The sequence below is a fragment of the Suncus etruscus genome, chromosome 6 (genome assembly GCF_024139225.1).
Source record: "Suncus etruscus isolate mSunEtr1 chromosome 6, mSunEtr1.pri.cur, whole genome shotgun sequence".
NCBI lineage: Eukaryota > Metazoa > Chordata > Mammalia > Eulipotyphla > Soricidae > Suncus > Suncus etruscus.
The window spans coordinates 88,680,351-88,752,439 of NC_064853.1; the positions used below are offsets into that span (position 1 = coordinate 88,680,351).

Below are 72,089 nucleotides of genomic sequence, written 5' to 3' on the forward strand. Positions count from 1 at the left end.
AGGAGCAATTTCTAAGTACATAGTCAGGAGTAACCCGAGTGCCACTGGATGTGACCCAAAAAAAAAGGTAAAAAAAATTTTCCTCAGGAAACAAACCAAGCCAGGGAGTAGAACAATGTAAGCAGGGACCACACAAGTTAAGGTTTTGAGGGAGTAGGCTGGACTAACACAGAGCCTAGTAACAGAGAAAGTCAGGACAGACAACATTGGCAGTGACATTGAACTGAGGGCAACAGAATCTAAAAGTCTAGGAGGACAGTAGTCTGAGGTGTGGATACTAGCTCACCACAGAGAGCCTAAAATTACCTAATAATTACCTTGAAATTACCTGGAATTCCAGGAATTATCTGGATTACTCCAGAGTACTGAAAGCCTCCAGGACCACACATAGTGATGCTCAGGATACTAGGTGGTGCTGGGGGTCAAATCATTGTATTAATCTCATTCCCCCCAGTTTTGATTTTTTGAGCCATCTCTATGCTATTTTCTTTTTCTTTTTTCTTTCTTTTTCTTTCACACTATGCACAAAGGTCAAGTCAAAATGAATTAAAGACCTTGATATCAGACCCAAAACCATTAGGTATATAGAACAACATGTAAATAAGACACTCCATGACATTGAGTCTAAAAAAGGCATCTTCACAAAGAACAAAAAGTACTGGCAGGATGCGGAGAGAATGGAACTCTCATACACTGCTGGTGGGAATGCTGTCTAGTCCAGCCTTTATGAAAAATAATATGGAGATTCTTCAAAAAACTGGAAATTGAGCTCCCATATGATCCAGTTATACCACTTTTAGAGATATATCCTAGGAACACAAAAACACAATACAAAAAATGCCTTCTGCACACCATATTCATTGCAGCACTATTTAGAATAGCCAGAATCTGGTAACAATCCAAGGTGCCCTTCAACAAATGAATGACTAAAGACACTGTGGTACATAAACACAATGAAATATTATGCAGCTGTCAAGAGAGATGAAGTCATGAAATTTTTTTATACATGGATGGACATAGAAACTATTATGCTGAGTAAAATAAGTCAGAGGGAGAGAGACACAGAATATTTTAACTCATCTACGGGTTTTAAGAAAAATAAATGACATTATTGTAATAATGCCCAGAGACAATAAAGATGAGGCTAGAAGGTCTGGCTCATGATGTGAAGCTCACCACAAAGAGTGGTGAGTTCAGTTAGAGTAATAACTATATTAACAACTATCATGACAATGTTAATAAGTGAGAGTAGTAGAAAGTCTGTCTCAAATACAGGCAGGGGGTGGAAGAGGGGAGAGATGGGGGCATTGGTGGTGGGAATGTTGCACTGGTGAAGGGGGTGTTCTTTTTTGGGGGGATCACCCCCGGCAGGGGTTACTCCTGGATCTATGCTCAGAAATCGCTCCTGGCAGGCTCGAGATACCATATGGGATGCCGGGATTCGAATCACAGTCCTTCTGCTTGCAAGGCAAATGCCCTACCTCCATGCTATCTCTCTGGCTCCAGGGTTTTTTTTAATGACTGAAACGTAATTACAAACATGCTTGTAATTATGGTGCTTAAATAAAAATAAATTCTCTCGGGCAGGAGAGATAGCATGGAGGTAAGGCCTTTGCCTTTCATGCAGGAGGTCATCGGTTCGAATCTCAGCGTCCCATATGGTCCCCCGTGCCTGCCAGGAGCAATTTCTAAGCCTGGATCCAGGAATAACCCCTGAGCACTGCTGGGTGTGATCCCAAAACCACTATATATATATATCCTCTCTCTTTTTCGATTTTAATTTTTTTCTTTTCTGCCACATTGGGTGGTATTCAGGGCTTACTCATTTATGACTCTGCACTCAGGTTTCATTTGTGGTGGGTTCAGAAGACCACATGTGGTGCTGGTATTAAATCCAGGAGCAAGGCAAACACACTACCAACTACATTATTACTCTGACCCCTCCATACCGTTTTCTATAAAAGCTGCACCTCTTTACTTTTTTTTTACTTTTACACTCCCAACCACAGTAAACCTGCATCTTCTTTTCTTCAAATTGTCAGCACAGATTTTTTCCAATCTTTTGCTTCTCACCTATGAGAAAGTTTCTCATTGTGTATTTTTAATTTGCCTTTTTCCCAATAATAATAGTGAGCATTTGTTATGTGTCTATATGCCATCTGTATATCTTCTTTGGAAAAGTGTCTATTCTGATCCTTTACTTATTTTATTTTTTGAGTGGGTTGTTTGCTTTTGTGTTGTTGAATTTTGTGGGTTCTTTACATATTTGGATATTAATATGCCCTTGTCAGATGAGATGCAATGTTATACAAATATTTTCTCTTACTTGCTAGATCACCATTTTGTTGTTTGGGATTTTTATTTGTTTGTTTTAATTTGATTTTTCCCCCATAACTGGCCACACTCAGGGGTCACTCCTGGCTCTGCACTCAAGAATCATTCCAGTCAGGCTCAGAGAACCATATTGGATGTAAGCCCAGTCAGGTGGGTGCATAACAAATACCCTACCAGCTGAACCAGCCCTACTTCTGCCATCCTTTTTGGTTTTGTGGTAGTTCTCTTAGCTGTGTAAAAGTTTTTGATTTCATGTAGTTCCAGTTACTTATTCTTGCTTTTGTTTCCTTTGTCTTTGGAGTAGAGTCTCCTAGTACATCTTAGATATGTCTATACTATTGAGCTTCTGAAATGTATCATATAGGCTTTCATCTATGGTGTGTTGTTTTGTTTTGTTTTGGGGATCACAGTGATGATGTTAAGGGTCTATTTATGACTCTATTATCTGGTGTGCTACCTAAACAGTGCTTGAGGGACCATATGTGGTACCAGGGATTCACAACATTGGAAGGGTACAAGGCAAGAGTCCTATCCCCTGTAGTATCTCTCTGGTCCCTTTTCTATGTATTTTACAGTTTCAAATCTTAACAGTCAAGTCTTCCAAGATGTGGAGTTTCCTGTTGTGTATGTATGTGTTAAAGTGATCTAGCTTCAGCTTGATGGAGATGGTTGTGTGCTCTCTGTCCTCAATCAAGGCTGTAGCATTTACTACATCCATTACCTGAGCTGGAAGACTGAATCAGCTCATCTTCCTGACCACCTCCTCCGCTTTCTCCCACAGTCTGTGAGTCACTCCAGTCTGTTGCTATCTCCTGAACTATCTCTCAAATCTATGGCTTACTCCTATTCACACAAGAATTACTTTCACTGAACCTCTTTTTTTTTTTTTCTTCACACAGTCAGAAGTGCAGTGTGTAAGAATTGTAGAGCCTGGAGCTGGAGAGGTAGTACAATGAGCTGAACACCAGTTTTGCATGCAGGATGCTTGGGTTCTAGCCCCATCATGGCAACAGTCCCCCAAGTACCACCAGAGGAGTACCCGAGCACCTCAGGGTATGACTACAAAACAAAAAGAGAAAAGAAGTAAATAAACTATCAAGATTCAGAGTGATAGTAACACAAGCAAAGGCATTTTCCTTGCTCATTACCAACTCAGCTTTCATCCCCAACACCCCAAATGGTCCTTGAGCCCTGCCTGGAGTGACTCCTGAGCACAGAGCCAGGTAAGACTTGAATACTCTCAAGTGTGACCAAAAAAAAATGTTGCAGGGCCAAAAGGATAGCACAACAATAAGGTGTTTGCCTTGCACATGGCAGACCCACAACAGACCCGGGTTTGACTCCCAGAACCCTGTATGTCCCCCTCCCCACAAGCCTGCCAGGAGTTCTGAGTGCAGAGCCAGGAATAACTCCTGAGAGCAGCCAGTTGTGGCCCCAAAACAAAAACAAGTGTCAAGACTTGGTTGAGCTGGGTTGAGCTCTGGCTCCCTCAGTCACAAGCTATGCAATATAAAGCTAGTTATTAGACGTCCCTGGGTCTTATGTTCTTGTGAAAATAAGTAACAACCTACATGGAGCTGTCAAAAGAACTTTCAGAAGAGTTGTAGAGTACATTGTCAATTATTTTTGGGGTACAACTTGTGATGTCTACTTTCTGCTCTTTTTTTTCCTTTTGTTTTCTTTTTTGTTTTGGAGCCACACCCAGTGATGCTCAAGGCTTACTCCTGATTGCACTCAGGGATCATTGTTGGTAGGGAACCATATAGAGTGCTGGGGATTGAACACAGGGTGTCCGAGTGCAAGGCAAGCACCCTACTTACAGTACTATCAGTCCAACCCCATCTCATTTTCCTAAATAAAACTTTTTTACTTCATCCTTCCTACTCCCCTCAAAAAAAAGGGGGCTCAAAAGGGAACCTGAAAAAAGAGCAACTTCCAACTGTGATCTCAAAGTTTAATCTCACTTGAATACAGAGTCTGTTCCCACAATAAAGCTGCACAATCTCTAGCACTCCACAGTGCGTGTGAACACTTCAACAAAAACCTGAGTTCAATCCCCAGCATCCCATATGGTCCCCTAAGCCTTTGAGGAGTGATTCTTAGTGCATAGCCAGGAGTAATCCTTAAGCATGGCTGAGTGTGACCCCAAAACAAACAAACAAACAAAAAAGAAAAGAAAAGAAAGAAACCTATTTGGCGTAAGGTAGAGTCAAAAACAGAAATTCAAAGGTCAAAAGATAGTACAGGTAAGGCCTGGGAGCAGCTTGAGTCCAATCCTCAGAACCACATATGGTTCCTTGAGTCCTGCCAAGAGTGATCCTTATGTACAGAGCCAGGAGTGAGCCCTGAGGACAGTCAGGTGTGGCCTGACCCTCTCCTAAATATTACCAAAACCAAATTCAGTTCTAATGCTTGAAAACCTAGATCAAACTGTACCTGGTTGAAATTAATCAAAATATATGAAACTACTGTAGTGGTAAAAGCCATAAATTCTTGTATGCTCAGTGCTTGCATTTTCTGTTACTTATAACAAGTGAGTTTTGATTCACTTGCACTATTTGCAGAGTTACACTTCTTTTTATATCCAATTTTTTTATGGTTTTTGGGCCACACCCAGTGACGCTCAGGGGTTACTCCTGGCTATGTGCTCAGAAGTCGCTCCTGGCTTGGGGGACCATATGGGATGCAGGGGGATCGAACCGCGGTCTGTCCTAGGCTAGCGCTGGCAGGCAAACACCTTACCTCTAGTGCCACCACGCCGGCCCCTATATACAATTTTATATACCATCACTGCTACTCCCAATTCCTTTCTACTCTCTTTCACAAGCCCCACCCCCCAAAAAAAACCAATATCTCTGAATGTCCTCTGAATCTCTACTCCCCAGTTGGTCCCCTGTACTATATAACTCACTAGAAATGCCTCACTTTTTCCAACTCTCCACTTATCAGTTCTACTGATCAACACAAGGGTACTGGGCTTAGCATTGCAAACATGAAATTTTCCTTAGATAGCATGAAAGATGCAAGACTGGGAACATGGGAGTGTTAATACTTTTTATCTCAGCTGCATGTTGTTTTGGCATATTCCACCTGAAATTAAGTTGTCTGGGCATTAGTAAAGTGTAGGATACATACAAAGAGTGACCCAGGTATCAGGTCTCCAAAGTTATTCACTCCTTTAGTAGGAAGTCAACAATCTATGATCCTCCAGAGTGTTTAGAAACTAAAGATTCAAATAAGATATGGCCTTCCTGTAGAAGGTAAAACACAATTAAAAAAATTGGGGGGGATTAAGAAGTTTTTATTTTTTTTACTTCTAAGATTTTTTAAATTCAAACACTGTAGTTAAAAGGTTGCTCATAATACAATTGTAAAGTTTTTTCCACAGAAAAAGATTTTCATGATTGAGTTAGTCATACAACGTATAACAATCTTCACCAGTGTACATTTCCTACCACCGATGTCCCCAGTTGTTCTCTCACCATCCCCAAATCCCTCTCCCCTTCAATTCTTTGGGGCATACATTTTTCTTTTCTCTCTCTCTCCTCTCCTCTCTCCTCTCTCTTCTCTCTCTCTTCTTCTTTCTCTCTCTCCCCCCTCCCCCTCTCCCCCCTCCTCTCCCTCTCCCCTCCCCCTCTTCTCCCTCTCCCCCCTACCCCTCTCCTCCCTCCTCTCCCTCTCCCCCCCTCCCCCCTCTTCTCCCTCTCCCCCTACCCCTCTCCCCCCTCCTCTCCCTCTCCCCCCTCCCCTCTCTTCTCCCTCTCCCCCCTACCCCTCTCCCCCCTCTTCTCCCTCTCCCCCCACCCCCTCTCCCCCACCCCCTCTTCCCCCTCCTCTCCCTCTCCCCCTCCTCTCCCCCTCTACTCCTTCTCCCCCTCTTTCCCTCCCCCTTCTTCTCCCTCTCCCCCTACCCTCTCCCCCTACCCTCTCCCCCCTCTTCTCCCTCTCCCCCCTCCCCCTCTCCCCCCTCTTCTCCCTCTCCCCCTCCTCTCCCCCTCCCCCTCCTCTCCCTCCTCTCTCTCTCTCTCTCTCTCTCTCTCTCTCTCTCTCTCTCTCTCTCTCTCTCTCTCTCTCTCCCCCCCCCCCCAGGCCCTGAAGTGTGCAAAACATTTCATAGTAGAGCTTCAGGCTTCAGGCACAGAGTGTTCCAACTCCTTAAGCACCACCAGTATCTGCCGGAACATCCACCAAGTCCCCGTATTTCCTCCCAACCCCGAGTCTTAGCTACATGGTTATGATCAGCTGCATCAAATCATTTTCAAATACTCATTGTTTTCATGAATGCAAAACAATACCATGCAGCACACAGTTAATGTTTTTTGATTAGTGATATGGTTCATGTGTGTCAGAACGCAATCAAGAAAGGAGAAAATCGAGAGTAATTCCTTAAAGCCAAAGAAACAGAAGAAAAGGCAAGGGATAGCAGAAAGAAGAGAGTTCTTTGTGAGACCATCTGTGATGATGCAGTAACTGCAGTGTTTCTCCACCTGTTTCATCCCCTCATTTTGATTCCTTTAGAGAACTCCCTCTGCCTATAGATTTCTTGGCACCTTGTTGAGTGCAGTGTCCACCCTTTCCACTGTGGGGAGGAGGAGCAGGCCCTGTCTGGTTTCTGAGTACAGTAACCAGTAACAGTAATCAGTTCAAAGATAGTCACATACCCCAAGCAGAACAAGTGAATTTTCTCTGAGAGTAACATTGGATAATAGAAGAGAAACCTGCCATATACATGTAGTCTTGCTAAGATGGAGATTAGGGTGTAGGGAGGTTCTCACCCAGCTTGTCTTGCCCTGGAAAGGAACCTACCTATAGAGCAGACAAGAAGGTGCAAAAGTGAGGGAGAGTGGGGCTGGAGGGTTAGTACCGTGAGTAGGACACTTGCTTTGCATGCAGCCAACCTGGGTTCAATCTTTGAAAACCTATATAGTCCCTCAAGCCCACTATGAGTAATTTGTGAGTTTAGAGCTAGGAAGAAGCCCTGAGCACCACCAGGTATAGTCTCAAAATCAAATTTTAAAAAAATTGAGTAAATGGGCTGGAGAGATAGCACAGCAGTAGGGTGATTGCCTTGCATGCGACAGACCCAGGATGGACCAAGGTTTGATTCCTGGCATCCCACACGATCCCCCAAGCCAGGAGCGATTTCTGAGCACAGAGCCAGAAGTAACCCCTGAGCACTGTTGGTTGTGGCCCAAAAACAAAATAAAAAAAGGAGGGGGGTAGAGAGGTAAATTGCCTGGATAAACACATTTAAGGTCCCTTGAATCCAGCTAATCCATTCCTGGCCTATGCTCTTCTGTTATATGAATCAATAAATTCACTTCTTGGTTAAAGCTATATGGAACTAAGTTTTTGTTGCTTATCTCTGAGTCAATTACTAAGCCTCTTTAGATCAAAGGAAGCTGCACCAAAATATTTGCGTGAAGGTTTCTATTTTCTGCTCTCCTGTCTGAAAAAGAAGTGGCCCAGGCCCATACTTGTAAAGATGATCAGGGGAGTTGTGCCATCAACTCAACTATCAATCATCTCACAGGATGACATCTGTGTTTTAGATACACTCAGCAAGTTTAGTGACTAAACTTTAAATTCCTAAGCTTTCCCTGCCCAGCCTACCCCAATTTACTTATTTGAAATCATTTTTAAGGAAAACATGGCATAAAAATTAAGTTTGCTCTCTTTCTGTCAATTGTCAACCATAAATTAAAGCCAATAATATCCACTAATACTGCCAAAGACAAATTATTGGATGTCTATTAATTTTCTGGCAGCAAAAAAACTTGTCTCCTTCTAAGAATATATTATACGATGATCATATCAGAACACTCAATTAAGGCAGACAATTAGTAACTTCATGGATTACTTCATCCGGTTTATACCTGAAATATCTGTTTTATTTTTCTGCCAAGTTTTATTTTCCTGCCAGTTCAGTGTTTGTTTTTTAGAAAGCTTCAAAGGAAACCCCACAAGTCATATTCCTGGAATGCACCTAATCACCAATGCAAAAACCTCTTTACCTTTTTCAAAATTGCATGTTACAGTGGGTTATATCCATTCTTAGTAATTCTGTATTAATAGGCTAATTTTTTTTACATTTTCTGCTCAGGAAAATATGGATGTTTGATTTCACAAATCTTATATGTGTGATGCCTAGCTTCCATTTAGGATAAGGGAACTGAGTCAGATGGGAAAGGAGTCAAGTATAAGAAAATAGCATACATTGCCTGAAAAAAACCCATATTCTCTAGTCACAGAGCTAAATGAGCTGACAGTGTACTTTACATTCAGTAGCCTGGGAATGATTCCCAGTACTGCATGGCTCCCTAAGCAATACCAGGAGTAACTTCTGAGCATAAAGCCGGAAATTGTCCTTGAGGACTGCCAGGGGTAGTTCAATAACCAACTTGAGGGGGAATAAAACATGGAAGCCTTGCATGGAGCTGATTTTGGCTTAATTCCTAGATCCACATATGGTCTCCCAAGGACCTGTTCTGGGAAGGAGGGAAGGAAGGAAGGAAGGAAGGAAGGAAGGAAGGAAGGAAGGAAGGAAGGAAGGAAGGAAGGAAGGAAGGAAGGAAGGAAGGAAGGAAGGAAGGAAGGAAGGAAGGAGGGAGGGAGGGAGGAAGGGAGGGAGGGAGGGAAGAAAGGAAGGAAGAAAGGAGGGAGGGAAGGAAGGAGGGAGGGAAGAAGGGAAGGAAGGACGGAAGGAAGGAGGGAGGGAAGGAAGGAGGGAAGGAAGGAGGGAGGGAAGGAAGGAGGGAAGGAAGGAGGGAGGGAAGGAAGGAGGGAGGGAAGGAAGGAGGGAAGGAAGGAGGGAAGGAGGGAGGGAAGGAAGGAGGGAAGGAAGGAGGGAAGGAAGGAGGGAGGGAAGGAAGGAAGGAAGGAAGGAGGGAAGGAAGGAGGGAGGAAAGGAAGGAAGGAGGGAAGGAGGGAGGGAAGGAAGGAGGGAGGGAAGGAAGGAAGGAGGGAAGGAAGGAGGGAAGGAGTGAGGGAGGGAGGAGGGAAGGAAGGAGGGAGGGAAGAAAGGAAGGAGGAAGGGAGGAAGGGAGGGAGGGAGGAGGGAGAGGGAGGGAAGGAAAGATCGTGGATCATATTTTCTCATATCCTAACATTTGAGCTAGTCTCTTTCCATTTTTCCATGAAATCTTTTCTGTTCTGAGAAAAAACCTAAGACGTCATGGACTCTTGACTTGACATGAGTTGTAATATAACAATACAGAGGCAGTTTTAGAAATATATTAATGAATTTCCATCCTTTGAACCTTCACATGCACACTCTTCTCTGTAATCAGAGATACACAGCTCCCTGGGGATTCCTGCAGAGAGAAGGATGAAGATTTTTACTACAGGAATCTTAAGAGAAAAAACAAACAAACTCAATAGTCAGACTCTAACTTTAACTATATTATTTGAGGGGGCCACAACAGCACAATAGCTTTTCTTTCATGAAAATAGTATTTCCTTGGTTTATACTTTAACTGATAAATCAACCAACTAAACTGATACTATTACAATAAAACAAAATATAAGACACCTTTCTAAAAATATAGAGTAATTAATAAATTAGGGGTTATAATAAAACAGCAAAAAAAGCAAAGGTAATTTTATTTTATTCTTATTTTATTTTTGGTTTTGGGCCATATCCAGCTGCGCTCAGGACTTACTCCTGGCTCTGCACTTAGGGATCACTCCTAGATTACTTAGGACACTACATGAGGTAGCAGGGATAGAACCCATTTCAGCCCGTGTTCAAGGCGATCATCTTACCAACTGTATTATCTCTATAGCCCCCAAAAGATAATTTTAAAAGTGTATTACAGTTTTTTTAACCCTTGTCCTTAACATTTGAACTTTTTGTTTGTGTTATTTGGGTGGGGAAAAGACCATACCCTGCTGTGTTCAGGGGACCATATGTTACAGGGGACTGATCTAGGGTCGGCGACATTCAAGTCAAATATATTAATTCCTGTTAATATCTCCTGCTGAACCACAGATTTTTTTGTTTTGTTTTGTTTGGAACCACACTCAGTGCTGCTCGTGGGTTACTCCTAGCGCTGCCCTGGTTGTCTCAGGGGACTGTATGGGATTCAGGGGATCAAGCCCAGGTGAGTCACTTGCAAAGCAAACACCAAACCTTCTGTACAATTTCTCCACATCCCCCCACTGAAAATTTTTAATAAACATTACAATTCTAGAAAATATAAACTGGTGGTGGAATTGGTGTAGTAGCATCATATGATTGAAACTATCATGAAAAACTTTGTAAAAATCACAATGCCTTGATAAAAAATCATAATAAACATGAAAAACATATATGATATTTCATTACACATATTTATTATTTTACTTTTTTTGTTGTTGTTGTTGTATCATGCAGTGCCAGGGATCAAACGTGAATGTCCTGAAAGCAAACATGAGTTCTAGATGTTGAGTTGTCTCTCAACAGTGGTCTATTTCCTATGTTTGAGGTTACATCACAGCTTCTGAAGATGTTCACACAGTCTATAGTAGAGAGGTTTTTTAATTGCATTGTCTAGAGGAGGCAAAGCTAGCTAGCTAGCAACACCTCTGATTAGACTCATATTCCACCTTTCTTCCAAAATTGATTCAATAAGAATGGTGAGACTGGGGCCGGCGAGTTGGCGCTAGAGGTAAGGTGTCTGCCTTGCAAGCGCTAGCCAAGAAAGGACCGCGGTTCGATCCCCCGGCATCCCATATGGTCCCCCCAAGCCAGGGGTGATTTCTGAGCGTTTAGCCAGGAGTAACCCCTGAGCATCAAACGGGTGTGGCCCCAAAACAAAACAAAGCAAAACAAAACAAAAGAATGGTGAGACTAGGAAAATCAAGTCAGAGATAAAAATTAAAAATCTCGAAAGTGCGGGCCTGGAGAGATAGCACAGCAGCGTTTGCCTTGCAAGCAGCCGATCCAGGACCAAAGGTGGTTGGTTCGAATCCGTGTCCCATATGGTCCCCCGTGCCTGCCAGGAGCTATTTCTGAGCAGACAGCCAGGAGTAACCCCTGAGCATTGCCGGGTGTGGCCCAAAAACCAAAAAAAAATCTCGAAAGTGGGGACCAGGTTGCTAGCACAGACAGCAGGGCACATTCATTGAAAACACTAAAGACTAATTAATCCCAAGCATCACATTTTCCACCCCAAGCACCACCAGCGTGGCCCAATGATTCCTAATATGAAAGGAACCAAGCAGCTCTACATGACTGGGTCCTAGCCTTCTGACCTTGTGGGCCAAGTTACCAAAAGTAGCCCTACAGCTCTCTGAGCACTACCTAAAAGTCCTTTCTCAAAAATAAAAGAACTCAGAAAAACAGAAAAATTACAGGAGTAGCTGGATCGTATGGGAGCTCAATTTCCAGCTTTTGGAGGAATCTCCATATTGCTTTCCATAAAGGTTGAACTAGACGGCATTCCCACCAGCAGTGGATAAGAGTTAATTTCTCTCTACATCCCCACCAGCACTGCTTATTGCCATTCTTTGTGATGATACATGAAGCTCACCACAAAGAGTGATGAGTGCCGTTAGAGAAATAACTACATTGAGAACTATCATAACAATGTGAATGAATGAGGGAAGTAGGAAGCCTGTCTAGAGTACAGGCAGGGGTGAGGAGGAGGAAGATTTGGGACATTGGTGATGGAAATGTTGCACTGGTGAAGGGGGGTGTTCTTTACATGACTGAAACCCAAATCAAGGTGTTTAAATATATATATATATAATAAAAAGAAGAAAAAATTACAGGATAACACAACTTGTGCCCTCACTGAGAGTGAATATTATTGTTCACTTCACACATCTCCATTATACCCATCTCCAGACATTTTAGACTATATAGCCACAGAATAGTTTGGAAATAAATTCAGGCTTTGCTACCCCTAAAATAATGAACGACCCGTTACACTGCCCAAAGAATTGTTTTGGTGCTGGGTCAGAGGTTACAGGGCTTCCTCTCCACAACTGTTGAGATGGTAGATCTAGGTTAGCTTGGTTTAGGCAAAAGCAAAGCCTGGTACACATTCCTGGAAGTTTCCCAGGGTTAGGTAAAACCCCAAAGTCACCAATCTAGCCTGGAAATCCCCTTCTCCTGCCTAAATAAGTTCACCTTACTAGAAACTTTGCTGGCTGTAACATAATTCTTTAAAACTAAGGTGCTTTTCTAGAAAAATGGGGGAAATCCTCCTAAAAATGAGGTCATTCATGGGCCAGAACAATAGTACAGAGGATAGGGCATTTGCTTTGCATTCTCCCAACCTGGGTTTGGATCTATGATGTCCCATATGGTTCCTCTGAGCCCAAGAAGAATGAATGCTGAGTTTGGAGCCAGGAATAAACGCTGAGCAGTGCCAGGTGTGGTCCAAAAACAGAGAGAAAGAGAGAGAGATGATTCAGCCATTGAAAGATCCAAGATTAAAACAATGGTCAAAACAAACTAAAATAAAAAATTAAACCAGTGTCATTAATTCAAAATGTGTTTTATTGAGCACTTAGCAAGTACCAAATATCAAGATAAAAGATCCTAATCATCCTTTCTCTGCTAGCTTAGGCAGAACTGCTGAACCAGAGGCTGCTGGCCTGAGCAAGCCACACCTCCAGAGGTGCCATCTAGTTGGTTACCACAGGAGTGGAGCCCCAGATGGCCATCGACAACATTGTGAGAAACATTTGCATTCCTGCTGGTGACTGAGGAATAACTGTGTGGAACAGGTGCAGGAAAAAGTCAGTGTGAAAGGTCATGGGTCCCCCTGGAGTCACCAAATGGACCCTCTACTGGACACCCACAGCTTCCCCTGAAGCTGTTGGCAGCTGTGGCCTTGCTGCTTAAGTGCCTGCATTTCTGGTAGTGCTGTAAGAAAGCAGTGAATACCAGATCCAAGGGGTTTTTCTAAGCTTCCAGATTTTCCCTCATGCACAGCTTCTGGATGCTCTGATGTATAGCACTAATCTCGGTGGAACTCGTAGCACCTGAAGGATATGAGAGTCTGAAGGCCACAAAGGCTGATAACTATTCCTTCCTAATAACCTGAAGCTGCTTGGCTAATGTTAAAGGGTGAAACTAAAAGTTGGACAAATGGGTTGTTTCTTTTTAAAACCCCTTTTAGATTTCACTCCCTTTTCTAGAAGGGTTACCTAGGCATCAAGTTCATCAATTTTCTGAGCATCTCTGTTTCTATCTATCTATCTATCTATCTATCTATCTATCTATCTATCTATCTATCTATCTATCTATCTATCTATCATCTATCTCTTGTGGAGGAAACTAACAGAATTGAGAAACTAGAAGTTTCTGGTTCTATGAATGAGGCCTTCTTCAATAAAGTCCTGTTTCACAGACAAAGACATTCTCTAGGTGTATAAGCTAAAGTTTTTGCTTTAAGCTTCAGGGTGAACAGCGAATATTTAGATAAAAGAAAAGCATAAAGCAGCCCTAAGAGAAATCAGTGAGGAGCTGCTACAAGACAAAAGCTAGCTATAATTGACTGTTAAATAATAGAATAATCAAGTCATTGTAAGTTCTAAAATCACAAGAATAACAATTTTAGTTTGTGGTGTCCTCACCCTGAGCATTTTCTCATTTACTTTTTCTCAGAACAATCCTTTGATTTTTTTTTCTACTTTTGTTTTTGTTTGTTTTTGGTTTTTGGTTTCTGGTTTTTGTTCATACCCGGCTTAGTCTAGCTCAGGGTTTACTCCTAGTTTGTGCTCAGGCACCATATGTGGTGCCCAAAAAACTGAACCCAGGTCAGTCTCATGCAAGGCAAAGACCCTCTTGGGACCCTCACCCTTCTGAAGATGAGGTCTCCATGTGGCTCCTGCTCAGCTCATCTTGATTCATTCTATAACCTCAGCCACTGAGCAGCCCAAAGCCACATCCAGCAGAGTTCTAAATAAAGTAAGGTGCTATGTGCTAGGGATGTGGTTCAGTGGTAAAGCATATGCTTTGCCTGCATATGATGTGGGTTCTTTCTGCAGGCCCTCGAAACCCAAACAGGCAAGAATGCTAGAAGTATAAATAAAGATTGAATATGGGAGGTCAGCAGTGGAGTGCTTGCAGTACAGGAACGGAAGGAAGGAAGGAAGGAAGGAAGGAAGGAAGGAAGGAAGGAAGGAAGGAAGGAAGGAAGGAAGGAAGGAAGGAAGGAAGGAAGGAAGGAAGGAAGGAAGGTTGGAAGGTTGGTTTGTTTTAAACCTAATGACAAACTTTATCATTTTTTTTTTTTTTTTTGCTCTTTTGGGCCACACCCTGTGACGCTCAGGGGTTACTCCTGGCTATGCGCTCAGAAGTTGCTCCTGGCTTCTTGGGGGACCATATGGGATGCCGGGGGATCGAACCGCAGTCCGTCCTAGGCTAGCGCAGGCAAGGCAGGCACCTTACCTCCAGCGCCACCGCCCGGCCCCAACTTTATCATTTTTATACTATCTATTTTCAGGTATTATTTAAAATAAATAAATGAAAATCAAGATTATTTAAGCATTTTTCTGTCCTTTAAAAGATAGGATATGGTCAATTTTTCTTGTCAATGTTATTATAGGTTTAAAAGATGAGATTCTAAGATGCTGGGCAATATCTCTAAGATTCTGTAAGGTTTAGAAGCAGACATAGATTGGAACACTCTATTTCTGTCTTGGATCATATTTCTAAGTCACATCACTTCTCTTAAATTACTTCTATTTTCCAGGCTTGAGTATTCAGAAAATGAACCCCAGACATACAATCAATTAATTTTTTGATAAATGGGCAAAACCCCACAAAATGGAGCAAGAAAAGTCTCTTCAAAAGTGGTGTTGAGGGGCCGGTGCAGTGGTACTAGAGGTAAGGTGTCTGCCTTGCCAGTGCTAGCCTAGGACAGACAGCGGTTTGATCCCTCGGCGTCCCATATGGTTCCCCAAGCCAGGAGCGATTTCTGAGCGCATAGGCAGAAGTAACCCCTGAGCATCACCGGATGCGGCCCAAAAACCAAAAAAAAAAAAAAAAAATGGTGTTGAGATAATTGGTCAGCCATATGCAAAAAAGTAAACTCAGACCTCTATCTAACAGCATGTACAAAAGTAAAATCAAAATGGATTAAAGATCTTACTATCTTACTATCAGACATGAAACTATAAGGTATATAGAAGAAAACATAAGCAAAACATTCCATGACATTGAAACTAAAGACATCTTCAAGGAGGAAACACCACTGTCCAAGCAAGTGGAAACAGAGATAAACTACATTAAATTGAGAAATTTCTGCACCTCAAGAAAACAGTGACTAAGCTACAAAGGTTGCCCATAGAATGGGAGAAACTACTCACCCAAAACCCCTTTGATAATTGACTAATATTCAAGATATATAAGGTACTAGCAGAATTTAACAAGAAAAAATAATCTAACTACATCAAAAAATGGGGAGAAGAAATAAACAGACATTTCCTTAAAGAAGAAATGCAGATGGCCAAAAAGCACATGAAAAAATGCTCCACATCATTAATCACCAGTGAGATGCAAATCTAGACAATAATGCAGCATCATCTCACACCACAAAGACTGGCGCACATCATAAAGAGCAAGAACAATCAGTGATGGCATGGATACAGGGAGAAAGGAACTCTCATTCAGTGCTGTGGGAATGCCAACTAGTCCAACCTTTCTGGAAAACAATAAGAAGATTCCTCAAAAAGCTGAAAATTGAGCTCTCGTATGATCCAGAAATACCCTAGGATATACTCTAGGAACACAAAAACACAGTACAAAAATGCTCTCTACACCTCTATGTTTATTGCAGCACTATGTACAATAGCCAGAATATGGAAACAACACAGGTGCCCAACAACAGATGAGTGGCTAAAGAAACTGTGGTACATCTATACAATGGAATACTATGCAGCTATTAGGAGAAATGAAGTCATAAAATTGGCCTATACATGAATTGACATGGAGACTATTATGCTGAGTGAAATGAACTCGAGGGAGAGGATAGACATACTATAGAATAGATAGAATAGCCTCACTCATCTGTGGGATATAAGAAATATAAAAGACAGAATGGCAATAATATTCAGAAACAGTAGGGCTGAGTACCGGGAGGAACAGCTCATGACATGAAGCTTGCTGCAATGTGCAATGAGTGAAGCTAGAGCACTAACCACAATGACAACTACCATGACAATGACATTGAGGGAGAGAGGCAGAATGCCTGTTTAAAAGACAGGCAGGGGATTGGGGTGGGAGAGGAAAATGGGGGCACATTGGTGGTGCTAAGAACATACTGATGAAGTGTGGTGTACATTCTATGACTAAAATCCCAGTGTGAAAATTTTTGTAAACACAGTGATTAAATAAAAAAATAAAAATAAATTACTTCTTTTTTTCAAATAGGCAATGAGGCCTGAAATTAAAGTAGAAATAATTGATGTGTGATAGTCTGATAATTACACTTTATACCCAAACAAAAAATCAAGGTTAAAACTAATGGTTTAAAGTCTAAGATATCACACATATTAATAACCAGATAATAAGCAGCTAACAAATAATAAGCAACAACAAACACAGTGTTGTCTGTCAAGACAAATTTGTCCTGTTAATTTGCGAGGTATCCTACCTAGCACGATGATATTCATCTGAGGAACTACTAGGGAAACATAGGTAATCCTGAAGTTGACTCATGTCTTAGAACATATCTTAGGTCTCAGGATTTTTTTTGTTGTGGTTTTTTGTTTGTTTTTGGGGGGCACACCTGTTTGATACTCCTGGCTATGCGCTCAGAAATCACCCCTGGTTTGGGGGGACGATATGGGATGCTGGGGGATCCTAGGCTAGCACTTGCAAGGCAGACGCCTTACCTCTAGCACCACCTCTCCAGCCCCAGGTCTCAGTTTTATAGATAGAAGTTGGGTTGTATATTACTCTTTCTTTTTTCCTTTTTTTCTTTTTCTTTTCTTTTTTTCTTTCTTTTTTTTTTTTTTTTTTGTATGTTACTCTTAACCAGTGGTAGCCACAAAATCCTAAACCTTAAAATATATCTGCAATGACCCAAATATAATCATCATTTCCCAGGAAGGAGGTATGCTGATAATGAAATGACTTATTTCTGCTGAATCAGGGAATTCATACAGTAACCTTAGAGAGAAAATAGGGAAATAAGAAGAAAGAAAAATAGGTGTCAGATAAAAATGCATTGAAATGGGCCAGGGAGATGCCTCAAAGAACAAGAGTGAATGCTTTGCATGCTTTGCTCTGAGTTCCAGCACCAGCACCTCATGGTTCCCCAGTTAGAGCACTGCCTAACATAGTACCCAAAGACTCTTACAGACCTTGTCAAGAGTAATTACCAAGCTCCACTGGGTGATCTAAAAACAAATAAAGCATTGGAAAAAAATTAAATCAGAAACAAAATTCAACTTTTTTTCTTTCAATGTAATTTGTTTGTTTATTAGTTTTTGGGTCACACCCGGCAGCACTCAGGGGTTACTCCTAACTCTACGCACAGAAATCGCCCCTGGAAGGCTCAGGGGATCATCTAGGATGCCAGGATTCAAACCACCATGCAAGGCAAACGCCCTACCTCTATGCTATCTCTCCGGCCCCTTTCAATGTATTTTGTCTTAAGATCAAGTTATTTTGGGGCCGGAGAGATAGCATGGAGGTAAGGCATTTACCTTGCATGCAGAAGGTCAGTGGTTCAAATCCTGGCATCCCATATGGTCCCCTGAGCCTGCCAGGAGTGATTTCTGAGCATAGAGCCAGGAGTAACCCCTGAGCGCTGCCAGGTGTGACCCAAAAAGCAAAAACAAAAAAACAAACAAACAAAAAGATCAAGTTATTTCTTTGCTGCTATGTAATAAATAGAAATGTATATATTGAAGCCATTATAGAAAATAATTTGAAGATTCCTTTAAAAAGTTAAACTATAGTAATAGAGAGATAGTACAGGGCATAAGGGCCTGTCCTTGCATCTTGCCTACCCATGACTGAGTTCCCCACACCTCATACAGTTCCATATGCATTATTGTCGGTTACTGCTGAGCACACAGCCAAAAATGTCCCTGGGTATTGCCAAATGTGACCCTAATACCCCATAAATAAAGGTTAAAGATAAAAATTAGACATGACCCAGTTATCTCACTTATTGGATATTTACCTGAAAAATACCCAAGAGCACTAATTCAAAGAAATACATTTACCCCTATGTTCTTTAATATTTACAATATCCAAGACCTGGAAACAAACTAAATGCCTGTCAATCTAAATAATTGGATGAAAAAGATTCAAAACTCAGACTCACATCAAAAATTATTGTCTCATTTATTGCTATAAAATACAAATTGAAACCACAAAGAAATATCAATTCACATCTATAAAAATGGCCTATTTTAAAAGAAAAGATTGGAGAGTTTGGAGATAGTTCAAAGGACAGTAGCACATGCTTTGCATATGAGATGCCCAAGTTCAATCTTCTGCACCAATTGGTCCCCTCAACACTGCTAGGAGCAACCACGAAGCACTGAGCCAAGAGTAGCCCCTAGCACCAAAACAAAACAAGTAAACAAAAATCTATCTGTAATTTCCAGGGCAATAGCAACACTGCAGCCAAGTTTATATGAGCACCACATATAAAAGCTGTATGAGACACCAGAGAGATAGTATGGCAGGTAGGGTTCTTGCTTTGCACACAGCCAACCCAGCTTGATCCCCAGCACCCCATATTTTTCCCATGAGCACTGCCAGGAGTGCTCCCTGAGTATTCCCAGTAAACATGCATAAGCACTGCAAACCTCAGAAAGCATCACAACTAAGTGTGTGAATATTGCAACCTGATGTGCCACTTTGGTGAGTGTCAACAGCTAAAAAATGTGCAAGCACCACAACCGAATGTGTGCAACCCACAGTCATCATAATATGAAAAGCATCACACAAATAACAACAAAGAGAAGTAAGGAGGAGATTTCAATAAATCAATGAAGGAAAAAAGAATGATCATTATAATGCAAAGTCATTCCAACTGCTCTATTGCAGTGATACTTGAAGACCTGTAGAAATAAATGCTCCTGGCATTTCAGAAGGAACTACAACTAGCTTTCTTTTTTCTCCTTTATCTTCCACATTATCTGTACTTTATTTAAAGAGAAGGAAAATACATTTCTCTATGGGATAGTTTCAGAGAATCCCTTCTCACCTGGCTCATGTCCAAGTAAACATTAGTTTCCAGATGAACTAATGGATCTAATGGGAATTTGAACATCTTCAAAGCTCTGACTAAATGGTATTCATCAGGTAAGAGATTAGCCAAACATACTCTGCTCTCTGCCACTAAGTAATAATGAACAGGAGGCCCTTTCTAAGCAAGAAACAGCCTTTGATGACACCTCCTCCACCCATTCAATGAACCCCTGATAACAGGACAGAGTAAAGCCTGAAGTGATCCCTGAAGGAAAAAAGGAAGGAAGGAAGGAAGGAAGGAAGGAAGGAAGGAAGGAAGGAAGGAAGGAAGGAAGGAAGGAAGGAAGGAAGGAAGGAAGGAAGGAAGGAAGGAAGGAAGGAAGGAAGGAAGGAAGGAAGGAAGGAAGGGATAATTTCTATGGAACAGTATACTGTCTAAGGATGTTGCACATATGTTATAGAATTATGGGCCCGGAGAGATAGCACAGTGGCGTTTGCCTTGCAAGCAGCCGATCCAGGACCAAAGGTGGTTGGTTCAAATCCCGGTGTCCCATATGGTCCCCCGTGCCTGCCAGGAGCTATTTCTGAGCAGATAGCCAGGAGTAACCCCTGAGCAATGCCAGATGTGGCCCAAAAAACAAAACAAAAAAATTATAAAGAAAAAAAGAAAGTGGTTAGCACAGAAAGATAATAGTAACCTTCTGGGAAAAGTGGGGTTTAGAATCAGAAATAATTGAAACATGGATTTGAATAAAACAATCAGAATATTTAATTCATTAACTTGAGTACCGGTAGCATTGGTATTTTCTCATAAATAAATACTTGCTAAGCTGTATATTTCTGGACACATTTACAATATTTTACAGCAAAAATATTTTTAGGAAGAGAGAAGGTTAGCTAAAAATATTCCCTGAGCATGTGTTTTGCACACAAAAAGTCAGGTTTGGTTTATTAGCACCACATGGTCCCTTGAGAACTATCAGGAATGACAACCTAGCACTGGGAACTTGGAGTAGCCCTTGAGCACCATTGAATGTGTTGCTTCCAAAATTTAAAGACAAGTTTTTGGCTTTGGGCCACACCAAAAAGTGCTCAGGGCTTGTTCCTGGTGGACTTAAGGTACTGGGGGTCAAATTCAGGTTGGCTGTGTGTTTTGCAAGGGCCCAACTCACTCCCAGCCTCAGAATAAATGTTTGTAAAGGTAGGTATTGACAAGCTAAGTAACAGCAATTGTTTTCTTCACAATCCCACCTGGATCATTTATTTTCCTTTTTTTTTTTTTTTTTGTTTTTTTTTTGTTTTTTCAGGCCACACCTGTTTGATGCTCACGGGTTACCCCTGGTTAAGCGCTCAGAAATCGCCCCTGGCTTGGGGGACCATATAGGACGTTGGGGGATCGAACCACAGTCCTTCCTTGGCTAGCGCTTGCAAGGCAGACACCTTACCTCTAGCGCCACCTCACCGGCCCCTGGATCATTTATTTCGATGTTTCATATTTGCTATATTATTTCTTATCTGGCAAGTGCTTTTTTTAAGAAGCAGTAAGAACTTTAAAGGTAATTTTTATCTACTATATTTGCTACATATGAAAAGATTCACTTTTCTACCCTGAAAAACAAAAGAAAAAGTAAAAGAAATATTTCTATTGCTCTGTAGCCTAAACATTCTAATGCTAATTTCAGTGCAAAACCTGTGACATCTAAATCTTTACATTTTGCGTCTCCTTCACTTGGCAGAAAGGGAATAGAAATTGCTTTTCTTCACCAAGATAAGGAAGAAACATTTACCATCAAGAGCATATAAAGCTTTACTCAAATCTTATATGAAAACAAGCGAAGTAACTTTAGGAAGAAAGGAACCATGTAGAAAAGAAAACTGCAAAATAAAATTCCACTGTTGGAAAATTTACATATTACTCATTTCTGTCAGGAACTCCAATAAACCATCATCCCCTCATTCATTCATTTCATATTTATTGAGCCTCTTCTACTGTAAGGAATTGTATGAACTGAGTAAGACTTGGTGCTGTCTTGAAAGGACTGATCCTTGAGCAAAGAGAACATCTGTACCCACGTCTACTTAGCTTTCAATCATTGAGCCTCAACCAACTGCCAAACACTACATACATGCTGAATCACCATTCATTAAGTCAATGAATTCTCATTAAAAATCCATTCAGGGAGTTTACTGATGTGGAAACAGACTCAGAAGATTAAGCAATTCACACAAGGGAAAACGCCCTGTAGACTACAGTCTAGACTTGTTTATCTGATCCCAAAGCCCAAGCTCTTCCTACAAGGCATATGGTTTATCTTTCTGAGTAGGAGAGGGTGAACTAAATGCCTAATGCATAAAGCAAACTTTGAAAGATATTTGTTAGAATTTATTAGCTTGACACATATTATTTAACTTATATAGACACATATTATTTAATTTAGATATTTTAAACATGTAATGCTTTGGGATGTTGGATAAATAACAATTTAGATTAAATTGAGACATAATTTTCAAAAATGTTAATCTAGAAAGAAATTGGAGTGGGGAATATTCAACCAAAGCAATTCTGTAATTTCTGAGTTTTCTAAAAGAAGAAATTTTGTACTTTAACTAAATATTTAACAGACATCAGATTTCCTTTCTGCTTCGAAATAGGGGTTTTTTTGTTTTGTTTGGGGTTGTTTGCTTTTACAGTACCAGGGCTTGAACTTGGGGCCTTATATAGACATGGCAGCATGCTCTCACAGTGAGCCATGATGTACCCAGGCCCCATAATAGAGGGTTTTTATTACTATTCTACTCCCTTAGATGCCTAATTAAAATTATCACATGAGGGACAGAGAGATAGTACAGTGCTACATATGGTCCCCCAGAGCACTGCCAGGATTAAGACCTGAGACAGCTGGGTGCAACCCCCCAAAATAAAATAAACAGGACCAGAGCCATAATACAGCAATCGAAAAGCACAAAGGGCACTTACGTTGCATGAGGTGGACCCATTTTTGATCCCCAGCACCATCTATGGTACTCCCTCCCACCTCCCCATCCCTCCAGCAGTGGTCCCTCAGCACAGAGCCAGGAATAAGCCCTGAGCACTCCTGGTGTCAAACCCCTCCCCCCCCCCAAAAAAAACACCTAACATGAATTTGGGAAGGAATAATTTGATCCCTCTTGTATTTAATTACCATCTGAAAAGCACCATCCAAGCCATGAAAGAAGAAAAAGATATCCAACAGTTGTGTCCTAATTCATATCTGAGAGTTGCCCTTGGACCTTCCAACCAGGCACGGGGTGCTCAGTGTGAGAAGGGATGCAGCAGATGGCATGGGAGGACACCCAGTTCAGGAATCATCTGTGAACCGGAAGTCCCACTCACTAGAAGAAGGCAAAATTAAGTTTGTCTTTAAAAAAAAAAGTTTGTCTACTATTCACATATGGTATAATGATTAAAATAAAAGGAAATTGATAGAAGCAAACTTGGAGAATAAACAGCTGGGTGAAAGACCATCTTTACTATACTCAGTCACAACACATAAGATTGAGCAGTAAGACCAGAGAGATAATACAGTGGTAAAGTAAGGTGCTTGCCTTGTATGTGGCAGAACCCTGGTTGATCCCTGGCTCTGCCAGGAGTAACTCCTAAGTGCCAGGAATAGCCCCTGAGCATCAGCAAGTATAACCCAAACCCCCTCCTCCTTCCACAAAGAAAAGAGGCATTTCATGTGGGCTCATGAAGATCAATGTGGCAGGCAAAAGAGGGCTAGTGGGACATTATAAGAAAAAAAAGATAGGGAAGTGTGAGTAACCTCAAGAAACGTAGTCTGGGGGCCGGGCGGTGGCACTAAAGGTAAGGTGCCTGCCTTGCCTGTGCTAGCCTAGGACGGACCGCGGTTCGATCCCCCGGTGTCCCATATGGTCCCCCAAGCCAGGAGCAACTTCTGAGCACATAGACAGGAGTAACCCCTGAGCGTTACTGGGTGTGGCCCAAAAACCAAAAAAAAAAAAAAAAAAGAAAAAAAAAGAAACGTAGTCTGGCTGTCATCGAGTAAAGGGGAAAAAATAAAAATAAATCCAAGGAGAAATCCTAAAGGAAAATAGCTGTGAAATCTTCAAAACAAAACTCAGTCTTTTTGTTCATTTGTTTGTTTGGGGGCCACACCTATTGATGTTCAGGAATAGGGGTTATTCCTGGCAGTGCTTGAGAGACAACATGGGATGCCAGGTATCAAACCAATATCAGCCACATGCAAGGGAAGCACCCTATCTGCTATACTATCACTCTGGCCCCAAAACTCAGTAACTTCTTTTTTTCTTTCTTTCTTGTTTTTGGCCTCACTGGCATAACTAAGGGGTTACTCTTGTCTCTGTGCTCAGAAATTGCTTCTGGCAGGCTCGGGAGAATTTCTTAAGTGTACAATCAAATTGCCTTCGGTGCATTCATATAATTGAGCAATCATTGCTACGTCCTATTTTAAAACACTTTCATTATCCTAAAAAGACCCCACCCATTCATCCCTCTAAACCCCTTTCTCTGCAGACTGGAGCAACTACTAGTCTATTTTGTCTCTGTAGAGTTACCTACAGGAAACAGTTTTTGTAACAAGAAATTACAGTGTTAGTGTATTATCAACACTCTTATATTATTTATGTCATAGTAATGAAGCTATTTTACATTCTTCTTATCATTTACCAAAGGTTCTTACCAGCACAAGCTCTGTTTATGCCATCACTGCATCTAACTGCTTTCTGCTGAGAACAATGAGAAAAGGAACTCTTAAATTTCTGGGCACATCTCATCTTAGCTTCTAAGATGTGAAACAAATGAAAGTATTTTCAAACCTAGAGGTTTTTGCTGTCTTCCTAGGCTTGGTGCATAGAGGAGCAGTCTGAGACCTGAGCAAGAGCACAACAGGACAAGCCCAAACTTTGCCTGCAGAAGGCCTGTTTCAATCTGGCCCTTCGTGGTCTACAAACATGTCCTGAGCCAAGAGGTGACAAAAAAAACTTGTGTGGAAGCCCCATTTTCAAACCCCCAGCATGCCTTGGGAACAGATGGTCTGGGATTTTCATGTTTGAATGATTTATGTACCCCATGGCTTGGAGAAGTGAAGCTAATTTTCAAAAATCCTTCTCAGGGTAGCTGAAGAGATAATCCAGCAATGTAAAACACGAGCTTTGCATCCTTAGCACCACATATGTTCCACCTGAGTCTCTCCAGGAGTGATTCCTGAGCCCAGAGCCTAAAGTGAACCCTAAACTGAAAGATAGAAACCCTGAGCACAGCTAAAAGGAAAAAAACAAAACCTATTCAAACACAATTCTTTCCACACAGAGAGCAAGAATTTTTCCACTAAATTAGAAATTTTCTCCCTAACAATCCAATTGATGAACTCTTGGAACTGGTTTCTTTCACTTTGCTTTCAATGTTTATCTATATTGTAGCATGTATCAGTCATTTGTTTCTTTAACAAATTATATGCCACTGTATAGATCTATGAATTCTGTTTAAACTTTTGTCAGTTGATGGATATGCGTGTTGTTTTCACATTTATGCTAGTATGATTAGTTCTGGTCTGAACACATGAGTAAAAGATTTCCTGTAGACACAAGCCTCAGTTCTCTTGGGTATATACTTACACAAGGAAACCTGAGTCATAAGGCTCCATGTTTAACTGAAAAATTGTCAGACCTCAAAAAGCTCTCATTTTACATGCATGCATTTTGTATCCCATCAGCACTGTAGGAAGGTTCCTGCATTCCCATATCCTCACAAACACTTGTTATTGCCTTTATGATTAGGGTACATTAATATGTATAAAGTGATATTTCACTGTGGCTTTGATTTGATTTTTCTTATTAAAGATATTAGTGCATCTTTTCATGTGCTTATTTGCCTTTATCTTTGGAGAAATGTTCTTCTTGGGCCGATTTAAAATTGGATTCTTTTGATTACTTAGTTGTAATAAATCTATATATTCTAGCTCTAAGAAAGTTAACAAGTTGTATATATAAAGTTTTTCCTCTATTTTGTGGGATTAACAATCTGCAATATTGAGGCACAAATGTTTCTCATTTTAATCATGCCTGGCATTCTGTTTTTGCTTTTGTTGTTAGACCTAAGAAACTATTGTCTAATCCAAAGTCACAAAGTTTTTTACCTTAAAGTTTTTGGTTCATTTTTTAATTTTTGTGCATAGTGTGAAAAGCAGGTCATTTTATATATGTTGTTTGTTTGTTTGTTTGTTTTTGGGAGGGCTGCACCAGTGGTGCAAGGGCTTACTTCTGACTCTGTGCTCAAGGATTACTTTCGGCAATGAATGCCAAGAATAAAATCTGAGGAAGTTGTGTGCAAGACAAGTGCCTTCCCTACTGTCCTATCTCCATTAGCTAAATCTTCTAAATTCATCATATGGCATTAGAAGATTAACCTGTCAGAAATATGTAATATGAACTTATTCAGTAAAGAACTAAAAGTGAAGAGGCTAGTGTAAATGTCAAACACATAAATGAGAAGTAGCAGCTGAGGAAATTTAATTTCAGAAGGAAGAGGCTAATCAAATTTTAGGGGTGGTGGAAGAATTTGGACCACACGAGATCATATGGGGTGTCAGAAAGTGAATCCAGGTTGGCTGTGAGCACGGCAAGCAAGTACCCTAAACATTATCTCTTCAGCCCACAACAATGTCCTTTTTTTTTTTTTGGTTTGGTTTTGGTTTTGTAGCCACTCCCAGCAGTGCTCAGGGATCATTCCTGGTAGAGGAACCTTATGGGATGCCAGAGATAGAACCTGAGTCTGCTGTGTGCAAGGCAAATGTACTTAACTGTATTATCTCTCCAGCCCAATTTTTTTTTTTTTTGGTTTTTGGGCCACACCCAGTAACACTCAGGGGTTACTCCTGGCTATGTGCTCAAGAAGTTGCTCCTGGCTTGGGGGACCATATGGGACGCCGGGGGATCGAACCGCGGTCCGTCCTAGGCTAGCACAGGCAAGGCAGGCACCTTACCTCTAGCGCCACCGCCCGGCCCCCAGCCCAATATTTTTTAAAAGTTCATAGGTAATTCTAATGTGCTGTCAATTTCTAGGGGAAGAGCTGGTGAAAGACTAAACAACTAAAAGACTAAACTAAACTAAAAAAAAAAAAGAAGAAGAAAGAAAATTGGCAAATATAAGAGGGTCTTTCTAAGGGGCTAAGCAAGGTTAGTCCTGGAATTGCTTTAATATTGTCCTAACAATATTCTCAGGACAAAGAAGAGGTGCAGAAAGACTTCTTAGATGGGCTAAAATGCAATCAATGAGCTTAGGTTTCTAAACTTACAGGAAAGGAGATTAGAAATATAGCAAAGGGGTTAGGGCATTTGCTTTGCACTTTGATTTGATCCCCAGCACTGCCAGGAGTGATCCTGGAGCACAGAACCAAGAATAAGCCCTGAGCACAAAGCCAAGAATAAAGCCTGAACATTACTGAATGTGCTAAGCACACCCTTCCACTCATCCCCAATAAAAGTTGTTGGGAAAGGGCCTCTTATTTAATTAACTTATGTAAAGATACCTAAAAGCAGGGATTCTTAAACTGAGGGGAAAGAAGTTTTGGGACACACCACAAATGTGGTACTCAGAGGACCATATGGTAATCAAACATAAGTTGGCTGCATGTAAGGCAAAGGGTTTGACCCCAGTGTACTACCTCTCTGGCTTGAGTGTTTCTTAAACTTTTTCTTTTTTGGGGGGGGGCACACCTGGCATCACACCAACCACTCAGTGGTTACTCCTGGCTCTGCACTCAGATATTAGTCCTGGCAGGCTCAGAAAACGATATAGGATGCCTGAGATCAGACCCAGGTATGCAAGAAAACACCCTACTCATTGTACTATTGCTCCAGCCCCTATTAAACTTTTTAAACTGCAACTTTTCCTCCTGAAAAATGCAACACTGGCAAGCACTGCCAGAGACACCATAAATTCATTACACATCTGATCTTGAATTAATTTTTGGTCACTGCGTGTTCAGAAACCTAAGAAGCTAGCTAGGACTTACAGCACAATTTCCTCTTTTATAGTAGATGTATGAATCTATCTTAGACACTGTCCTTAGTTAATCATTTTTTCCAGTGACAATCTCCACACAGTCCTTTGAGTTGCATCTTTCAAAATGCTGGGTGATTCTTAACATAGAGGACCTGGTCATGGAAATTCACCAGATGAGACAACTAAGTTTAATTTGAAGGTTCCATTGCAAAGAAAAGAACTGTCTTTGGGGAAATAACTTTCTCCACTCAGAAGCAGAGACTAATTATAAAAAAAACACCTTGAACTGAAGCATTAACATATTAGATTAATTAGCATTGCCACCCTGAGGAAGCTGTTGCAGGTGACCCTTGGTAACTAGGTTAACCAAAACCTGCATAGACTTTTAATCCTGAGGAAGTCTAGTTAAAAGGTTGCTAGAACACACTATAGACAGATTGAGTAATCTTCAACCCTGACCTCTCATTAAAGCTACTGTTTAATTGTACTTATTTTCTTTTAATGCTTACTCTGGCTCTTTTCCCAGAGATCCTTGATGAGACATATCTGGGCTTGGCCCTGAGTATCTGCGCATTTGGAAAGCTCCACAGATGATCCTTATACCCATTAGAATTTTGAATCTATTTTCTAATCAAGTTAGAATGAAGAATTCTGGTTTCAATTAAAGTATGTGATAAACACTTACTTAAATCTTAAGCAATCCCTGAAATTTATCTGAGCTTAAGTTCCTTCCCAAGAAAAGGAAAGATGGTAGAGAGATAGTCTAACAGATAAGGTTCTTGGCTTGTGTATGACTGACCTGGATTTGATTGTCAGCACACCATATGAGCTCAGGGATCACACCTTGGAAGTGATCGGGGGATGATCGGGGGACCATATGAGGTACCAGGAACTGAAACTAGGAGAGCTGTATACAAGGCTAGCACATTACCTGCTATATTCTTTTTAGCCCCTCATTTTATAAAAAGTGCTCCAACATGTATCAAGTAAGCAGTCATCTCGTACTATTACTAAATTTGATAATCACCTTATTTTACTCAACAGCTTCCTCTCACTTTATTACAATAAGTTGGAACCAGACCTATCAACTCAGTGACATGGGTTGATTGTAAGTGCAGCTAACATAAGCTGGTCCTTGTAAACAGAGTACCACACACATATGAGAGGTCTTCTGTTTATTTGGTAGTGTCTCTTACACTCATCCTATACCACCAGAGAATCCCTCACTCCCCACTTCAACAGTAGAAGCCAAAGAAGTTGACAGAAAAGGCAAAAGTGGCAGGAGCCACTATCAAGAAAAAACTATGTGAGGTGGCAAAAGCCTAGAGAAAATAAAAACTCAAAATGTCAAAAGCCAAGAAAAATCTCTATAGAACAAATATCCAGAGAAACAAACAAAAATGGCAAAAGCCACAAAGGTCACAGAAGAAGCAGCTTGAAGCCTCAGAAACAGAAGTGAGAGAGCAGCAGCCACAGCAACAAAGTTCATGGCTCCTCAGCAAAAGGAATCACAGTGGCGTGATGGGGGTGACAGTTAGTCTCCAGAATAAAGCTCCACCAGAATAAAGGACTGACAGAGAAGAGGGAAGAGACCATCAGACAAAGCAAAAGGGCCATGGAGACTAGAAGATCTCCACTTATGTAAATTATGATATATTTCTCACTTTTTTTTTTTACCATTAAAACATTAAAAACGGGCCCGGAGAGATAGCACAGCGGCGTTTGCCTTGCAAGCAACCAATCCAGGACCAAAGGTGGTTGGTTCAAATCCCGGTGTCCCATATGGTCCCCCGTGCCTGCCAGGAGCTATTTCTGAGCAGACAGCCAGGAGTAAACCCTGAGCACCGCTGGGTGTGGCCCAAAAACCAAAAAAAAAAAAAAAATAAAATAAAATAAAATAAAATAAAAACATGTTTGTAGTTGGGTTTCAGTTATAAAAAAGAACACCCTCCTTCAGTAATTCCCACCACCAATGTCCCCTAACTTTCTCCTCCCCCATCCCCTGCCTGTATTAGAGACAGGCTTTCTACTTCTCTTGCTTACTAACATTGTCATGATAGTTGTTAGTGTAGTTATTTCTCCAACTTCATTCACCACTCTTTGTGGTGGGTTTCATATCATGAGTTAGTCCTTCCAGCCCTCATCTCTATTGTCTCTAGGCCTTATTACAATATTGTCTTTAATTTTTCTTAAAACCCTTAGATGAGTGAGACCATTTTGTGTCTCTCTCCCTCTGACTGATTTCACTCAGCATAATATATTCCATGTCCATCGATGTATAGGAAAATTTTTATGACTTCATCTCTCCTGATGGAAGCATAATATTCCATCATGTATATATATGTACCACTGTTTCTTTAACCATTCATCTGTTGAAAGGTATCTTGGTGGTTTCCAGATTCTAGCTATTGTAAATAGTGCTGTAATGAATATAGGTGTGCAGAAGGCATATTTCCCACTTTTAACCTTTGGCTGAACAACCGAGCTGACACTAACAGAAGATTTTAATGACCTGGCTCTTCCTTCCTCACTTTCTCTTAACAGTTGGATTCATTCTCATGGTTCTGGGAATAACACTCCCCTCCTTTTCAGGGATCACAAATCTTCCATCCTGTTTCTGTTTTTTCCTGCTCTGTTGGAGTACTGGTCTTCCAAGGACTGATGGTGTTTCCCCAGTTTTCTATGTTTATCTCTTAGGAATTCCATCTAATTTCTTTCTTCCTTCTTCCTTCCTGTTTTTGGCCCACACCTCATGGGTTTTATGGCTCATTTTTTGTTTCTGTTTTCAGCGATCACTCCTAGCTGTATTCAGATGAGTGGGGGATGTGATTTGGGGGATTGAACTGAAGCTGCATACAAGGTAAGTACCTTAAACTCTGTAATATGTCTCTGGCCCTAGTATCCCATCTAATTTAATGAGATTTATGGTTTGAAATAAGCGTGTTCATCATCATAACCTCAGAATTTACAATACCTGCAGTCATATTCATTGACCATCAATGTGGTCCACTCTACACTTAGAGACCTAAACCATCTCAAACTGAACACATGTCAAAGAGAAATCCTAAACTCATGTTCTTCCCAGGTCAGAGAGATAGCTCATGGGCTGACAACATACTTTGCATAGAAGATTCCCAGGTTTGATTCCAGGCATTAAATTGGACCTCCAAAACACAGTCAGGAGAAATTCCCCAAGCGATGAGTAGGAAGTACCTCTGAGATCACCAGATGTGACCCAAGAACAAACAATCAAACAAAAATGTTCTACTCACTAATGTTTTCCATTTCAGTATGTGTATTTGTAGGCAATTTATTGCATAAGTTATTACAAAAACTTTGTGATTTTGAATTTCTTTCAGCTAGTCAAACTCAAAATCCAGTGGGCAGTGGGAAAGATTAGACTGAAAGCACTTCACAGGTATGAACCAAACTCAGACTTTCTCTCTTTCTCTCTTTTTTTTCTCTCTCTCTCTCCCCTCTCTCCTCTTTCTCTCTCAACAATGAGTCAATAATCAAGTTGTTCAATAAATATTTTATATTTCTGAAATTTGGTATTGCCAGAATCTAGAAAACTATAATATGAATTCTTCATGGGGGTGATATAAGGGACTCAGGTAACAGTTGTTCTGAAGATTGATGATGGTGTTGGTCATATGAACTTTCATATTTAAAATTATAAATAAGTGGGGCCGGGCGGTGGCGCTGGAGGTAAGGTGCCTGCCTTACCTGCGCTAGCCTAGGAGACGGACCGCGGTTCGATCCCCCGGCGTCCCATATGGTCCCCCAAGCCAGGAGCGACTTCTGAGCGCATAGCCAGGAGTAACCCCTGCGCGTTACCGGGTGTGGCCCAAAAACCAAAAAAAAAAAAAAAAAATTATAAATAAGTAAATGCAAGTAAAAATGGTGAAACCTGAGAAAGGCCTGTAGATTATACAAATGTCAATTCCTGGGCTTCAGTATGGCACTAAGATAGTACCATTAGGAAAAATAGGGGAAGGTAAAGATTTCCCTGTCCTTTTCTGTAATGACTTGTGAAACTATAATTATTCAAAAAATTTTTAAAGATTTCTATAAGCAACATTCTCAAGGACATTTTATAAGATGGAAATGTCAGTCTCAGAAAGGTCACATCTTGGGCTGGAATGATAGCACAGTGGGTAGGGCATTTACCTTGCACATGGCCAACACAGAACTAACTCGGGTTCAATCCCTGGCATAACATATAGTCCCTGAGCCCGCTAGGAGCAATTTCTGAGTGCAGAGCCAAGAGTAACCCCTGAGCATCACTGGGTGTGGCTTTAACCCCCGCAAAAAAGAAAGATCACATATTGACACATTCTCTGAGGCTCACATCACAACTTGTGGTGTATTATCTCTTCCTCTCCCTCTCTCCCTCCTTAATTTTTCTTTAAAAAATTATTTCACTTCAAAAGATAAAAAAAGACCACATGGGGCCGGAGAAATAAGCACAGTGGTATTTGCCTTGCAAGCAGCCAATCCAGGACCTAAGGTGGTTGGTTCGAATCCCAGCGTCCCATATGATCCCCCGTGCCTGCCAGGAGCTATTTCTGAGCAGATAGCCAGGAGTAACCCCTGAGCATTGCTGGGTGCCCCACCCAATAAAAAAGACCACATACTATGAATTTACCCATAAATAATCTCAAAAACATAGAAACAATATAAATGAGGACAGAGTGTTAGTGCAGCTGATATAGTGTTTGCCTTGCATGCAGCTAATCCAGTAAGCTCTGACAGCATTTATGGTCCCCCAAAGCACCAGGAGTGATCCTGAGCACAGAGCCAGAAGTAACTCCTGAGCATTCTGAGTATGACCCAAAAATCAAACAAAAAATTAAATGGCAAATCTTGGAAAATGAGTATGTGTTATTATAAAGGAGTAGCATAAGACCTTTGTGAAGATTTATAAACTCTGTGTTTTGAGTCAGGGAGATAACTCAAAGGACTGATGCACCTGCTTTGCAAGTAGGAAGCCCCCAACCAAAGCCTAATTCTGTCCCTAATACATACTTGAGTACCACAAGGTATGACCCCCCCCCCCAAACTGCTCTGTATTTTGTTTGCAGTATGGTCACTCTGCAGGTAGTCGAATGGGACAGACTATCCAAACACTTGATTCTGAAAACAGTGTCCTGGGTTTGATACAATACTAATGTTACAAAAAAGGGTCACCCTTGGGGAAAGGACACAAAGGACGTTTATATTGTCTTTGTTATTTCCTATAAATCTATATCTGTCTCAGAATAAGAAGTTATCAAACATAAGCTCCCCTATGAGATCTTTAGAAACACTAGCTCTGTTCATTCAGAATAACCATTTTTGGGTAGTTGGCTACCATCTTGTCACCTGAGAAGCTTAAAAAAAAAAAAGAGGGCTGGAGAGATAGCATGGAGGTACAGCGTTTGCCTCTCATGCAGAAGGTCGGTAGTTCGAATCCCAGCATCCTATATGGTCCCCTGTGCCTGCTAGGGCGATTTCTGAGCATAGAGCCAGGAGTAACCCCTGAGAGCTGCCAGGTGTGACCCAAAAACAAAAACAAAAAAGAAAGGACTGGGATTAAGCTCAGCACATAAAATGAGTGTTTGCTTTGCATGGCAGAAGCCCTGGGTTTCATCTCTCTCTCTCTCTCTCTCTCTCTCTCTCTCTCTCTCTCTCTCTCTCTCTCTCTCTCTCTCCCTCTCTCCCCCCCTCTCTCTCTCCCTCTCTCCCTCCCTCTCTCTCTCTCTCTCTCCCTCTCTCCCCCCCTCTCTCTCTCCCTCTCTCCCTCCCTCTCTCCCTCTCTCTCTCTCTCTCTCCCTCCTTCTCTCCCCCCCTCTCTCTCTCCCTCTCTCCCTCTCTCTCTCTCTCCCTCCCTCTCTCCCCCCCTCTCTCTCTCCCTCTCTCCCTCTCTCTCTCTCCCTCTCTCTCTCTCTCCCTCCTTCTCTCCCCCCTCTCTCCCCCCCCCTCTCTCTCTCTCTCTCTCTCTCTTCCCCTCCCCCAGGCATGGACCAAATAAGAAATTGACAAAAAGATTATCAGATTCTGGGACCAGAGTTTCTATGTTTCTAATAAAATCTTAGGTGAATAGCAAAGACCAACTCCTGACAAGAAGATGCTACAAGACAGATAAGATGAAATGGCACCTAAAAGGAGATGCTGTGTTAACATGGCAAAAAATATAAAATGACTAATTTAGATATTTTTTTCAGTTGTTGCTGTTTTTTTTTTGGGGGGGGGCGCAGAGGTTGTCTTTAAGTGGTGCTCAAAGGACTTCAGAACTATGCACTGCAATGCTTAGGAGACCACATGGTGCTAGGAATTGAACTTGAATCAGCTATATGCCAGGCACACCTATATTCCTGTGCTATCTCTCTAGCACCTATATGTTCTTTTTGAAATCTTCTCACCCAAACAATAGCAACTGTTATCACTGGAAAGCATTAAAAATCTGCAAGTTGGGCCAGAAAGATAGCATGGAGGTAGGGCGTTTGCCTTGCATTCAGAAGGACGGTGGTTCAAATCCAGCATCCATATGGTCTCCTGTGCCTGCCAATGGCTATTTCTGAGCATAGATCCAGGAGTAACCCCTGAGCGCTGCCGGGTATGACCCAAAAGCAAACAAACAAAAAAATCTGCAAGTTGTTCTAGAAAAAATAAGAAAGTCATATATTTACGATTATAATCGACAAAATCTCTGCTTTACAAACACTGCCACAATCAGTACATCTACATTGAGAAAGAATCCTGAAGAAATTTCACAGGCATAGAAGACTATGGAGAGGAAAGTAGAAGTCATGCTTAGACCAACGAGCCTGGAAGAGGAATCTTTCCCTCTCAAAATTAGCAATGAATAAATCCAGCTTTATTAGAAGCCATCCTAGCTGAGCTCCTGCTGCCTACGATCTTTTCCTTATTCCTTCCTCCCTCATGGAGCACCAACAAACAGGATCCAGAATGGGGAGGGGTTCATTTTGTACGCAGTCAACCTGGTTTGATTTCCTGGCATCCGATATAGTCCTCAGAACCTGCCAGAACCTCAGGTCCTCAGAACCTGCTCAAAGTAATCTCTGAGCAAAGACCCAGGAGTAACCCATGAGCATCACTAGGTATGGCCCAAACACCAAAAAAGAAAAAAGGAAAAAAAAAAAAAAAAACAGCAAAGGCAGAATCAGCTCCCTAGCTTCAGGAGAGAAGGAAAGAGGCTGGGAAAGATGAGTTGGGGAGGGATGGGCGTAATAGTACAGAAGGTAAGATATTGTCTTACAGGAGGATGACTCAGGTTGGCATCCTATACAGACTCCTTGCTGAGGAGTGATTCCTGAGCATTGCTGTGTATGACCCAAAACTTAAAAAAAAAAAAAAAAAAAAAGGTGGGGAGATGTTCTAGAGAGATACAGATATGGCTCCAGTTGTTTTTACCTTGTACCTTTCTCTTCAGTTAGGATTAGGAGCTTTTTATTAACACTTTTCTTATAGCAAAGAATATGTTTACATACATTTTATATTTATATATGTTTTACCTGCATATATGATTTTTTTGTATTTAAGCCAGAAAATGCAACTGGAGAGTTAATACGGGACTTAAGGTTTGCTGTGCGTGTGGTGGACCCCTGTTCAATTTGAGTGACCTCCTTTGATTCCTGGTACATGGTCCCCCAAGCACTACCTGAAGCAAACTCTCAGCACAAAGACTCCAACAATGCCAGGTATGGTCCATAGCCCTTCCAAACCCTCCCAAAGTAATAATCATACAAATATCAAATAAAAGTTCATGTTATTACTTGCCTTATATCTAACAGGACCAAGGTTTGATCGTTGTTTTTTTTAGCTTCGACTATGAAACAGCAATCTCTTCCTCCCTCCGCCTATACTTAGGTCTCTGCCCTTTATTTTTTGGGGGGTGGGATGGGTCACACCTGGCAGTGCTCAGGGGTTACTCCTGGCTCTAAGCTCAGAAATCGCTCCTGGCAGGCTCGGGGGGACCATATGGGATGCCGGGATTCGAACCACCATCCTTCTGCATCTAAGGCAAACACCTTACCACTGTGCGATCTCTCCAGCCCCCAGTTTCTGTCCTTTCTAAGGTGATCGCTCTTACTCTTTTGGCTGATATTTTCTTCAGAATTTCAAATGACATGGTTTTATGGAAACTTGATGTTCCAAGTTTAGCTATCTTCTGATAGATATCCTGATATCCCAGATCAAAACTGTTTCAATCTCTTATCCTGCCTTCTGTTTATGAGAAACAGCCTCCCCCTACCATATGTGAGCTGGTATGCATATTCTCCCTCTCCCTACAGTTCTCTTTAGGTTAATTACATTTTTAGTGTTTATATTAGAAAACCTGGTAAATGCATATTACTCTCAAGTGAGCCACTTCTTTTATTTATTTTCATTTTCCCTGGAGTTAATAACTGCCTCATTTAGCTTAAGTTTTCTAATTCATTTCCCATTCTAAGCCAGAAGTAAAATGCTTTTTAAAAAAAGTCAGATATTCTGTGTCAAGAGAGATGAGATAGGAGTAATGTGCTTGCCTTGCACACAACTGAGGCTGACTTGATTCCCAGCACCATATATAGTTCTCCATGCCCCAGCAGGAGTGATCCCTGAATACAGAGCCAGGAGTCAGCCCTGAGCATCATCAAGTGTGACTCCTTCTCCCCTCTAAGAAGAAAAAAAATCAAATATTCTCCCCTCTTATAGACTAAATAGAATAAAACTGACCCCTGACAACCCTGCCCTTTCATTGTTGGGCACAAGTAGTTGTTGGTGCTTGGGATTTTGAATAGCAGAGACACAGCAGTGCTGAGCTAAAACCCTCCTTCCCTCCCTCCAGCTTCATGCTTACAGGGCAGGCCCTTGACTGCTGAGCTATCCCAGGGCCCCTGATGGACTGGTATTTTTTTTCCACAATAAACTGCCAGTTATTATGGAGACATTATCATGTCCAGCCATCAAAATAACAGAATAACATGTCATTTTAACAGGCCTTCTTTTTAGACATTGCCTGCATCTGGATTCCATGGTTTCTCCTTCTTTCATCCCAGAGCCATCTCCATGCCTACCCACCCACCCTCTCACCCACTCATCCACCCACCCACACAGTCTTTTCCCCATCCATTTCCTGGTGAGCATCTTCTTCTTCAGTTTCTTGCAACATGAGAAGTCCTTTGTGGGTGGGGCAAGGGGGATTGGTGCCAGAGATTGAATCCAGAAACACGCATTCAAGGCATATGCTCAACTACTAATCCACACTCCACACCCCCAACCAAATTTTTGTGTTTTTTGTTTTTGAGGCATACCCAGCAATACTTAAGGATTTGTCCTGGCTTTAGCCTCAGGAATTACTCCTGGCCATCCTCAGGGGACCATCTGTGGTGCTGGGGATTGAACCTGGTTTGACCACATGCAAAGCAAATGACCTATCGGATATACAAACTCTCCAGCCCCACATGGGTGGTTCTTCATCCTCTTTGTCCTCTTCTCCACCTTCCTCTTCTATCTCTTGCTCATTTTCAATAGCAGAAATGTCAATTACATTTCCTTATTTTCAGATTCCTTGTCCTCTTGCCACAATCTGAATAAAAGACTCAGTTACCCCGAGTCCTGATCTTACAAAGGCACTCATATTTCTCACCACTTTCAGAGCAAGAAAGGAGAAGGTCAAAATAGCTCCATGACTAGCCAAGAACACGACTAGCCAAGCAAATGGAAGCAAAGAAACAGATAGGACTACATTAAACTGAGTAGGTTCTGCAACTCAAAGGAAATGGTGGTGACTAGGTTACAAGAATACAGTCTTCCCACATAATAGGAGAAACTATTCATCCAATATCCTGCCTCTCAGCAGGCTTCCCTGAGCATCACTGAATGTGCTCCCCAAACAAACAAACAAAAGGCAAAAAAGACTAGAAATTGAGCTTCCATATGATTCAGCAATACCACTCCTAGGAATAAATCCTAGAAGCAAAAAACCCCATGCAGAAAAGTCCTCTGCATTCCTATGTTCAGCATTACTTACAATAGCAAGAATCTGGAAACAACCCAAGTACTTGAGAACAGATGAGTGACTAAAGAAACTGTGCCCCATTCCCCACTTGGCTCCTTAGGGAGGGTCTGGGTGGGGCTCTGAACTTCAGGCCTCCCAGCTTCTTGAAGGATCTCTTTCCTTCCTGGGAGCCGGGAGTCTCTAGCAGCATGGGGTTGATAATCTCTTACCAGTCTATATTTTCAAAACTGCGCGGGGGCACTAGGCACAAGATACATTAATAATACTCACTATCATTGAATTATGTTTTTATGTATGCAGAATGTCTATTTTGTACTCTGCCCTTTCGCACACCCCTACAAAAGATCATTTTTCTCTTTAACTCTCTTACCCCCTATCATCATTAGTCCACATTTACCCTTTTTTAACTTAAGTACTGTAGAGTCCTAAGTCACAGACCAAAGTGGTGCCCTGGAGTTAACACCCACCCAACTATTCCAAAAGGCATAAAAAGGACATGTATGTCTTTTCAACATTTTATGTGTGTTTTCTTTGATGGCTATAACTTTTACTGAATATTTTCTTATACAGTGACGATTTTCCCCCCTCTTTTTTTTTTTTTAACTTTTCTTCTCTGTGTACTGTTCAATAGGGAATTTGGTGAAAGAGTCCCTCAGTTTAATGCTTATGTTTGAACCAAGTCACAGTTATTGTTGGACGTGTTCTTATGCCCCCACATCACCGATAATGCCACGTGGCTTTATTTCTTGTTTGCATAGGCACATTAAAACGGGAAAATACTGTACATACAAATAAGTTCTTATCTAATAGAGATGGGAACACAAATCTTGTAGTGCAATGGGACCTTACACCCTGAACATTGACATAAAGACCTGGCACAGGCCTCAGAAGAATGGGCATTCTCCATTCACCCCTGATCTAGGGAAGACATCTACGAAACATCCAAGGTTGTCTGTAACATCACCTGGAGGCAATCCTCTACCAGGGAAGACCCTACTGCTGCTCTTACATCGATATACTCAAAAGAGACTTCCCTTAACACTGAGAAGACTTAACAACAACAATGAACTGCTTACTGGACAGGGCTTTCTGTATTGCCCCTTAATTATGAGGTGAAACTAGAGGATACTCCATACCAGCCTGACTTCAATGTAGGATGTGCAGATTCCAGGATCTTTAATACAGAAACCTGATGCCAACAATAGAGACTGCGTAAAAAATAAAACTGTATTGGCACTACAGACAATGACTTGGATTGAATAAACTAGTTTTCCTGGAGCCTAGAGTTGGTCTTATGCCAGGAAACTTCAGGGGTAGGGTCTCCTTGTATTTAGACCAAGGCTTTTCCTTTCCATGTCCCCCATATTTTGGTGGGCCTATGCAAACAATATTTGCCACTCTAACACCGTTTTTACTGTACTCTTTTGACTAATCCTTAAAAAAAACCTCTTAAACTTTTGATGTTAACTTAAACTAATATGCATGTGCATGAAAATATAAAAAATACTATGCCTTCAATGTTTAAGGAGTCACATAAATCTCATGGCTTTCGATTGCATTGTGTACTGCTAAGAAATGTTATAATGTACTACAATCTGGGGACTTGTGGACAAAGTAATTGTCCATGGGTTCTGCCTTATTTTTCTTAATGTTCTTTGACTGTAAGTTCAATATTTAGGCGTCAGCAAGGCGATTTCTTCTGAGAACTCTGTTTATGGGCGATTGTCCTTTCACTGTAACTTTACCTTGTCCTCTTTGCATCATTGTTCTCATAATTAAAAATAAAAAATTTAGACGAAACTACACCTGCCCAGTGGGGCCCGACTGTGAAAAATTGTGAGTGTTGCCTGTGAGTGTCTGTCTACTATCCTGTTATCTTGGGAGTGGGCCAAAAAGAGGCTCCAGTAAACTCGCTCTCCCAGAGGCCAATTTCAGGGCAGGAACGCCAAGGAATTGCTCCAAAACATGAAAACCGGCTATTCTTGCAATTATAATTTTCAGACACAAAAGTGAAAGGAGCTGGAAGTTCCAGCTCACCTCAGGAAGCTCACCACAAAGAGTGATGAGTTTAGTTAGAGAAATAACTACATTTTGAACTGTCCTGATAATGAGAATGTATGAGGGTAATGAAAAGCCTGTTTAGAGTACAGGCAGGGGTCGGGTGGGGAGGAGGGAGATTTGGGACATTGGTGATGGGAATGTTGCTCTGGTGATGGGTGGTGTTCTTTACATGACTGAAACACAAACACTATCATGTATGTAATCAAGGTGTTTAAATTAAAAAAATATATGAAATGAAAAAAAATTTATTAAGAAAGAAACTGTGATACATCTATATAATGGAATACTATGCAGCTGTTTGAAAAAATGAAGCCATGAAATTTGCTTATAGATGGATGGATACAGAGACTAGTATGCTGAATGAAATGAGTCAGAGGGAGAGAAGTAGATATAGAATAATCTCACTCATTTGTGGAATATAAGAAAAACAAAAGATAGTATAGTAATAATATCCAGAAACAACAGAGATGAGGACCAGAAGGACTGGTCTATGTTAGGAAGCTTGCCACAAAGAACCAGGAATGCAGTTAGGACAGAGAAGGATCCATCATGGCAATGATAGCTGGAACTGGTCATGCTGATCAAGAGCTGGGTACTAAAAGAGAATAAAGTGATGTGCATGGTACCCCTTCCTTAACAATAGTGCAAACCATAAATCTAAAAAGGGAAAAGAGAGAGAGAGCAGTAAAATGTCTACCCCAAAGGCAGGCAGAGGGGAAGAAGGGGTTTGAAACTGGGGACATTGATAGTGGGACATGTAATGTACACTGGTGAAGGGTGGTGTACATTGTATGACTTAAGCTCAATCATGAACAACTTTGTAACCATGATGTTTAAATAGAATGATTAATTTTAAAAAATTATAATTGGGGCCGGTGAGGTGGCGCTAGAGGTAAGGTATCTGCCTTGCAAGTGCTAGCCAAGGAAGGACCGCGGTTTGATCCCCTGGCGTCAGCGTCCCCTATGGTCCCCTCAAGCCAGGAATAATTTCTGAGCGCTTAGCCAGGAGTAACCCCTGAGCATCAAACAGGTGTGGCCCTCCCCCCCAAAAAAAATTATACTCATAGAAATAATCTAAACCTATGGACTAATTTCCCCCCCTCTCTCTTGTCCCCCCGCCAGTCTGGACTGATTTTTTTGTTTGTTTTTTTGTTTTTGGACCACACCCGGTGATGCTCAGGGGTTACTCCTGGCTATGTGCTCAGAAGTCACTCCTGTCTTGGGGGACCATATGGGACACCGGGGGATCGAACCGCGGTCCATCCAAGGCTAGCGCAGGCAAGGCAGGCACCTTACCTCTGGCGCCACCGCCCGGCCCCTGGACTGATTATTTTTAATAGAGGCCAAACTGGGGCTTCATGCCTCTTATCTGGGTTATTGATAATTCTAGGTTTGCAGCACTTCCTGGAAATTGTCTTTGTCACCATCCTGATGATTTTTCCCTTCTCTTGCATTGATTCCTTTTACACATAGTAGCCTCCATATACCTTTCTTGACACATATTTTTGTTTTGATGGAGTCCACTCTCCAGAGTTTTTTGAAAAAGAACATAAAAGGAAAACAATCTGGAAGCCTTGCTTGTATTTATTCTGCCCCACATCTGACTGGTAGACTGGTACCTACATTTCTAGATTGCAGCTCATTTTCTCTTGGAATTTTGAAGACATTGCTTCACTGTGGTCCAGAATTACTCCCCTGCATATGTGCTCTGTTGAGTTCCCCATGCCTCACATTGCAAAAACCCTGATGTAAGACCTTGTAATGCCTTTTCTTTTTTAAAGTACTTGTTTTGGCAGAGCCAGGAATCAAACCCAGGACCTTCTATAGGCAACACAGCAGTCTACTACTACTAAGGTAGTCATCATTTTTATGTTTAATTTTTATAAATGTGATTTATGTTGTCCATTTTTAATAATAAATCACACAATAGAGTTAAGGGCCAGGAGGACCAGTCCATGATAGATAGCTTGCCACATTTAGTTGGGGGAGGGTGCTGTTAGGGCAGAGAAGGGACCACTATGACAATAATCACTCTGAACAATAATTGGGTGCTGGGCCCGGAGAGAGCACAGCGACATTTGCCTTGCAAGCAGCCGATCCAGGACCAAAGGTGGTTGGTTCGAATCCCGGTGTCCCATATGGTCCCCTGTGCCTGCCAGGAGCTATTTCTGAGCAGACAGCCAGGAGTAACCCCTGAGCACCGCCAGGTATGACTCAAAAAACCAAAATAATAATAATAATAATAATAATAATAATTTGGGTGCTGAAAAGAAGTAAATTGATATGCATGATACACCTTCAACAACAATATTTCAAACAACAGTGTCTAAGAGAGAAAAGAGAGGGGAGAGAGCGAGAGAGAGAGAAAAAGAGAGAGAGAAAGGGAGAGAGAGGTCTACAGACAGAGAGGAAGGCAGGAGGGAAACTAGGGACATTCATGGCTGGAAATGTGCACTAGTAAAGGGATGGGTGTTAGATATTGTACAACTGAAACTCAATCATGAACAACTGTGTAACTGTACATCTCAAAGTGATAAAAGAATATATTTAAGGGGCCATAGTGGTAGCACAACAGGCAGGACCTTTGCCTTGCATGCGACTGACCCGTGTTCAATCCCCTGCATCCTATACAGTTCCCCAAGTTCGCCAGGAGTGACACCTGAGTGCAAAGCAGGGGTAATCCCTGAGCATCCCTGGTGTGGCCCCAAAAGCAAAAACCAAATATATATTATACATATATTCAAAGAATAAGTCACAGGAGGTGTCCTGAACCTCTCCAGAAGTGATCCTTGGGGCCAGTAGTAAGCAGTGAGCACAGCTAGGTGTAGTTCAATATTCCTCTGCCAAAAAATAATAAAGAACAGTGAGTTTGGAAAGAAGGTAAAGGAGCTAAGACATGCTTGTCTTGCATGCAGCTGACCCAGTTCAGTCTCTGTGTGAGACTGTATCTGGTCTGCCTAGTATGGTCAAGGATCACTCCTGAGCAGAGAGCCAAGAATAACCCTGTGGCCAGAAAAAAAAAAAAAAAGGTAGAGAAAAGCTGATTGGAAACAAAGTGTGGATTTTACAGGAGGGTGATCAGAAGAGACATTGTCACTTCCCTTAAAGGTAATCATTTTTCTACAAATATCTGTGAAACATTCTTGGATTAACTGGTTTTCCAAAAGAAGAACCACCCATTTTGTTGTTGTTTTTTGTTTGTTTGTTTGTTTGTTTGTTTGTTTGTTTTTGGGCCACACCCATTGATGCTCAGAGGTTACTCCTGGCTATGCGCTCAGAAATCGCTCCTGGCTTGGTGGGACCATATGGGATGCTGGGGGATCAAACCGCAGTCCGTCCTAGGCTAGCGCTTGCAAGGCAGATAGATGCCTTACCTCTAGCGCCACAGCTCTGGCCCCAAGAACCATCTATTTTTTTAGGGCAGGGTTGAGGATATGAAGGAGGGGGAGAAAAGGGAGTACTGGGCCACACCATCAGTGTTCAGGGTTTATTCCTGACTCTGTGTTCAAGTGACCCTGGTGGTGCTTAGAGAATAATGCAATTTTTTTGTTTGTTTTTGGTTTTTGGGTCACACCTGGCAGTGTTCAGGGGTTATTTCTGGCTCTATGCTCAGAAATCACCCCTGGCAGGCACGGGGGACCATATGAGATCCTGGGATTCGAACCATCAACCTTCTGCATGAAAGGCAAACGCCTTACCTCCATGCTATCTCTCCGGTCCCAGAATAATGCAATTCTAAGGTTGCCTGCATACAAGAAAAGTGGGATTTTTGTTGTTGTTATTGTTTTGATTGTTTGTTTTTTGAGTTGTGGGCTACCCCAGAATGCAAGCATTACTCCTGGCTCTGTGCTCAGAAAACACTCGTGACAGGCTAGGGGAACCATATAGGATGCCCAGGAAAAATTTTGAGTTGGTACTATTCAAGACAAATAAATGTCCTACCCACTATGCTATGATTCTGGGCCCCCCAAAGAAGTGTTTTAACCCCTGTATGTTCTGGCTCCAAGAATCATCCTGTTTCTTTTTTTGGGGGGGGGGCACACCTGATGATGCTCAGGGGTTACTCCTGGCTATGCACTCAGAAATTACTCCTGGTGGTGCTCACTTCAGTAGCACATATACTAAAATTGGAATGGTACAGAGAAGATTAGTATAGCCCCTGCACAAGGATGACACACAAATTCGTGAAGCGTTCCATATTAGAAAGAAGAAAGAAAGAAAGGAAGGAAGGAAGGAAGGAAGGAAGGAAGGAAGGAAGGAAGGAAGGAAGGAAGGAAGGAAGGAAGGAAGGAAGGAAGGAAGGGAGAGAGAGAGAGAGAGAGAGAGAGAGAGAGAGAGAGAGAGAGAAAGAAAGAAAGAAAGAAAGAAAGAAAGAAAGAAAGAAAGAAAGAAAGAAAGAAAGAAAGAAAGAAAGAAAGAAAGAAAGAAAGAAAGAAAGAAAGAAAGAAAGAAAGAAAGAAAGAAAGAAAGAAAGAAAGAAAGAAGAAATTATTGCTGACTTGGGAGACTATATGGGACATTGGGGGATCGAATCTCGGTTTGTCATAGGTCAGCCATGTGCAAGGCAAATGTCCTACTGCTTGTACCACCATTCCAGCCCTGAATCATCTTCTTTCTAAACCTGAAAAATCAGTCTTGTGACATTAAGTCAAGGAAACTAACTTTAGAAGTTTGCCCTCGGGTCCATTGTCTGTAGGACTTTTCTTCTCTTCGCTGTTTTTTATCTTCCCAAATCCAATGTCTCTGACTCAAATAAGTGGCAGCCTGATTATGGACAATTGAAGAGGCTTGTCTTAGTCTGTGTCTGAGTCTGTGTGGGCTGTTAGAAGTAAAACACCAGACTGTGTGGTTTTAGCAACATCTGTTTGTCACAGTTCTGAAGGTTGGCAAGCTCAGGTTCAAGGTATTGGCAGATTTGGTGACTGGTAGGTGCTGTATTTTGGCTCAAAGGCACAGTTTTCTCTCTGTGTCCTTGTTAAAATGGGGGGAGGATAAGACTTTTGTTTTATATTAAGAACTAGTGTCAATTGAAGAAATAAAAGAAAAAGTACAGAGGATAAGGTGCTTGTCTTGCACACAGTTAACCCCGGTTTGACCCCCAGTCAGGATTTATCCTGCACTTTCTGCATGAAAAGCAGGCACTCAGCACAGTTGAGCTATCTCTATAGCCCCAATTATGCTATTTTTAAATTTTTTATTTTGAATTAGTTTTTGAACCACACCTAGCAATGCTTAAAGGTTACTCCCGACTCCACAATCAAGAATTACTCCTGGCTGTGCTAAAGGGGCCATTGGAGATGTTGGGCTCAAAACCAAAGTACCCACTGCACAAGATCTCTGGCCCCAATTATGGTATCTTGACTAAAATTACCATTTGTTGAGCTGGAAAGATAGTACAGGATTTAAGACACTTGCCTTGTGAGTGGGGGGCCAACTTGAGTTTGATTCTTAGCACCACATAACATTGCCTGAGCACTACCACATGGGATCCCTGAGTGCAGAGCAAAGAGTCAACCCAGAGCACTATCAAGTATGGCCTGGAAACAAAAACAAACAAAACTTTATCATAGTCTCAATGATGAGAACTTTCCCCTTAATATCTAACACCTCCAAAAAGGCAAATATTGTGTGGGAAGTTAGTATTTTGAGATATGATTTGAAGGTAGAGAATCAAACACTCTGCTCATCACAAAGCCTCTCTTCATTCTTCTTTGTGGGAGGGGAGCATTTCTCAGCAGTACTCAGGGACCCATGGGCCACTCTAAGTGATACTAGACCCTGTGGTCTGTATCATTGGGCCTGATGATTTGGGTATTTGACCAGTAATACAGTGATGCTATGGGCCAGTGGTGGCAGGGACAAAGGTGAGGGATTCAGTGCAAGGGGTCAAATTCAGGATGTCCCACATAGCAGGCAGATGCTCCAAACCTTTGAGTTATCCACACACACACACCAGTCACAGGCCTGCTTTCTTTTTTTTTTTGGTTTTTGGGCCACACCTGTTTGACGCTCAGGGGTTACTCCTAGCCATGCGTTCAGAAATCGCTCCTGGCTTGGGGGGACCATATGGGACACCAGGGGATTGAACCTCTGTCCGCCCTACACTAGCGCTTGCAAGGCAGACACCTTACCTCTAGCGCCACCTCTCCGGCCCCATGGCCTGCTTTCTTATGCAGACTTTTATTTTCATTTCCAGACCTTCTCGGGTTTTTTGTTGTTGTTGTTGTTGTTGTATTTTTTTTTTTTAGTCTCACACATGCCCATGCTTGTTGTATCTAATTTAAGCCTTTCCAGAATATTGCTGTGGTGAAAGTTGACTTGTGTCTGGGAATAACCTTCCTGCAGTTATATTTGCCGAAGTGAAAAATGAACCCTGTAAGCAATCACATTGATATTCCTAACAAAAACAATGATTCCAATAAGGAAGGTCATGTAAATGTATTTCTAGACAAGGTCATACCATAGCTGCAAGGATGATCAACAATCTTCTAAGCAATTGTGGCTTTATTATCAGTGATATTGCAATCTGGCTTTGTGCCTTCAATCTTCAGAGAAAATATTTCTGAGATATCCAATTGCAGAAATCCCCCTATTTTTCACATCCCATCTAGAGATTCCCCAATTCCTCTTTGTTTTGTTTTGTTTTGTTTTGTTTGGAGCCACAATAGTATAAAAGAAAACATATCTAGGGGTCTTATTCCTATGCTTTGTGCTCAAGAATAACTTCTTGCAGGATTCCAAAGACCATATATGGTACTGGGGACCTGATTAGACACATGCAAAACAAATGCCTTACTAGATGCCCTATCACTGCAGCTCACGCTGCAATTTCTCTCTCAAATTATGTAGTCTCAATTCAGCCCTCTACTAATTCTTTCCCAATTCTCTCTGAGATGATTGCAAAATTTCTCTGTAGAATGTTCTCCCTTGCTGCAGCAAATCAAATAAGCATAATTTCATTTAATAGATATCTTCCTGGTAATTTCTGATAAATGGTGATAGAATTCAGGTTTCTGAGCTCTAATATATTTATTTAACTCTTGTCTACCTGAGTCCTAGGCCATAAATTATAGCTAAAATTTGCTCTGAAGTTGCCGCAAGTTTTTTTTTTTTTTTTTTTGAGACACTGCCGCAAGTTTCATTCTTTTTTTGTTTTGATTTGTTTGGGGGCCATGCCCAGCAGTGCTCAGGGATTGCTCCTGAGTTTGCATCCAGAAATATTTCTGGGGGCCAGAGAGACAGTATGGAGGCGGGTGGTTTGAATCCTGGCATCCCATATGGTTCCTCGAGTCTGCCAGGAGCTATTTCTGAGTGTAGAGCCAGGAGTAACCCTTGAGCCCTGTTGGGTGTGATCCAAAACAAAACAAACAAACAAAAAAAGTCGAAATATTTCTGGTGCATTTTGGAGATCATATCTGATGCCAGGAATTAAACCCAGGTTGACCATATGCAAGGCAAATGCCTTATCTGTTGTACTATCACTCTGCCCTGCCTAATTATGTTCCCTTTTACACTGTTGAGAAACCGATTTTTTTTTTTGTTTTGGGGCCACACCCGGCGGTGCTCAGGGGTTACTCGGCTATCTGCTCAGAAATAGCTCCTGGCAGGCACGGGGGACCATATGGGACGCCAGGATTCGAACCAACAATCTTAGGTCCTGGATCTGCTGCTTGCAAAGCAAATGCCACTGTGCTATCTCTCCGGCCCCGAGAAACTGGTTTTTTGTGTTTTGTTTGTTTGTTTGTTTTTTGGGCCAAATCCGGTGACACTCAGGGGTTACTGGCTTGAGGGACCATATGGGAGACTGGGAGATCGACCCGTGGTCTATCCTAGGTTAGGCACCTGCAAGGTAAACACCCTATGACTTGTGTCATGCTCTGACCCGGGAAACTGATATTTAAACTGCATTTTTTTTTTTTTTTGGTTTTTGGGCCACACCCGTTTGACGCTCAGGGGTTACTCCTGGCTATGTGCTCAGAAATCGCCCCTGGCTTGGGGGGACCATATGGGACGCCGGGGGATCGAACCGCGGTCCTTCCTTGGCTAGCGCTTGCAAGGCAGACACCTTACCTCCAGCGCCACCTACCCGGCCCCATTAAACTGCATTTTTTATAATTTGCAACAAGCAGCTTCATAATAGTGTAAAAGAGAGAAACACACTGAGACAGGATCAATGAATAAATATTTCTAACATAGCATCTCAATTTTAGCATATAAACCATGATACTGAATCTTTCCTCAGAACTTGTCTTTCTACATAGAGTTAAACCAATCTACAAACATTCAAATGTATCTTTTTTTCTGTTTTAAGGACACACTCAATGAAGCTCAGGGATTACTCCTGGTTCTGCACTCAGGAATTAACACCTGGCCTTGCTCCAGAGACCATCTGGGATACCAGGAATCAAACCCAGGTCAGTTACATGCAAGGCAAACACCTTTCCAGCTGGACTATCTTTCCAGTTCCTATTCATATTTTTTAAAAACTAGGGCCAGAGCAAGGACCAGAGAGATAGCAAAGCAGTAGGGCATTTGCCTTAAACATGGCAAACCCAGGACAGATGGTGGTTTGATTTCTAGCATCCCATGTGGTCCCGAGCCTGCCAGAAATGATTTCTGAGCGCAGAGCCAGGGGTAACCCTTGAGCACTGCCGGGTGTGACGCATTCCTCCCCACCATAAAAAAGCCAAAAATGAAAAGAAAAAGAAAAAAAAAAACGAGGGCCAAAGCAATAGCAGGTAGGGTATTTGCCTTACAAGGGGATGCCACAGGTTCGATCCCTGGCATCCATTATGGTTCTCCAAGCCTGCCAGGAGTGATGTTTGAGCGGAGAACCAGGAGGAACCCCTGATTGCCTTTAGATGTAGCACAAAACAAAATAAAATAAAGTAAAATAAAATAAAAAGTTAAAAAACTTAATTTGGAATGGGGGCTGCAACTCAAGTTGGTGTTCATGCTTTTCATATGCAAGGTCTTGTGTATGTAATGTCCCATCCAGCACCATTGGGTGTGAGTTCTATGAAAAACAACTTAATTCACCTTGGTTCCCACTAGACTTGCTTTCTCGCCCTCATTCCTGGGCTAGTTAATTTATCACTTAACCCTTCATTAGTCACTGGAGGGAGACAGTATGAATTCATTCGAGTCTACCCATCCTCCTCATCTTCAAACAGCATTTTAACACCATTTTCATTCTTAAATACATCTTAAATATGTCCATGCCTAGTTCTATGACCTTATTATTACGTTCACCTAATCTGACACCTAGAAAAATGGTTATCATATCTAATATTTGTATCTACTCCTTGGAAAGTAGCTCTCACTGCATATTTTTGATGCTATGTCACCCTTAAAATCCAAAGCTGATGCTCTTGCCATCACTTATCAATGGCTTTTTTGGGCTGAGGATTATCTGTTCTCCTTACCTAGACAAATAAAACCCTTCTTGAGCAGGTCTCTTGACTATTGTTCAGGTTTCAAAACCATCAGATTCAAATCAACATTTTTCTTCCAGTGGTTTCATTTCCCTCATTCAGACATTCCCTCTTCCTATCTTTGTCACATAAGTGATTGCGGCTAGTTTTTTCAAGAAAGCACCTGTAGTCCCCCACATTCCTCACCATAGGTACATTAGTCAAGTCAGAATATTCACAGGGGTAAGATCCTATTGCCCACCTATCTATTCTCTTTATATACAAGTGAGTAGCACAAAATGGGCATAAATTTATCTTATAAAGAGTTTTGATATCTTCAGCACCTCAAATACCTAGAGTACACAGAGTAGAAATTACTCCCCTCTAGTTTTTATTTTTAAATTTAATTTTATTTAGACACTGTAATGTGTTTTTTTTTGTTTTGTTTTGTTTTTGGGCCATACCCAGTAATGCTCAGGGGTTACTCCTGGCTATGTGCTCAGAAGTTGCTCCTGGCTTGGGGGACCATATGGGACACCGGGGGATCGAACCGCGGTCCGTCCAAGGCTAGCGCAGGCAAGGCAGGCACCTTACCTTTAGCGCCACCGCCCGGCCCCAACACACTGTAATGTTTTGTTTTCTTTTTGAGCCATACCCGGTGATGCTCAGGGGTTACTCCTGGCTATACACTCAGAAATTGCTCCTGGCTTGGGGGACCATATGGGACACTGGGGGATCGAACTGCGGTTTGTCCTAGGTCAGCGCATGCAAGGCAAAGGGCCTATCGCTTGTGTCACCGCTTGGCCCTAGACACTTTAATTTTATGGTGCTGTTATTGATAGTGTTTCTTGCAAAATTACTTCAGCACCACACCCTCCACCTGAGTCAGTTTCTCTCCACCATTGTTCCACTGTCCTCCCCCACCTCTTCCTCCCCCTCCCTAAGCTTTTCTATTTGTTTGTTTATTTTAAGTTTTGTTTTAAGTAGAGGGCTTATTCCTGGCTTTTATTCCTGGAAGTACTCAGGCAACCATATAAGATCCTGGAAATTGAAGTTGGGTTGGCCACATGCTAGGCAAACGCCCTACTATCTCTCTCTCTTTTTGGTTTTGGTTTGTTTGTTTTTGGTTTGGGGTCACACCCAGCAGCACTCAGGGGTTACTCCAGGCTCTATGCTGAGAAATCGCTCCTGGCAGGCTCAGGGGACCATAGGGGATGCCGGGATTCGAAACACTGACCTTCTGATTGCAAGGCAAACGCCTTACCTCTATGCTATCTCTCCGGCCCCACTATCTCTCTCTTTTTTTTTTTTTTTTTTTTTTTTTGGTTTTTGGGCCACACCCGGCAGTGCTCAGGGGTTACTCCTGGCTGTCTGCTCAGAAATAGCTCCTGGCAGGCACGGGGGACCATATGGGACACGGGATTCGAACCAACCACCTTTGGTCCTGGATCGGCTGCTTGCAAAGCTAGCACCGCCGTGCTATCTCTCCGGGCCCTATCTCTCTTTTTAAATTACAAAAAGAAGGCCTTGATAAAAGTTTTTGAAATAAGTCACTGAATTTCAAGTTCAAATCACACTAGTGACCTTCCTTTCATGCAGGAACTCCCAATACTGTTTGGCTCCCAAGCACCACCAAAAGGGAACTCAAGCTCTGGGCCAAGAGTAACTTCTTGCACCCCTGCATGTAGCCCCAAAACCAAAAAATAAAATGGTACAGCAGTGAAGGATGAAAATGAAAAGCCTTCACCTGGGACTAACGCTAATACTTCTGTTTACATTCTAATGGTTAAAGCCAGTAATAGGCCTCCAATTTCAATTAGACAGGAAGTATAAACCCCTGTGCCTGGCTAGCTAAGCTGCCTATTACAAGCTCCCATAAAACTCTACTTACCTTACATAAGTTTACTAGCCACACTCCAGTGTTGTTTAATAGTCTCTCTTCTTTCCTTTACTATGAGGGCAAGACCATGGCTATCATGCCCACCCAGTAGCCCCAGAAGCTAGTTGTTTAGTGCTGTATACAATGTAGATATTCCATAAATATTTTCTTTTTAGTTTATTTATTTTTCTGGGCCAAAGCGGTGGCACAGCGGTAGAGCCTTGCATGTGGCTGACCTAGTATGGACCACAGTTTGATCCCTCAGTGTTCCAAATGGTCCCCCAAGCCAGAAGCGATTTCTGAGCACATAGCCAGGAGTAACCCCTGAGCATCACCGGATATGACCAAAACCAAAAATTAAAAAAAAAATTTTTTTTCTAATCCATACCCCGAATCGCTCAGTACTTACTCCTGAGTCTGTGCTCAGGGGTCATTCCTGGCAGGGCCACACATGAAACCATGGTTGGCCCCAGCAAAAGACATGCACATGTAGGGACCCACTGTACTATCATCCTGGCCTGAATATTTTATTTTTTAAATGAGACTCTGAAGAGCTAGAGAGATAATACAGTGGGTAAAATGCTTGGCTTGCATATAGCAGACCTGTGTTCAATCCCTGGCATTCCATCTGGCCCCTAGAGCCCACAAGGAGTGAGTTACCCATGAGTACTGAGCCAGGAATAAGCCACAAGAGAGTCAATTGTGACCCCAAATCAAAATAAAGCTCTGGAAATCTTGAGTAGGAGAACACCCTCTCAAACTATGAGAGTTTTCCTACCGTTTTCTCCTTCTTACTTTCTCTTAAATAAAATCTCTGAGGCTGGAGCAATAGTAAAGTGAATATGCATGTAACAGATCAGGTTTCTATCGCTAGCACTCCATATGCTCTCCCCTAAACCTGCCAAAATTGTTTATTGAAGCACAAAGCTAGTTGTAAGACTTGAGTACTACAAGGTATGTCCCCACAAAAAACACAACCACAAAATTTAATTAAACCTCTTTTGATTTGGGACCGGAGAGATAGCATGGAGATAAGGCGTTTGCCTTTCATGCAGAAGGTCATTGGTTCAAATCCCAGCATCCCATATGGTCCCCAGAGCATGCCATGAATGATGTCTGAGCGTGGAGCCAGGAGTTACCCCTGAGCATCGCCGGGTATGGCCCAAAAAACAAACAAACAAACAAAAACAAACGAACAAAAAAAAAAAAGAATAAGAATAAGAATTCTCTTCTGATTTGGTCCAAAAATAAGTACAAAAATAAGTACATATAACATGTGAGTTTTGGGGACCGGAGCGATAGAACAGTGAGTAGGGCTTTTTCCTTGCATGCGGTTGACCAGGGTTTGATCCTCAGCATTCCATATGGTCCCCCAAGCTTGCCAGGAGTAATTTCTGTACACAGAGCTAGAGTAACCCTTGAATAACACCAGGTGTGGCCCCAAAACTAACAAAAAAAAAACCAGTGATAAGCAAGGATAAGCAAGGAGTCTAAATACTTGGAAAACAATAAAAATGGAACTCAAGGAGCAATGATGTGATAAAAAGGGATGGATCCAAATGTTTTGAGGACAGAATCTTATGCAATTGGGAATGCTTTAAGAAAAAAGAAGATTAATAGTAAATTAAATTCTTCATTTTGGAAGAAGTTCATGTAATTGAGGAAGCTGGAAACCTAAACTTCACACACACACACACACACACACACACACACACACACACACACACACACACTGCTGTTTGGGGTAGGGGAAATGATTCTCTAGGAAGAAGTAGATTAGCATGTACATCATGTCCAACAGAATCTCTGAAGAATTATCAGAGTTGCCTGGAAGGGTAAAACAAAGATTTCATAGAAAAAAGAAATTGTGAGCTTGGGTTTACAGACAGAAACATAAGAAATCCTTTAAAGCGTGTGTGTGGAATAGTGAGAAGGCCATTTTGACTAGTGTGGTGCTGGATTGTTGAAAAGCCTGAGGATAGTAATTCTCAGAGTGTGATTCCAGGCCAATAGCCTCAACATTACCTGAAAACCTATTACAAATGAGGAGTTCTGGAAGCAAAGCACAAAAATCAATAAATATTATTTGGTTGGTTTGGAGGGGGGATATAGCCTGGCACTGAACTCAGTGGCTTACCCCCAGTGGTTTTGATGGCACCATATGGGGCCTGGGACCAGAGTGAAGTCAACAGCATGCAAGGCAAGTCCCTGCACACCTTTGCTATATCTCTGACCCCCAAAGTTTATATTTTAACAAATATTTTTGGTGATGCTAATGCAGTTAAACTTTAAGAACCAATGTTTTGGGAAGTAATTTGAGAATCAGATGAAGTTATTTTATTCATACTAATTTAAGTTTTAAGTTATACACGGAGACAAATAAGACAAAAGAGTTAAGGAGAGATATTTCTCCTTACCTTATATTCTAGAATAAATTTTAGATAAACCTAAAAATTAAAAGTAAAAACAAATGGGGCCGGAGAGATAGCATGAAGGTAAGGCATTTGCCTTTCATGCAGGAGGTCATCGGTTCGAATCCCGGAATCCCATATGGTCCCCTGTGCCTGCCAGGAGCAATTTCTGAGCCTGGAGCCAGGAATAACCCCTGAGCACTGCCAGGTGTGACCTCCCCCCCAAAAAAAGTGAAAACAAATAACCAATTTTGAGTAGAAAATTATTTCAGTACAAGATCAGTAGGAGAATCTGTAAAGGAAAAATTTTAAATATTTTATTTCACACAGTTGGATCATTAACTAAATTTTAATAATAAACCATAAGGAAAGATATGAAGCATATTTCAGGTAAAAACCTAAAAAATTTAGGTCTGAAGATGTGGCTTGGTAGCAGAACCTGTGCATGATCCTGGGTTTAATCCCTGGCACTACTAAAAGGGGGTAGGGTGGGTGGGGTGGAGAAGAAAGCTAAATTTTGTTAAAGCCATTAAAAAAAGACAAAGATTACAATTGAAATTAAAATTACAAATAACCAATAAATACATAAAAATGTTAAATTTGGGGCCCGGAGAGATAGCACAGCGGCATTTGCTTTGCAAGCAGCCGATCCAGGACCAAAGGTGGTTGGTTCGAATCCCGGTGTCCCATATGGTCCCCTGTTCCTGCCAGGAGCTATTTCTGAGCAGACAGTCAGGAGTAACTCCTGAGCACCACTGGGTGTGACCCAAAACAAAACAAAACAAAACAAAACAAAGTTAAATTTGGGGGATGGGAAGGAGGGGGGGAATATTACACTGGTGAAGGGGGATGTTCTTTTTGTGACTGTAATCCAACTATGATCATGTTACTTAAATAAAAAATATATTTAAAAATGTTAAATTTCATAGGTACAAAATTAAAAATGGAATATTATATTTTATTTACCAAATTGGCAGAACATCTTTAAAGATCAAAATAATTAAAAACGGGGCCCGGAGAGATAGCACTGCGGTGTTTGCCTTGCAAGCAGCCGATCCAGGACCAAAGGTGGTTGGTTCGAATCCCGGTGTCCCATATGGTCCCCTGTGCCTGCCAGGAGCTATTTCTGAGCAGATAGCCAGGAGTAAACCCTGAGCAACGCCGGGTGTGGCCCAAAAACCAAAAAAAAAAAAAAAAAAAAAAATTTAAAAACTAATATAAGGGGCTGGCGAGGTGGCGCTAGAGGTAAGGTGTCTGCCTTGCAAGTGCTAGCCAAGGAAAGGCCTTGGTTAGATCTCCCGGCGTCCCATATGGTCCCCCCCCCCCCAAGCCAGGGGGCAATTTCTGAGCGCTTAGCTAGGATTAACCCCTGAGCATCAAACGGGTGTGGCCCCAAACCATAAAAAAAAAAAACCTAATATAAAATAAAGATTAAAAGAATGTGCATGCCCCTTATTTAGCTCTATGAACCCTTGTAAGTTCAGCATATGGAGTGTTCATGCTTTAGTAAGTAAATCAAAGTTGATATACAACAAATAATTTCTTTTTCTTTTCCTTTGGGGAACACATCCACAATACTATACTTAAGGCATGGAGACAGTACAGCAGGTAAACTGACCCAGATTCCATCCCCTGCATCCCATTTGGTCCCCCAAACACTACCACGAGTAATTCCTGAGTCCAGAGCCAGGAGTGATCCCTGAGCCTTGCTAGATATGTGCTCTTGCCTCCACCAAAAGAAAAAAGAAAAACAAACAGAAACAGTGATTCTCAAGGCTTACTTCTGGCTTTGTGCTCAGGGATCACTCTTGGCAGCGTTCACCACTTGTGGTGGTGTCAGGGATCGAACCAGGGATGGCTGAATACAAGTCAAGTCCGTAAACTGCTGTACTATGTGTTGTACTTAGTGCAACACTCTCTCCTGACCAACAAAGAATAATTTCATTTTAAAACACTGTAAGTAGGGCTGGAGTGATAGCACAGTGGTAGGATGTTTGCCTGGCACGCAGCCAACCTAGGACAGACCTGAGTTTGATCCCTGTTGTCACATATGGTCACCCAAGCCAGGAGGGATTTCTGAGAACATAGCCAGGAACGTCACAGGGTGTGACCAAAAAAGCAAAAACAAAACAAAAAAAAAAAACAAAAACAAACACCATAAGTGTGGCTGGGGAGATGATAGTCAACTATGCTGCATGCCTGCTTTGTATGCAAGAAGCCCAGGTTCTCTCTTGAGGATCTTCTGGGCATCATCAGAGATGCCCATCAAACACTGAGCATGGAGTAGCCTCCTCCTTCGAGCCCTGAAGGGCGTGACCCTAAAACAAAACAGAAGCCCATCAATCAATGTATATAAACACAAAACCCCCAAAAGATATTAAATAAAATGTTACCACAGACTGGTGAGAAGTAAATCATGCAACAGTTTTCTGTAATAAAGTCAAAGCTTATTTTAAAAACAAACAAAAAAAATGTTACCATTGAGTAGATCTCATTGTGGGATTTTAAGATTTTCTTTTGCTCTGCAGAAGTTTTTAGTTACATGTACTATAATAACTGTTATTCTGTGTTCTGAATTTTATTATTAGTATTGATGTATTGTATGGTAACTATGTATCCCTTTTCTAAATTGAAGAGAGGCAGGGCCAGACCGATAGCACAGCAGCTGGGCATTAGCCTTGCATGCAGCTGACCCAGGACGACCTGGGTTTGATTCCCTTTATCCCATATGGTCCCCTAGCCTGCCAGATGTGATATCTGAGCACAGAGCCAGGAGTGACCTCTAAGCACTGCCAGATGTGGCCCACCCCCCAATAATAATAAAAAAATTGGAGAGGGGAGATTAAGCATGCTACAAAGTGCAGTCAAACATTGGAAGAATGATAATTAAATAAATCAAAATTTAGACTAGAACTGAGCGTACTATGGAGTTGGCCCTCTGAGAATTTGATATATAAGGGGAAAGCTATGCATATAGTTGAGCAAGAGAACATTTGCAATGATTAAAGCCTGGGGTGATTTCCCTCACTGCAAACAGAGACAGATTGACAGAAGAGTTTGCACCCCTTCAATTTCCTTAAAAGGGAGCATATAAAAAGGGAGATGCAAATATGAAACTGGCAAACAGTACTCCAGGTAACCAAACAACATTGCTGCCTTTGATTCACATGTCATATGAGCATTTTAAGCGGGTCTTCTTATTGACTTCATGAAGTAAACACAGGCTCCTTTGAATTTTTTGAGTTCTTATCAATTTTTTAAGTTTAGAATCATTTTTAATAATTTTTTCATTTTCATACAAAGATTCTAATTGCTTTCCAAAATTCTTAAAAGTCCACCCCTTGAGCTGGAGAGATAGCATGGAGGTAGGGCATTTGCCTTGCATGCAGAAGGACAGTGGTTCTAATCCCGGCATCCTATATGGTCCCCCGAACCTGCCAGGAGCTATTTCTGAGCTTAGAGCCAGGAATAACCCCTGAGTGTTGCTGGGTGTGACCCAAAAACCAAAAAAAAAAAAAAAAATCCACTCCTTACAATTTTCTAAATTTTCACAAAACTTTTTAATGCACTCTTTAACCACACATTGAAGCATAATAACAGCTGTTCTTCACATTCTTGTGTTTTGTCTTTAATTAATGTGTTGGGTGGGAAAGAATATGTGTTTGCTCTTACCACACACACTTTAGAAATAAAACTACATCCTCAAATGTAGATTTTTGTTGTGCTACATAAGGAAGACTACAAGCGAGGAAAACAAGTAACATAAGATGATCCCATAACACCCCCTTGTGGCTTCCACCGTCACGAAATGGCCCAACAAATAAGCAGGGAATGTCTACACTTTCTATTTTTTAAATCCAACGTATGGATTCTTTCTTCAGTACCATGTACTAACTCTATTAGAATGATCAGATGAGTAGATTAGAATGAAAGAAGCTGCCAACCCTTCTTGGAATTGGAATCTAAACATTTGTGTGTGCATTTAAATGGGATGAACACACACACTTCCATTGAGAGGTCATCAAATCCGAAATTGGGTCTTGAGTGCAAGAGCAGGGAGGCCGTTTGCCTTGCAGGCGTAGGACCGGGGTTCCATCCCTGGCATCCCCAAAGGTCTCTCAGCACCACCACGGCTGATACCCGAGTGCAGAGCCAGGAGTAAGCTCAGAGAGCATCGCCAGGTGTGTCTCCAAAGTACAAACAAATCAACAAAAGCTCACAAAGTAGTGTCTTTCCAACAAAGATTTATCTCCGAGGAGATGGTAAAAGGATGGGAAAGGTCTGTGATTTATCCACTGGTATGTGCATTAAAAAAAAAAATAGGCCTAAATGCAGCTCAGACTGCCCATGACATAAGCCTTAGGCAAGCAGTTACCCACAAGGGCTGCATGTAGCCAGTTAAACAATCCCTGGAGCCCGGATACCAAGGCTATAAAAATGAGTGACACCTCCTCCCTCACAGTCCTTTTTCTCATCAAAGCTGAAATCAGGGGGACCAGAGAGGTGGTGCAAGCTGTAGGGCATTTGCCTTGCATGCTACTAACCCAGCATGGACCTGGATTCTATCCCTGGCGTCCCATATGGTTCCCCCAAGCCAGGAGCGATTTCTGAGCGCACAGCCTCAGGAAGTAACCCCTAAGTGTCACCGGGTGTGACCCAAAATCCCCAAAAATTTAATTTAATTTAAAAAGCTAAAATCGATGACCACATAGACCCAGACGGTGGAGTCTTCATTTCTAAAGTCGTGCTCACGAGTTCCCCTAAATAAATGTGCATTCATTTCTTTTCATCTTCCCCATCTGCTTCCAGAAACTCAGGGGTCCCACAAGGGAATGCAAATGAACCCCATCGCATTCCTATCAGGTTCTCATTTATTCCACCAAGAATGCAGTTGCTATTATTATCCCTTTGGGTTCCTTAGCAGGGCTCCGGCCACTCCGGGGGTTTTGAAATCTCCAAAGCGCCAGCCAGGTCTTTTGGGGAGCATGGTTGGCACCGGGGAGCCGGCAGAAGGGGGGGCATCTCCCCTAAACCGAGGGGGTGAGCAGAGCAGTTCCCTGAGCGACCACTAGGTGGCATCCACCGCCCCTGGGGCGAGATCCCGGCCGGAAGAAGCCTGCGGCGCCGCTCACTTGCCAGCAGGGGGCGCGCGTCGCCGGACCAACCGTACGGCCCAGCCGGAGAACGGTGGTCCCTTCTGGCCCCGCGGTTCTCCGCTCTAGTGCCCTTCCCTCTCTCCCCAGCCGGCCCGGGCCGGGCGCCGCACTCACCGCGCATGCGCCGCGCTCCCGGGCGCCCCGAGTGCGCGGCGCTTGCGCGGTGAGTGCGGCCGTCCGGCCCGGGCGGGCTGGGCTTCGGTGCGCGCGCGGGAGGGAGGAAAGCAAGCTGGGGGATCGGCCCGGCCTGGCCCGGCCGTGCGAGTGAGCGCCCGGGAGACAACGCGGGGCCCACGAGCGTCCGCGGACCCAGCGGAGCGGCCCCTCCGCCCGGCGTCACCAGCGAGCTGCGCCCTGGGTTGGCCGGGGAGTTGGTGAGTAGTCTCGGAGGGCGGCCTGGAGGCGGCGGCGGCTTCAGGGATTACGGGCTAAGAGCCGGTTGGGAATCCCCGACTGCGTCTTTTTTTTAAGTTTTTTAATTTTTAGGGCCACCCCCGGTGACACTCTGGGGGTTCCTCCTGGGCTATGCGCTCAGAAACCGCTCCTGGCTTGGGGGGGGAACCGTATGGGATGCCGGGGATCGAACTCGGGTCCGACCTAGGCTGGCGCCTTCCCGCTTGCGCCACCGATCTCTTGGAGCGTCTTTTGAACCGAGACCTCTGCCCTGGCTTTTGGCCCGGTGGTGGCCCCGTTCCCCCCTGCAACCCCACTTACAAGGCCTGTGCAGGCTTGCCCCAGGAGGGCCCAGGGTCACTTGGTCCCTCTCAGGTGGAGGCCTGGAGACTCGCCATTCCCGCAGGCCCTGGGTTCGAGAGTGTCATCCCGGCGTGGAGCTGCCCTGGGCCACCCCGGGACCTGCAGGGCCTCCCTGGGCCACACGACCTAGAGGCCTCGGGCTGCACATCCCTTTGCTGCTGCATGCTGCTGCTGCTGCCACCAATGGTGGAAGACACGCCGCAGGGTGCAGATAAGCCCTTATTGGTTGTGGGTTTTGTTTTGTTTTGTTTTTTTCCTGGGTACAGCCTAGGGACATGCATGTTTGCAAGCTTTCGTCTCTTGCTAGAAGTCGATTTCTTGGGGCAGGGCTGGCTGAGGTTAACAGTTGAGTGAGGAAGACAGAGAGACTGGAAAGTTGAAGCTCTCCTGCAAACATTTCTTGATGCGTCTGTGCAAGTTGTTCTCAGAATCAGCAAAACAAATGCTGGCTCTAAACCGAGGGTGAAAACGTGCTTTGAAGACTCCGCTGTTAAATGGAGCGTTCTATTTCATAGGCTTGTCTTTTGATGCCGGTTTGGAAGAGAATGTTTTACTTAGCTTGCATGAAAAAAATGCTTTTTCTGGGGCGAGGAAAAGGACTCTGTGGTCAGGTGCAAGAGTGACTCTGTAGCCTTGCAGGCCTGAGTATTAAAAGTTTTTTTCATATGGGACCGGAGAGATAGCACAGCGGTGTTTGCCTTGCAAGCAGCCGATCCAGGACCAGGACCTAAGGTCGTTGGTTCCATTCCTGGCATCCCATGTGGTCCCCCGTGCCTGCCAGGAGCTATTTCTGAACACATAGCCAGGAGTAACCCCTGAGCACAGCCTGGTGTGGCCCAAAAAAACCAAACGAACAAAAAAAGTTATTTTAATTAGGGGCCCAAGTGATAGCTGGTATTTGTCTAGATACAGCTGACCCAGGAGGGACCTGGTTTGATATGGCCTCCAGCCTGCCAGGGGCGATGATTTCTAAGCACAGCCAGGAGTGACCCCTGAGCTCTGCTGGATGTGGCGCAAAAATCCAATCAATCAAGCAATATAAATAAATAAAGTTTAAAAAAAGTTTGATTTAAAAAAATAAAGGCTCATCTATTCAATTTGTCTTATGCCAATTATGTTGCAGTGTTTTCTACAGACTTAAAGTTGAGAACAAATAGCAAGTAAAAAAGTACACATAAGTTGCTTAAGTTTTTAATCTTTCTGTCTTTTTTTGAGGTGCTGAGAAACAAACCCTTCCCTGTGCAAGACAGATGCAGACAGCTGAGCTACTATTTCCCAAATGTTACTTTTTTTTAAATCTTTTCTTTATATTCCAGGCCCTCACACAAGTCACCCAAGTGCCCAATCCCCAAGTTATTACTTTGTTTTGTTTTTGTAGTTTTGTTTTGTTTTGGTTTTTGGGCCACACTCGGCAGTGCTCAGGGGTTACTCCTGGCTGTCTGCTCAGAAATAGCTCCTGGCAGGCACGGGGGACCATATGGGACACCGGGATTCGAACCAACCACCTTTGGTCCTGGATCGGCTGCTTGCAAGGCAAACACCGCTGTGCTATCTCTCCGGGCCCTTGAGTATGAATTTAATGTGTACTTGGTTCCCCTTTCTTGTTATGCTTCAGTTCAAGAGAATGTGTAGTGGGTTCTGAAATAGCAGAAGGCTATTTGGTTTTCAGTGATTCTTTTCAGTGTTTGGAACATGAAGTATAAAGCTTCTGTGGTTGTGTAAATGCTGGAATTGTACAAAAGAGATAGTAGGAGGGTCTGAAGGGTCCCATTGGTCTGAGAGTGTCCTTTATGTGCTGAAAGCCCTGGCTCCTTTCGTGCCACCACTGATTGTGGCACTGATCTACTCATATCCAAGTCCTTCAGAATCTAGGAACCAGAAATTCTGTGTTTCATCTGCTTCTATGACTCAGTCACCTTGACTTTTCATAGTCTTTTCTCCTTCATAAGATATGAATGGCCTTGATTCTAATCCTCTTCACCTTATAGACTTATTGTAAAGATCATATCCTATAAGGGTTAGAAAACTACTCAACAAATTTCAAAAAAAAAAAAATCCCATCTGCTCACTTAGTAGTGTCGATTATATGCAGGATTTAGAAGCAGCAAAAATGGTGTATGTGGGCCCGGAGAGATAGCACAGCGATGTTTGCCTTGCAAGCAGCCGATCCAGGACCTAAGGTGGTTGGTTCGAATCCCGGTGTCCCATATGGTCCCCCGTGCCTGCCAGGAGCTATTTCTGAGCAGACAGCCAGGAGTAACTCCTGAGCACTGCCGGGTGTGGCCCAAAAACCAAAAAAAAAAAAAAAAAAAAAAAAAAGGTGTATATACTAGAGCTGGAGATATATACAGTACAAGTACAAGGCCTTGCCTTGCATGTGGCTGACCAGTGTTGAGTCTCTGCCACTACATATGGTCTGCTGAGTATTCCAGGAGTGATTGCTGAACACAGAGCCAAGTAGAAGCCCAAGCTTTGTTCTTAACGCCACACATAGCCCAAAACAACCCCCTGAAATATAATATCTGTACCTTATATACCCCACTGGAAATGAGGTAGTGTTAGTAATGATGTCTGCTATATTAAGTCACCTTGGTGAGAAGCTTATCTAGCTGGTGGTGAAAATTGGATACCGCGTTTCTTTTGGTAGCACTCTGTACCTGGCTGTTGCAATGGAAAGAACACTGCTCTGGATAGGGAGGAATAGGGTTCATCCTGGGGGCATTTGCCTTGTGGATAGATAGATGACTCTTGGTTCCATTCCTAATTTTGACTGCCAGGAAAAAAAAATTAAAACAAGCAAGTGGACTAAAAGCATGGACTTTAGAATTAATGATGCCTTTTACAAATCATTGTCCTACCATTGGTTAAGTATCTGAGTTATGAATAATATGAGTTATGAATAACTCAGTTATTCTGAGGAATAATGACAATTTTGAGAGTAGTTATGGGTTTTATGTAACATAGCTCATATGTGTATGTAGACTTTGGTGTTCCATAAATTATGGTGGTTATTGTTTTTAAATAATCATATAAGTCTAACCAATGTAAAGTCTGATTTTATATGTGTTTCAAGAAAGTTGGTAATATGTTTTAGTATATTTGTTTTTATTACTACTCATTAAATTAATGTAGGCTTATATTCCTACCTTGGTCCTAAAATTCTGCAGTAACTTTGAACTATAAATTCATTTGAAAGAAATGAAATAACTATACTCACCTGCTTGTCAATATATAATGGCAGATATTTAATATAGTATATTCAAAAATTTTAGTTTATTAAAGATCTTAGAACATTGTATTCTTGAACCTCAGAAATAAACTGTTTTTGCATTGTATCTTTTTTTCCCACAGGCATTTTTAAACCCTCTGAAAACTTCCCTGTAATTTATTTTACTTACTCCAGTATTAAGAACTATATCAAGTAAGTAGAATGTGTAAATAGTATTTTGGAATTTGATCATAAAATAGTGCTGTATTTCTTGTGTTTTCAGAATGTCAGATGTGGCATCATAAGAAAGAAGATGAAGTGGGGCTGGTGTATCATAGCCTATTTCTCAATGGTCATTCTCAGCTATTCTCTGGATCTTGATGCTGAGGATTGAACCAGAATGCTTGCATGCAGAGCATCAGCATGCAAGCTGTCTACATGACCCCTAGGATTTTTCCCTTGAGAATTGTATTCTCTGAACCAAAGAGATAGTGCAGGGGTTTGCACATGCCTTGAATGTGACTGGCATTGTTGCATGGTCCTCTAACCAGATGTTTGTGTTTATGGGCCATATCCAGAGGTTCTCAGGGCTTACTCCTGAACTGTGTTCAGTCAGGAATCACTCCTGACTGAGCTTAGGGGCAAGGGGATGACAACTATGATGCTAGGCATCAAACCTAGGTCAGCCAGCCACATTTACTGCCAGATATAGTTACCTACAGCCTTACCTCTTCTTCTGGCCGCTTTCACAGTAATTTTTGGGAGAGAGAGTTTGGGGCCACACCTGGGCCAAGGTTCAGGGCTTACTCCTGCCTCTGTACTCAGAAGTTACTCCTGGCGGTGCTTGGGAGCCGATATGGGATTCAGGGGATTGAACCCTGGTTCGTAATGTGCAAGGCAAGAGCCCTACAGTCAGTCCCCTTACCTGTGATAGTCCAATAGCTAAGTCGCTTGCCTTGCACACAACTGACCTGGATTCAAACTTGGTACTGAGCACAACTGAATGAGCCTCCCACCTCCCCCCCTTAAAAAGTATTCCACATTATAAAAAAAATGTGTCTATAAAATTCTTACTGAGGTGGCGCAAGAGATAAGGTGTCTGCCTTGCAAGCGCTAGCCAAGGAAGGACCATGGTTCGATCCCCCAGCGTCCCATATGGTCCTCCAAGCCAGGGGCAATTTCTGAGCACTTAGCCAGGAGTAACCCCTGAGCATCAAACGGGTGTGGCCTGAAAAACCAAAAAAAAAAAAAAAGATTCTTACTATGGTTCCGTGGACACAATTTTTTTTTTAATCATTGGTCTTGGAATTATGCAGTTCTCAAAATTACATCAATTTGGTTTTGTCTTTTACTTTGTTCTTTGGGGCTGCTCTTCAGCATGGTTAGGGGACCCCAGGGAAGGCCATGCAGTTCTGTGGCATGCCCTCAGTTCTTTTGTTTTGTTTTTTGGGTCACACCCGTTTGATGCTCAGGGGTTACTCCTGGTTAAGCGCTCAGAAATTGCCCCTGGACCATATGGGACGCTGGGGATTCAACCGAGGTCCTTCCTTGGCTAGCACTTGCAAGGCAGACACCTTACCTCTAGCGCCACCTCGCCGGTCCCTGCCCTCAGTTCTTTGAGCTATTTCCTGGCCCTATATCAGGATTTGAAAGAAGTTCTCAATGTCTCTAAGAAAGAAACCAGAAACCTTGAGAACTGGAGAGATAGCGTGGAGGCAGGGCATTTGCCTTGCATGCAGAAGGACAGTGGTTTGAATCCAGCATTTCTTATAGTCCCCCAAGCCTGATGGAGCAATTTCTGAGCGTAGAGCCAGGAGTGACCCCTGAGCGCTGCCAGGTGTGACCCAAAAACAAGACAAACAAAAAAGAAGGGAGGGACGGAGGGAGGGAGGAAGGGAGGGAAGGAGTGAATGAAAAGAGAGGGGGAGGGAGGGAGGGACGGAGGGAGGGAGGGAAGGGAGGGAGGGAGGGAGGGAGGGAAGGAAGGGAGGGAGGGAGGGAGGGAAGGGAGGGAGGGAGGGAGGGAGGGAGGAAGGGAGGGAGGGAGGGAGGGAGGAAGGAAGGAAGGAAGGAAGGAAGGAAGGAAGGAAGGAAGGAAGGAAGGAAGGAAGGAAGGAAGGAAGGAAGGAAAGAAGGAAGGAAGGAGTGTCCTCTCTTTAAATTTGATCATAAAGATAAATTGACTAATTCAATCAAGGCATTTTTAAGCAGTTTTCTTATGAAGCCATTGTTGTATGACATGTTTCTTATTACCAATAAAGTCTTTGGTTAGAGGGAACTTTTATAACAGTATTGATTTTTGCAACATATTTGTTAAAATTTTTTGTTTTTAGACTGAAAAGATATGAATGAATACCCTAAAAAAAGAAAGAGGAAGACTTTACATCCTTCTCGTTATTCAGGTCAGTGTATAGTTGAGTATTTTATAAGTTGGGCCATGGATTGATTACTCTGCAGTTGTAGTTCCATGTATATTCCCAGAAATGACTAGATAAATGTTCATGTAACTAATCTAAACCTATAAATAAATCAGTTCTCTGTGTGTTCCTCATTGTCTACCTGGTGCCAGGCACATATCAGAACTTTACATTCGGTCATTTAATCCTCACATCCTCATGATTTATATTTAAACTAAATACCAAAATTACATTCTTCGGTGGAATAATTGAGATTTGCCGAGTTTGTACTCAAGACATGTTATGTTGGGAGGAGGACATTTTGTACATTATTTTCAGAAATGTCAACTTTTGGCACATCCCATCCATGTTCAACTTCTTTCCTGTCCCAGTAAATTGTATAACATGTATATATAATTGTATAAAATGTAATGCCAGCATCAAATCTGAAAGTAAAATCTTTCAGAATTGATGCAAACAGTGCTTGATTACAAATACTGTGACAATTTATGTGGTGAGGGAGTGCTGCCATTAAATGTATATGTTAACTGTATGTGAAACGTTTATTTTATTTTATGTCTAGATTCCTCAGGAATAAGCAGAATTGCAGATGGATTCAATGGGATTTTTTCTGACCACTGTTACAGTGTCTGCTCCATAAGACAACCAGACTTAAAATATTTTGACAACAAAGGTATAGCTAATATTTTTAAAACTGTTTCTCTACATACTTTGATTCCTTTCTTATTCTACAAAGTGTGTGGAATTAATGATTTCAGAATGTGCCAGTGTTTAAATTTGCCATAATGTAAGGAAGCCAAATCTTTTTGTTAAAAAATAAACCTGAATTTTAATTGCTAGCCTTATTTCAGAAATATAAGTAAATATGCATTCTCCTCAGTTCACTTCAGTTGACTAAAAATTGATAGATAAACAGGACTAAGAGTTCTGAGCTATATAGGGAGAGGTTAAGAATAATGCTGAATGCTATTCTTTGGTTCAGTTCCTATAACTTTCAGTATTGGCAAACTTATAGAAGGAAAGAATAAAACCTGAAGAATTTGGTTTTTATGGTTTTTCATCATTTTTGGGTTTGGGGGCTACACCTGGCAGTGTTCAGTGGATCCTCCTGGCTCTGCACTCAGGAAATATACCTGGTAAGCCCGGAGGACCATATGAGATGCCGAGAATTGAACTCGGGTCATCACATGCAAGGCTATTCTACCTGTTGTACTATCCCTCTGGCCCTTGACCTTGCATCTTGTATTAACACTTACCTAGACCAGTGGCTAAATGATAACTTAAATGTGTTGTCTTCATCTGTAAATACCAAAATTTCAAATTTCCTCAAGCTTGGGGCCAGAGAGATAGCACAGTGGTAAGCCGTTTGCCTTGCCTTGCATGTGGAAGGCATGCAATATAGTCCCCAGTGCCTGCCAGTGGCGATTTCTGAGCCTAGAGCCAGGAGTAACCCCTGAGCGCTGGTGGGTGTGACCCAAAAACCAAAAATTAAAAAAAAAAAATTTCCTCAAGCTTAAACAGGCATAGAAATAGAAATACAAGTATACATTGTTCAAGAACATGTTGATTCAGGTATCAGCATGAAGTTGTTAGTTTCATATAGATAAATATGTACAATAATATTGTTGTGCTTACATGTCCATTATAAAGAATCCCCTATTTTTGTACTATTTACTGAGAGAATATAAAGGAAACAACACTGAACACATCTGATTCTAGTAGCTTTGAACAGACTTGATTCTAATCAGTATCTTACTTCAGATCCTGACTTGTAATACTGTACTCCATAAAAAGAAACCTTTTCTTGGAGGAATGCTGATTTCTAGTCTTGGGTCAAAAAATATACAATGGGGCTGGGGAGGTGGCGCTAGAGGTAAGGTGTCTGCCTTGCAAGTGCTAGCCAAGGAAGGACCACGGTTCGAACCCCCAGCGTCCCATATGGTCCCCCCAAGCCAGGGGTAATTTCTGAGTGCTTAGCAAGGAGTAATCCCTAAGCATCAAATGGGTGTGGCCCGAAAAAAAAAAAAGAAAAAAAATATACAAGAGGAATCGGAGCACCTATTGGTACTGGGAAATTAGTTCACACATAAATGCACATACATGCACACTCTCAGGGCATACTGAAGTCTGGAAGAAGTCTGGAGCATGCTGAAAAATTAGTATGCATGTGTTCGCAAATGTGGGCTACAATCAGACTGAAGCGGGCAGAGAAGTCAGTTGGAAGAACTCCCGTGATCAAATCTGAAACCATTTGGAGGAGGAGAAAATGAGACTGAATTATAGCCCAAAGTATAAATCTCTTCAGTCTTTACTGATATTTTGATATTGTATAGTAATTGAATAAATAAGGAAGAGGAGAAATTTATACAGAATTCCAAATTACTGTGTGTCAGAGATAGAATACAAGAGGTAAAGCACTTACACTTCCATCCCCAGCACCATAAACAGTACCCAAAGCACAGCCAGGAGTGACCCCAAACATATCTGCTATGACGCAAACCACTCCCCCACTACAACCAAAATAAAAAAAAGGAATGTCGTTACTCACCTCTCACCTGTGTTTTTCTACTTTCTCTGGCTCTCTGTACATTTTTCTAAATAAATCTATTTTACTCCCTCTCCCCCTTTCAAAGAACGTCAATCTGGAGTTCATGGTCTAGAGATGTGACTCAGTAGTAGAGTTGTGCTTAACCCTTTTCCCCCTGACGGGGAAAAAAGAATGGGTCAATTATAACTCCTCATTCTTTAAGAACTAGGAGTAAACACACAGTGAACTCTTTCTAAAATAAGAAGTATAGAAAGAACCCTTGTAAATTTTCCTCATTAGGATGATCAATGTCATTGTTATTTTTTTGTTTTTGTTTTTGGGCCACACCCGGCAGCGCTCAGGAGTTACTCCTGGCTATCTGCTCAGGCAGGCATGGGGGACCGTATGGTAAGCCGGGATTCGAACCAACCACCTTAGGTCCTGAATCGGCGGCTGCTTGCAAGGCAAATGCTGTGGCCCCTCAATGTCACTGTTAACAGAAACAAATCATGTTAGGGTAGGCAGCCTTCAGATAAAAATGGCAGTTTTGTCTCTAGTCTGCCTTTCAGTAACCCATAATCCTAATCTCATCATGAAAAACCATTGCAAATTTCATTTGTGGGTTTCCTATACCTTATCTGCGCCTTATCTGCCTGACCAAATCTGGCATGGTCTTTAAAAATAGTCTATAACTCCTTCATTGCAAGAAACTCCTGCAGCTTAGACCTGACAACTAAATGTGATGTGGCATCCTGGATGTAATTCTCGAACTGGAAATAAACATTAATTAAAAACTAAGACAATCTGGATAAAACATGGACTTTAGTTAATGACTTACCAGCATTGGTTATTAATTCTAACTAATGTACCATGCTGACGTAAGACGTTAAAGGTGAAGAAGTTGAATACTGGATATGTGAGAATTCTCTGTACTGTCTCAGTGCTTTTGAAATCTGATACCATTCTAAACTCTATTGAAAAAACAAAAGGAATGTGATAATCAAGCCCAGTTTTCCTGTTTTCCAACTAACCTGTATTTTAATTTCCCCAATGTTATTTTGTTTTTGTTTTGGGGCCACACCTGGCAGCGCTCAGGGGTTACTCCTGGTTCTGCGATCAGAAATCACTCCTGGTAGGCTCCGGGGGACCATATGGAATGCTAGAGATCAAACCTGGTTCCATCCAGGGTTGGCAGCATGCAAGGCAAACACCCTCCTGCTGTGCTATCACTCCAGACGCACCAATGTTAATTTGTGTGTGTGTGTGTGTGTATTTTGGGTCACACCCGGCAGTGCTCAGGGGTCACTCCTGGCTCCACGCTCAAAAATTGCTCCTGGTAGGCACAGGGGACCATATAGACTCCGGGATTCGAAACGATGACCTGCATGAAAGGCAAACGCCTTACCTCCATGCTATCTCTCCGGATGTTAATTTTTTAAGAATTGGGACCACAAAGAGCTGATAAGAGCTTATTTAAACCCAGTGGTTGAAAATTAAAAATTTTATATGGGGCACAGGAAGATAATTGAATGCATGCTTTTCATGTGGGAAACTTGGCTTTGATCTTTAGCATTGTTTGTTTTGGTTTGGTTTGGTTTTTGGGCCACACCTGGCGGTGCTCAGGGCTTACTCCTGGTTGTCTGCTCAGAAATAGCTCCTGGCAGGCACGAGGGATCATATGGGATACCAGGATTCGAACCAACCACCTTTGGTCCTGGAACAGCTGCTTGCAAGGCAAACGCCGCTGTACTATCTATCTCTCCTGGCCCGATCTTTGGCATTGTTTGGTCCTCCAAGCACCATCATGTATGACCCAAAATCCAAAATAAATACAATTCCTTTTCTTTTCCTTTTCCGGTTTTGGGACCATACCTGGTGAAATTTAGGGGTTACTCCTGATCACAACTCAGGAATTACTCCTGGTGGTGCTTGGAGAACCAGAGGGGTTGCTGAAAATCAAACCCAGGTCATGCAAGACAAATGCCATACCCATTGTACTACCACTCTGGCCTCTTAATTTTTCTTTTTGTTTGTTTTCTTTTGTTTGTTTGTTTGTTTTTTGTTTTTTGGGTCACACCCGGCAGCGCTCATGGGTTACTCCTGTTCAGAAATTGCCCCTGGCATTTGGGATGTGGGAGGCAGACACCTTACCTTCAGGGTATCTCTCCAGCCCCTAGCCTCTTAAATTCTTATGTTGTTTTTGTTTGGGGTCAAACCCAGCAGTGCTCAGGAATCACTCCTGTCAGGCTTGTAGGATCATAAGGGATGCCAGTGATTGAGCCCAGGTCAGCTGCATTTGCATGCAAGGCAAACACTTTACCCACTGGTATTATCACTCCCCCCCCCCCCCCAAATTCTTAAGTAATTTTAAAAAGCGGGTCTGGACAAAAAGGATTCCTAGAAACAAAAGAAAGTGCTTGTTGAAACAGGTTGTTCTTGGCTTGTTGAATATAGATAACATCTTTTCGATAACTAAACCAAACTTTCTAAGTTTCTGTTAAAATTCAAAATTATATTTGAAGCAGTTCATGCTGTTTTATATTCATATTTAATGCAAATATTTTCTCCAAACCCTCATTGCAGATGATGATTCTGATACTGAAATATCAAGTGACTTGCCAAAATTTACAGATGGAATAAAGCCCAGAAGCAGAAATCAGAGGTACCATGTGCCCAGCCCTGTATTTAGAATCCTGGACCATACTGCCTTTTCTACAGGTTAGAAAACGAATGAACAGTATTTGCATATTTTGTAGAGATCTGTGAAAAATATCATGCATGAAATGATTATCTATTTGCCAGTTATCTGTTCAGTCAGTCTTATTTGGGGGCGGGGGTTGCTGAACAATAGCACAGCAGGTAGGGCATTTGCCTTGCACACAGCCAACCCAGGTTCAATTCCCAGCATCTCATATGGTCCCCTGAGCCTGCCAGGAGCATTTTCTGAGTGCTGTTGGGTATGGCCCAAAATTCAAAAGAAAAAGAAAAAATAGTGGGAACCTGAGAATTAGTACGGGGTGGGGCATTTGTCTTGCATCTGATCTTTCTGATTTCAAATTCTCATCACCATATGCTTCGAACACCACTGGGGTGACTCAGAATAACAACTTATATGGTTGGGGCTGGAGGGAGCAATTCTACTGGGGGGGCAGAAGAGATTTGCCTAGGTTTGGTCTGCTGCATCCAAAATGGTCTCCTGAGTGAGTGCAAAGCCAGGAGTGACCCCTGCGTACCACCAGCTATACCCCCACAAAAGAAATGTTTATTTTTCAGAAAAACCTGCTGATACTGAAATGTGTGATGAAGAGTGTGACTCACCTGAATCAGTGAACCAACAAACTCAAGAGGAAAGTCCGCTAGAAGTTCATGCTGCCGATGATGTTCCAATTGCTGCAGAAGTGCATGCAATTTCTGAAGATTATGATATAGAGACAGAAAATAATTCTTCGGAGAGTCTCCAGTACCAAACCGATGAGGAGCCGCCAGCTAAACTCTGCAAAATTCTTGACAAGAACCAAGCGTTGAATGTGACTGCCCAGCAGAAATGGCCTTTACTGAGAGCTAATAGCAGCGGCCTCTATAAATGTGAACTTTGCAATTTTAACAGCAAATATTTTTCTGACTTAAAGCAGCATATGATCCTAAAACATAAGCGCACGGATTCAAACATGTGTCGCGTATGCAAGGAAAGCTTTTCTACCAACATGCTTCTGATCGAACACGCCAAACTCCACGAAGAGGATCCTTACATTTGTAAATACTGTGACTATAAGACGGTCATTTTTGAGAACCTAAGCCAGCACATTGCAGATACGCATTTCAGTGATCACCTTTACTGGTGTGAGCAGTGCGACGTGCAATTCTCCTCAAGTAGTGAGCTCTACCTGCATTTCCAAGAGCACAGCTGCGATGAACAGTACTTGTGTCAGTTCTGTGAACACGAAACAAATGATCCAGAAGACTTGCACAGCCATGTGGTAAATGAGCATGCGTGTAAACTCATAGAGTTAAGCGATAAGTATAACAATGGAGAGCACGGACAGTACAGCCTCTTAAGTAAAATTACCTTTGACAAATGTAAGAATTTCTTTGTATGTCAAGTCTGTGGCTTTCGGAGCAGACTTCACACAAACGTTAACAGGCACGTTGCCATTGAACATACCAAAATTTTTCCTCACGTATGTGATGACTGTGGAAAAGGGTTTTCCAGTATGCTAGAATATTGCAAGCATCTAAATTCGCATTTATCTGAAGGGATCTACTTATGTCAATACTGTGAGTATTCAACAGGACAAATCGAAGATCTTAAACTCCATCTGGATTTTAAGCATTCGACTGACTTACCTCATAAATGTAGTGACTGCTTGATGAGGTTTGGGAATGAAAGGGAATTAATTAGTCACCTGCCGGTCCACGAGACAACTTGATCTCCTTGTCTTAATTTTCATGATGTTAATGCAAAATAATAAGTTGAACGTTTTTTTTGAGATGTTAAACTGGTCAATCTTAGCCCCATTTATGAGAATTGTCTTATGTAAGTAGTCAGATTTTTATTTTTAATTGTCCCATTTTCTTGGCATTGCTACATTTTTCAGTGTATAGTTGTGTATCCTAAGTGATATTTTCGATACATGTTACGTTATAGTTTTAACTACTCTTGATGACTATCCTGTTTCTGGCATGTTCTTTGATTCCATGAAGTGATAAGAAACAGATGTACTAAAGAAACTACAGCTCTCCTACCTTTAC

At 42.1% G+C, this 72,089-nt stretch overlaps 1 protein-coding gene and 1 non-coding gene across 2 annotated transcripts; both read left to right on the forward strand.

Moving 5' to 3' along the window:
- Positions 1 to 43,670: 43,670 nt before the first annotated feature.
- Positions 43,671 to 43,777, forward strand: LOC126013114 (U6 spliceosomal RNA). Its single transcript, XR_007497446.1, has one exon. It is a non-coding gene; the product is annotated as a U6 spliceosomal RNA (small nuclear RNA).
- A 20,947-nt stretch (positions 43,778 to 64,724) lies between these two features.
- ZNF639 (zinc finger protein 639) lies at positions 64,725 to 71,955 on the forward strand. The gene is made up of 4 exons (XM_049775865.1): positions 64,725 to 64,798; positions 65,376 to 65,486; positions 69,924 to 70,058; positions 70,614 to 71,955. The coding sequence occupies exons 1-4, from the start codon at positions 64,741 to 64,743 to the stop codon at positions 71,765 to 71,767; spliced, it is 1,458 nt and encodes a 485-aa protein (XP_049631822.1). The 5' UTR covers positions 64,725 to 64,740; the 3' UTR covers positions 71,768 to 71,955.
- The last annotated feature ends 134 nt before the right edge of the window (positions 71,956 to 72,089 follow it).

Bases quoted from the DNA above. Each gene is read 5' to 3' on its own strand.
- ZNF639 (XM_049775865.1), top strand. From the start codon at position 64,741: ATGAATGAATACCCTAAAAAAAGAAAGAGGAAGACTTTACATCCTTCT. The intron at 64,799-65,375 runs GTCAGTGTATAG...TTTTATGTCTAG, and splicing joins ACATCCTTCTCGTTATTCAG to ATTCCTCAGGAATAAGCAGA. The intron at 70,059-70,613 runs GTTAGAAAACGA...TTTATTTTTCAG, and splicing joins CCATACTGCCTTTTCTACAG to AAAAACCTGCTGATACTGAA.